General features: G+C 34.7%; 1 long non-coding RNA gene across 1 annotated transcript; it reads left to right on the top strand.

Annotated features, from left to right (window-relative positions):
- The first annotated feature begins 38,315 nt into the window (after positions 1–38,315).
- LOC141276081 (uncharacterized) lies at positions 38,316–56,468 on the top strand. Its single transcript, XR_012325020.1, has 3 exons — positions 38,316–38,436; positions 47,436–47,574; positions 56,381–56,468. It is a non-coding gene; the product is annotated as an uncharacterized lncRNA (long non-coding RNA).
- The last annotated feature ends 15,621 nt before the right edge of the window (positions 56,469–72,089 follow it).

The following is a 72,089-nucleotide window of genomic DNA, read 5'->3' as shown; positions in this document are numbered from 1 at the left end:
GTTGCGAGCGCAGGCTCAGCGGCCATGGCTCACGGGCCCAGCCGCTCTGCGGCATGTGGGATCTTCCCAGACCAGGGCACGAACCTGTGTCCCCTGCATCAGCAGGTGGACTCTCAACCACTGCGCCACCAGGGAAGCCCCCAAGATGAGATTTAATGAGTGAGAAAGTCATTGAGGTTTTGGATTGAAAGATAGAAGTTTATTTTTAATTAGCAAAAAACTATGAATTTGAAAACACAAATGAGTTTATTTACGTCCCCTTGCTTTTATCCTTAATTGAAAATTAGATACATAGAATTGAATTTATCACAATCTTTTGTTCATGACAATCACTGTGGATATATCAGTAACCTTTTTTTAATGATCAATTTTGTTATTTCATTCACATATTTCATAATATATTAAATCATTAGGAACATACTATCCAATCTCAAAAGTAGTTACTCTCTATTACTTATAGCTGAATTCTATAAACCTTCCCTAATTCATCCCTAAGTATTCCCTTCAGAAGTAACTACTACTACTGTCATTTCCTCATTTTTTTTCACATATATAATTAATGCATAAACAATTTATGGTTATTTTTTACTTGTTTTCAATCTATATAAAAAGACATGGCACATATTTTCTACTAGGAATTTCTCTTCCAACACAAATATCATGTTAATAAGATTAATCACTGTTGAACATGCCTGCTGTTCATTTATTTTTACTTTCATATATTATTGAATCAGTATACTTTATTTTTTATCCATTTTTAGTTAATGAGAATTTCAGTATTTCTAGTAGTGCAAAGATCACTGCTATAAAAAATCTTCCTCATGGTTTTTTGTTATACATGACCTAAAGTTGTTGCTTCATGAGTTTCAACTTTATAAAATATTGCCGAATTGTTTTAGAAAAAATGGTTGAAAACGCTCACTGGTAATGTTTTAGTAATACAGATTGTGTAGAGACTCCTAAACCCTTGATATGGTCATTCCTTTTAAGTTGCACCACTCCAGTTTTCTAAACTGGTATCTCATTTACCAGTTTTGTCTTGCTTTTCTTTGGTTAATAATAAGGTTGAACATCTCTTAATAAGCTGTGAGTCATGAATACTGTATAACATACATTCGTGATTTATGACCTTCTATTGGTTCACTGGTCTTTTTTAAAATTAATGTGTAGAATCTATTAAAATTACACATTTTTATTGCTGATACAAGTTCTTTGTGAATATGTGTTACAAATATCTTCTCTTTTGTAGCATATCTTTCACTTTCTTTAGATGTCTTTTGATGAACTGATTGTAAATTTAATGCTATGTTTATTATTATCCTCTTTGATTATTTTTGTACTTATTTAAATATCTTTCCCAAAGTCAGAAAGATACACACTATATTTTTTCTAAATGTTTTCATATTCAAATTCTTAATTCAGTTAGAGTTTGTTTTTGTGTATGAGACAAGTTAGAGATGTTTTTTCTAACCCCATTTATTGAATAATTTCTTAGTTCATTCCACCTGTATCATTTACCTAGGTTTTAAGTAAATGTGAGTCTGTATCTAGGCTCTCATTTGGCTCCCTGATCAATTTAGTCTCTCCCTTCACTAGCACCACTCCATCTTAGTTATAATATTTTATAATAACTTGTAAGTACTTCCGTATTCTTTTTGTTGTTGTTGTTAGTGGCTCTTCATGACGCTTTACTTCTCCATATATGATTTAGGTTATCCTTTTTTAATTTAGGGAAACTATTTTCATTTCTTTAAAGACTTTGTTTCCATTTATTTTTCTGGACAATTTATTTTATCTGAATGTTGTGTTTCTACCTTTGTCTTCCATACCTCTTAAATTTTACATTTTTCTTCCTTTATCTCTCCCGTTTCCTTCTGAGAGAGTTTCTTAATATGATCAACTAAACAACTTGATCGTCAGTTAAATTTCATCTGCTGTCCCCATTAATCTTTTTATTATATTTTTACAACTAATATTTCCACCTGGCTATTTTAATAGTTTCTCATTCTTATTTGAAATTTGAATTTGCTAACATAACATTTCTTATTTCTTTAGATTTTTGGTCTGACTGTTCTAATATTTCTGCTTCAGAAGATGTATAATGCCCAGTCATTTTTCTTTTGAAGAGGACAGTTCTCTTTAAGTGTTTAGGTTTTTTTAGTCTAAGGGTGCTTATTTTCCTGAGTCTATCACCTACTCTTGTAATACTTTTTAAGGGATTGAAGGCTAGAACTTGGTTCAAGTGTGTTCAAAGAGGCCGTAGAGATAAGCCCATAAGTGGAGAGCTCCAGCTCCATCAAACCATTGTTAATTGCCTGTATTTGTTATCATTTCCGTCACCTTAACACCCTGGAGAAGAGCAGTGTTGGGAGAAGGCAATGTTTTTAGAATATCAATAGAAAAAATAGAAAAAGTCATAGAAAACCAATCACTTCTTACCTATGTCTTTCAGCACCTCACTAAAAAGCTTTTGTGGTGCCCTGATACCACCCATTGACCTCAGCAGAAGGGCAGCTAATGACTGATCCAATGTGGTGGTGATGGGAGGGAACGTGAAATATATACAGAAATAACAACTAATTTTTATCTGTTTTATCATTCCCTCACTACCACAGCTAGCCTAAACAGTCTGTCCCGCTATAACAACCCATAAACCACACAACAACCACACAACACAACAGTGGTTTTTTCAAAACCATCTTCTGTCTCACTGGGTTTCCTAGCTTTTGATATTGTTGCTATATTGTGGATACCTTTGTCTCCTCTCTCCTTTCTCCAGGGTAGGTTTTGACAGAAGACACCAGAAAAAGAGATTTATTCTAGTTATGTCAGGAATCACAGTGTCCTCCTTTCCTCTTTGCTTAGGTGTGTATATTTGTAAGTTTTCTTTACTTCAGAAAATAATGAAATGAACTAGTTTAAGTATTTTTAAGTACACATTTTGGTCCCCTCTTTCTATTTGCATTAAACAAAAGAAAACAAAACAAAACAAAACAAACTACTTTTCTAGAACAGAGTTTGACTATCTTATCACAAAAACTGTTCCTTCCTTAAGAAATGTGTCACTGTTTTTACTGTGACAGTGAGAGAAAAGAAATTGACAGTGTATGCATATGTTTTCTATGAAATCACTCTGTACACTAGAAAGCACTTGAATTTTTCAACAGCTATGATATCCTAAATTTACAACCAATGATTTTTTTCCCTAAAATCCACCAAAGCTAAGTTAACTAATCCATAATCATTCTTCTACACTTTTCTTTATGCTCCAATTATATTACTAATGGAATCACACACACACATAAAAAAAAACCCACACACAAAACCCAAAACACAAAAAAATCTGTGATGGCAGGTCAATCCTTCTAGTTTGCCTGTTCTAGGTTCAGAGAATTCTCTTGAGTTTTTTATCCCTGGTGAATTTCTTACCAAATTACTTTCAATTATTGTTGAAGTCATCACCGATTCATTTATTGCCTATTAAAAAAACAAATACGTTATAGATGTCAGGTTTAATAGTGCTCTGTGACAAAAGTTATCATAATGTTTCCCTTCAGCCATTTTTTTACATGAAACAATATTACTTTCTCCATTCCTCCCTCCCTCTTTCTCTCTCCCTCTTTCTGTTTCTCTCTCTCTCTCTCTCTCTCTCTCTCTCTCTCACACACACACACACACACACACACACTCACACACATACACTGCAATCTAAAGTTTTAATTATTTTCTGAAAGATAGTTGAGATGAACTTTTTGTGATCCTCTGAAATAAGCTCTTCTGGTAAAGTTTTCTGCCAGGGGCATGTTGGTGAGAGTTATCTGGTTAGCACTTGGCAACTATTCTTCTGTTCTCATGAACTAAATAAGTTAGTTGCATAATTCTGGGTGGAAACTGACTTTGGCTTCATCAGCAACAATGTCTATAGAAGCAGTAGAGAAATAACATGTAACTGCCTGAATATCAAAAGAGTGAACATTTTCATCAGTCGTAAATGATTGTCCTGTACATGCTATTAAGTAGTGGAAACAAGTAAATGCCAAGCATTTTATTTTTAAATCAATGGTCAAATTTAAAGTATATACTATTAAATTTAAATATATGTACATATATATGTATATATATCCATATCTATCTATCTTTCTATTTACAAAAATGAATCATGTATTTGAAATGGTGAGGGTAGTAGGTTCATCAGATAGGGTAAAGCGTGCATAACTGAGAAACATTAATCACCGTTCACCACAACTAATAATCATAAATGCATCCATTGGCAATTCAGAAAATATGATTAGCTTCAGAATACCTCATATTGACTTCACTAAATTTTAGTTTCACTAAAAATGTCTGCTTAACAAGATAGCTAAACATTGCTTTCCTCATATTTAGGTATATGTGTATTTTAATACAAAACTGTTGTATATTTCAGTACAAAAATTGTTTTCAGCCCTTAAAAAGTTGGATACAAAGGGACTTAGTTGATAGTTTGTAGTTTCTAATTATTAGTTTTTTTCTTCCCCTCCCCCTACCCCAGACAGCTGAAGTTGGTTGACACCTTAGTTTAAGTCTACTACCCATACCAATGTATGAGAGGTGAAACATATTTTCCTACCACAACATATATAATATTTTGAAGTGATTCAACCACATTTGTGAGAAAGTTTACTTATCTTTAAATCTAGTTCTTTTCTGAGTTGACTTAGAGTCTCTTTCTGTTGAGTGATATTCCTTATACATTTTATGAGTTCAATTAGTATATCAGAAGTTCACAGTATAGTTTTTAAACTTAATGTTTAAGATTAAACTTTTAAGAGAATGCTTTATTAATTGGCAAAATATTTTTAAAAGGAAATTTAACATTTAGAGAATAACAATTATATTTCAGCTTTCACTTATGTTGGGTAGAAAGCTATTGTTTTTCACCTGCAAACATCCGTATTCCCCCCTTCCCACTGTACCTCTCCTCTTCTGCTCGTTTAGGTAATGGTCATCAGGAACTACCCATAATTTATTCTCTAACCAGTTCAAGTAAGGTTGACCCCACCCACATCATTGGATGTGGCTCAGAGCTCAGGGTACACCAAATAGAGCATTTCATTTCCTGGATACAGTGACTCATTCAGGAATGTGCATGTGACACATGCAAGGCCAATAAAGGCAGGGAAGTGCAATCCTGGGACTTTTTTTTTTTTTGCGGTACGCGGGCCTCTCACTGTTGTGGCCTCTCCCGTTGCGGAGCACAGGCTCTGGACACGCAGGCTCAGTGGCCATGGCTCATGGGCCTAGCCACTCCCCGGCATGTGGGATCTTCCCGGACCAGGGCACGAACCTGTGTCCCCTGCTTCGGCAGGCGTACTCTCAACCACTGCACCACCAGGGAAGCCCCTGGGACTTACTCTTAAACAGTTGGGCAAAAGGGAATTTTAGCCTCTGACAATGGCAGTCTAGCTTACTTTGCACCAAAGTGCAAACTTTGAACTACCTGAGAACAGCTGAAGTAGCTGGAAGGCTAATATAAAGTGTCTGTATGAAAGGATTGGGTATTGAAATTCTGAAGGTAAGTCTGACATTTGACATCACATTCTTCTCAGATATTTGCTAAGTAGGAGCAGAGGATGGGAAGAAGAGTATCTGATCACAAAGAGGTAGTAGAGAGGCAGAGATGTAGAACAAAGCTCTCATCAATTTCATAAGGCTGGGGGCTCAAAGTAGAAGTTGTTTTGATAAATACCTTGGATTTTCATTTGGGAAAATAAAGGTCTAAAACCTAAGAGTAAGGTCATAGCAGAGAAGAATAGTTCTCACAAGGACTAAACAAACTTAAATTCACCTCCTAATGGGTTAAGGCGCAGTGGTTCTTAAGCAGGGGCATCACCACAGCCACACCTCAGGGGACATTTGGCCATGTACAGAAACAATTTGGATTGCCAAAACATGCGAGAATGCTACTGGTATCTAGTGAGTAGAGGCAAGGGAAGCAGCTAAGCATACTACAATGCACGGGACAGCTTTGCAAAACAAAGAATTATCCTGGTCCAAAATATGAATAGTGCTGAGGTTTAGAAACCCTTGTTTAAGGAGATTTACACTAACCTGACAGCTGGAAAGAAAACCTTAAGGAATCTGTTCCTTCAAATTATCTCTACAATTTTTATATTAAATTTTCTCACTCAATCAAAAATCCAATAAAAATAACTTGTAATCAAAAAAAGTAAGAAATATCTAAAAACCAAGAGAAAAAACAAGTAATTAAATAGAAATTTAGAAATTGGAGTATTCAGACCCCTAGAAGCTATATAAAATAGTCAAATGGATTCTAGAAATAAAAATGAATACAACTCTTAAATTACAGATTGAAACAGAAAAAAAAAAAATATCAGGAAGGGTATAGAAGATTTGAACAGCACAATTACCTACTTTTAGAACTTAATTAGCATATAGGTTGACCACTTCACAAAACAACTGCAGCATACACATTTGTTTCAATTGTTTCTGGTGCATTTATAAAAAGTAACCATATGCTGCTCCACAAAGCAAGTAAACCTCAGCAAGTTTTTAGGGATTGGTAACAACGTGCATAGTACTGATCACAGTACTATGGAATTAAGCTAAAAAACGATAACAAAAGGTAAACAGAAAGCACTAATATATTTGAAAATTGAGTACTCCTATAAAGAACTAATATTACATAAGAAAATGCTTATTAAATGTTTTACTCAATGCTTGGCATATAATGTTAGATTTTGAAATTAGTTATTATTATAGAATACAACCCTGTACTTCGTACTCTAAAGTTAAATAAAATAACATATTCCTTAGGTCTACATCAATATTGCCTTATTCTCTATACTTTTCAGCTCTGGTTTCCATTAGCTGGATTCATTCTCAGGAAGTTTTCTGCTTGTGTAACATAACTGTTACCTTGAACCACACTTTTCCTCCTAATCTCTGAGCAACCCAAGTTAATACAGCAATTCTATTCTATAACAATTTAGTTTGCTTTTCAAATAAACTTTTTTTAAATAAATTGAAGTATAACTTAGAGAAAAGTGTGCAAGCTTAGCTATACCTCTCTATGTGCAGATCAACGTATAGTGAGTAGACTATTTAATCACCACCCTGGTCGAGAAATAGAACATAGCCAGCATCTAGAAGCTCTTTTTAGCTCCAGTGGGTCAAAGGAGAGATCAAGGTGGATATTAGAAGATATTGAACATACTACAAATCAAAAATTTGTAGGAAACAGCTAAACGACATGATTAGAGGACAAACAATTTTGGACATAGCCTGGACACTCATCCAGTGGGATATTATCCAAAATTTTGAGCAGGTTAATTGCATGGTATATAAAGAAGATTAAGTGGGCAGTTGTACAGTGTGACCCATGGAGTCAAGAAACTGCAGTCAATAAATTCAAATATAAGATTATCATAGTAACATAGAAGTGAGGCTTTTATATACAGATAGATAATCACAGTGAGAATTAGAAATGGGGTGGCGGGGGGAGATATAAAGTAGGGAATCATTGACTGTAATGTCAGTTATTTGGCTGATGATGAAGGAGAGGAGTGAAAGGGTAGCATTATGACTTGTTCCTGAGTGGCAGTGACATTTAAGGGAACTAAGGAGGCAGAAAAATGAGTTTAGTTAGATGGGTGTTACTTACTTTAGTCTCAACTTCTTCATTATGATAATTTATTTCTGCCATTAAAACAAAAACAGAAGCAGATTTGTGTCTGCTAATAGGGAATCTTATGGGAATCTGAAAAAAATATACTTTAAAAAAGTGGTTTGGTTTTTCTGCACAAAGAAGAAAATCTACAGTATACACTGGCTGATTATGTTTAGATCATCCACTTTCACCCCAATTAGAACGTAAAGTGTATAGTCTACATAAATATCAGAAATGCTTAACCAAATTTGAAACCAGTTATAACAGTTGATAGAGGTAATTCTTAAACTGGAATCACATTCAACATTTACTACATGTATTTCCCTTGGTACTTGTAAACTGGAATGCAAACCTGAGAAAAAGTGAGTGGCAATTTTCAGAGAGGCATACGGGCCACAGGAATTGTTGGAGGAGAAGTCTTCTAATTTGAATCTCCCTTTAGCTAGTATTTGAGACAAGTGAGTGATAGTGTCATTTCTCTAGATATTAATGCCCAGGGAACTTGTCACTGTACTTGGTAAAGCATCAGAAGATTACATTAGGAGACAACTTGGAGAGGACAGTTTTAACCCTGTTATGTGTATGCTGTTTCTGAACAGAATCAAGGATCAGGTTTTGCTACTTTTGAAAATAAGGGTTGGGAATTCAGTCCAGTGGTTAGGACTGGCAGTCCAGTGGTTAGGACTCAGCGCTTTCACTGCCAAGGGTGTGGGTTCAGTGCCTGGTCAGGTAACTAAGATCCCACAAGCCACAAGCCTTGGCCAAAAAACCCAGAAAACAACAAAAAAAAGAAGGGTCAGTTGTCCCAATGATGGAATGTGCTTACTTTTCTGACCACTTAAGATCACTTTCTTCTACTTCACATGAGGCTTCTGTTTGGCACTAACATTGATTTCATTATTTGGATACTACTCTTTTTTTATTTTCTTAATCAGTTGTTACACCTTTCTAAATCTATTTTTATAATTCTACAGTCTCCTCTTTCAGCATCAAGTGTGTGCAAAGATCTTAGGTGTGTGAGTAATGTGGCTTGGGTACATAGGATAGAGGAGTTGATGGCTGAAATTTGCAATCCTGCAACTCTGATACTTTTTCTCCAAAATAGGAAAATGTTTTATTTTAATTAAATTTAGCTAAGCTAACAAAGAATTTAAATATATTGATAAAAATGATTTTAAATTAACAATTTATGAAAATGTCCCTAAATTGCTTCGAGTGACTAGAGTTTTTATTTCCATTAAATTATATAAAGCGAATCTTCTAGAAATTTATAATAACATAATATATAATTGGTATAAATGTATTATCTTTATTTAGAGATAATGGGAGAGATTATAGATCTTGGTCTGTGTTATCACAAAGTTCAAAGTAATAAAATTTTAGTTCATGAGTTCTTACTATGTAATTTTTTTAAAGATAAAATTTGAATTTTGAGTAACTTCATTTTAAACAGCAACCAGTGGGTGATTCTGTACCCCAGTTCTATCAAAGTAGTTTAATGCATGCAGCCTTGTAGAAGACACTCTCAATATCAGTGACGTCACCACTTGTGAAGGTTTGTTGCTGCTACTGAATCAGTCAGAAGGCAAGAACTCTATCAAGCAAGTCCCTAGGGGCTGTGTCACAGGTTTTCACAGCTGCAACCTTCTCTGTCCATGTTGCAAACGTGTCCGACACTAACTATAGCTGTTATAAGCTTAGCATTCATTTCCCCTGATATATTGACACTAGAGTGAAACATGGCAGCCTGGGACAAAGAGATTTGGTGTTCTCACCGTGAATCATCCCACACGGGTTACTGATAAGCACTGCAAGAAATCATGGATAGCTGGCAAGGTCCTCTGCCCTAATTTGTTTTTTAACTTTTCGTTCAGGCAGTGTAACTTGATCACATCCCTGCAAGCAAGACCTCAGACATTATGTGAGGGGGATTTACAGCCAAGTAAGACAGCCATTTCAGACTACAGAGAAATCCCTTTAGTTGCACAGTATCTGCACTTTTCCTCTTAGTTTGGGGAAGTAGATTTCATATGCTATTTTTTTTTTTTTAAGGGACACAGATTTTTTTTTTTTTTTCTCTCCATGTGACTAATTGAGGGAATTTACTGCTGGATGTGAAGAAGCAACTAGCATTCATTATTATCTCTAGTCACAGTTTCATGGAAAATCAATGTGTAAAAAGAACTCTCTTTAATATTCTTTACTGTTATTCTTTTAAACAAAGTTTTCCTTTCCCTGTTAAAAGGTAAAAAGAATTCAGCAGATTGACTCCAGGTGAGAATATACATTCTGACAAAGGGCTGGAAGTATGATGGAGAAAGAATGTATCATGTCAAACACCTTCAGCCATACTGTTGACAAACCAAATCTTGTTAAGTACTGGACAGCTGCTTTCCTACCACACTGCCTGTCCTGTTTAAGCTACAGCATTAAAATTTGGCAGATCAACTTTTAACACTGACAGAAATGTTGTTGCCTACCTACTACTGCTTGGAGAGTAAACAGTCCAACTGAACTATTAAGAAACTTTGACACCCATAAACAATTTATAAAAACTTCCATTTGGCACAATGAAAACAACTCAACTGAAAAGATTTTGAGCAGGAACATATTGGAAAGAAAACCTATTTCCTATAAAAGGATAACAAAGGAGCCCTTTAAAAAGCATGTGATTTACTGGTTGGAGGAAATCAAAAAATCCTACCCCTTCTTTTCCATTGAATTTTTGTCAACAGTAGAGAATGTCTAGCTTACTTTTAAAAATAATTCATTTTTCTGCTCTACTGATGTAGTTCATATCACTATACATGGTAGAAATTTTATAGAATATTCTGCTTTGATTTCTAGAACAGTAATTCTATTTTGAAACATTAATTAGATTTAATCTAAAGCTGAAATAGAGTTGTTTAAAGAGAAGCTAAGAACAAGGCCTACCTAGTAGTAAATGCAGTGATATATAAAAGTAATTAAAACTTCACTGAAAGTTTCTTCATATTCAAATGTATGTTTTGAAATCATTCAGAGTAGAATCTAGGATGATATATGTATTTATTCTCATGTGTTTCTCATTCCCTTGTGGAAAAGACTTTTCTGCATTGAAACTGGACTTCAGTTTTAGGCTAGAAGAATGAGTCTAAATATAGTGCAAAAAACTGTTTATTATAACTTCAGTGAATGCTTCATTCACATACCTCTCAAAAACTTGTCAGCAATGTGACCAATAAGTATTCAGTTCTCAACTTGTAGCTCAGCAATTCTGGGTGGCATCAGGAGACATGCTGATGGCAGTTGCAGTTGCTGCCCTCAGCCTGTGACATACCCAGGAGTCGTGAACTCTGACTACCTTTAGTATTGTTTTTTGTACTGATGCAGTAAATCCAAACCATGTCAGTTTGAGATGTTGTTGGCAACATGTTTTTACATTCCCAGGAGTGAGGGGCATTGTGTTCTCTCTCATATACAGAACAAACAACAATATTAAAGTAGAAAACAAAGTATTGGGTTGGCCAAAAAGTGCCTTTGGTTTTTAAGTAAAAATATAAGACATATTTTTCATTTTCACCAAGAACTTTATTGAACAACATATTCACCCTTTTGTTCCACTACCTTCTGCCATTTTTCAAGCAACTTCATAATTCCATCTTCCCAAAAACTTTTTATCTTTTTGAGCAAAGAACTGTTCCAGGTGCCCGTTACAGTCTTCCAGGGAATTTAAATTTTTCCCATTAAGAGAATTTTGTAAAGACCTAAATAAATGGAAATCTGAAGGTGCAATGTCAGGTGAATATGGCAGATAAAGCAGAACCTCCCAGCCAAGCTGTAACAGTTTTTGCCTGATCATCAAAGAAACATGCAGTCTTGCAGTTTCCTGATGGAAGATTATGCGTTTTCTGTTGACTAATTCTGGACCCTTTTCATGGAGTGCTGCTTTCAGTTGATCTAATTGGTAGCAGTACTTGTTGGAATTAATCGTTTGGATTTCCGGAAGGAGCTCATAATAGAGGACTCCCTTCCAATCCCACCATATACACAACATCACCTTCTTTGGATGCCGACTGGCCTTTGGTGTGGTTAGTGGTGGTTCATTTCACTTGTCCTACGATCTCTTCCATTCCACATTATTGTACAGTATCCACTTTTCATTGCCCATCACAATTTATTTTAAAAATAGAACGTTTTCATTACGTTTAAGTAGAGAATCGCATGCGGAAATATGGTCAAGAAGGTTTTTTTTTACTTAATTTATGTGGAACCCAAACATAAAAACGATGAACATAACCAAGCTGGTGCAAATGATTTTCAGCACTTGATTTGGGTATTTTGAGTATGTCGGCTCTCTTCCGCATGGTGTAGTGTTGATTGTTCTCAACCAATGTCTCAATTTGATCGCTATCAACTTCAACTGGTTTACCCGACCCGTAGAGCATTGTCGAGTGAGAAATCTACAGCAGGAAACTTCGCAAACTACTTTTGACACGTTCGATCAGTCACAGCACCTTCTCCATACGCTGCACAAATCTTTTTTTGCGTTTCAGTTGAGTTTTTAACTTTCTTGAAATAATAAAGAATAATATACTGAAAATGTTGCTTTTTTTCTTCCATCTTCAATACTAAAATGGCTACGCAAAAAATGCACCAATTTTGATAAGTCTTTATTAAACTGCACGCTGATATGACAGCTGTCACATACAATCTAACAAAATTGTTTTGAATGAAGTTAAAGACAACTAAGTGCTACTAGAGCCATCTTCCAGAAAAAAACTGAACGAACCTTTTAGCCAACCCAATAGAATAGAAATCAATATTTTTGTTAACTCTATTGAGCCAAACCAATTTTTTTCTCTCTAGTAAAGTAAGAATAATGAATATGCCATTGTTTTGGGGAGGTTATTGCAGATACTCATTTTGAATACCATGCCTTTGAAGTTTATTCATTAGAATGGTGAATATCCTATTAAAATGTTTAAACTTATTTATGTTTTTGTTAAAATGAATAATAAGACATGTATAAATAATATAAGCAGGGACTTCCCTGGTGGCGCAGTGGTTGAGAGTCCGCCTGCCGATGCAGGGGACGCGGGATCGTGCCCCGGTCCTGGAAGATCCCACATGCCGCGGAGCGGCTGGGCCCGTGAGCTATGGCCGCCGAGCCTGCATGCCCGGAGCCTGTGCTCCTCAATGGGAGAGGCCACAGCAGTGGGAGGCCCGTGTGCCACAAAAAAAATAAATAAATAAAAAAATAAAATAATATAAGCAAGTTCTAGAGACAGCAATAAAAAGCTAGATCACATTAAGAAAAAATGACACAAATTTCTTTACGGTAGAATACATACATGTTCTCTCTTTCTACCCTTTTTTTTTTTTTTTTCCAGTGTACTAAACAGTAGTGTAGTAATCTAAAGGTGCTCTGCTGTCTCCTAAAGAGTGAATCCATTTATTTCCTTATTCAGTAGCTTGGAGTATAACCAAATGCTTCAGATAAAACACAACCCTTACAATTATCTGAATTTTAACTGGCTACTGTGTTTCAATTTTCAATTTTCCATCCTTTCTCCCTGCCAGTTTTGAAGAGAGTGTTCATATGCCTCACAATATGCTGAGCCCAAGATGATCAGCCAAGTCTTGGCTTCTTTGAGAGCTTAAACCATTTAAACTACGTGCTCTTTCCAGCTGGCAGGTCAGGAGCACTGAGCAGACACTGCAGGTTTCTGCTTAGTTAAGTTTACACAAATGCGCCTCTGCTTATTCTTAGTGAGAAAGGGGAAAGAGTATCTGCCCTCTGAACAATTCTATCCATCTTCCTTTTCTTAGCTCACTGTGTCTAATCTGTTTGGCATTGCAGGCTTTTTCTTCTCTTTTTTTAATTCCTAAGTTTTGACTGGCAGATATTATTAAAAACAAACAAACCGTACGATGTTAATGTTTTTCACTCCTGAAAGCATAAGTTTACTTTTCGTGAAACCTGCAAAAATTTCACTCATTTTCCCATATTACATTAATAGACATGTTTGGCAAAATAGTAGTCCCTAGATTTCGTCTTCAGATGTTAGCTTTTATATCGAGATTAAGATTACAAAAAGCAGTATAGACTTTCATTGATCTCATTTCATTCTTCAAGTCTAAACTCTAATTCAGACATTTCCTACTTAACAATTTAACTCTTGTTCAAATACTGACAGCTTTTCTTAGGGTTACAAAGTGACTCAGAGCACCTAAACAAAGTTTAAGTGTCTGTTTATTCTGGACATTTTCTTTAGGTCATTACTAAAACCTTAATACTACAATAAATGGATTTAGGGTAGCACTTAAATCACACATATGGCTTGTGAATGAAAAAAATTCAGAATGAGTGAAATCAGCTTAAATATATTAGAATTAAGATGCAATCATTGCATTGCTACATGTTCTTGATTTTTATATGTATCTGCAGCTGAAATTACTGGTTTGCAATTGTGTTGGTTTGATTAGTTATTTAACTTTCCTATGGTAGAACTCTGTAAATTGTTGAACTCAAAGAACCATGCAATAATGACATTTATTATGTAATTATTAAACTTAGTTGTAGTCCAAATAATAATAACTATTGATTTTGGTGTTATATGTAAAAAAAGCCCATACCAATGCACTTTATTTTAAATTGATTGTTTTGAATTTAAATCCCTCCTTCAACTGTCATTTTATTTATTTTTAATTTTTATCTGACATATATTTTATATTTGTTTTTCTAAACTTTAAGGGAAAATCAAATCTTTTCCTTAACTTCTTATATACTTTGTACATCTGACTTATATAGTTTGCCCTGAATATCTTGTCTTCTTAATTAATTAGGGATTTCAGACCCAGGTGTTTTTAAATGTCTTTGGACAAGAAAATGCTCCACATCTGTGAAATTACACTATAATTGAAGTTTCATTTAGTGGTATGGCAAAATATTAGGGATGGTGGGGGAAGAAACACTGGAAAGTTATTGCTGAGATGGAAAACTAGGTTCACAGGAATATGAGTCACAGTTCTTGAAAACCTTCTATTTAAAGCCACATATAATAAAGATAAGGATGTTAACATTAAATGTGTTTGTCTTTTAAAGTATGAGAAAATTATCAAAACCTATTTTTGCCTAAACTAATCTATCAAGCTTAAAATTGCTGCTTGATATCCACTGTTCCTCTTTGTTTCTGCTAAACCCTGAAATCATAATGTAGAAAATATTTTATTTTTGACATCTCCAACAGGAAGCCCACACCTGAGAATCTGAAATATGAGACTCAGGTGTTAGAAATTCAGCCCCAAAGATTTTGTAAAAAAGTGACTTTGAGCAAAAATTTTAGAGCTAAGAATAACTAACCAACCCAGTTAATCATTCAGACTCTGAGAAGGAAACATATGGCACACTCAGAAGGGATGATTCAAGAGATTAATATTGGGATTTCTTTTTTACAAAGCTGTTGGTATGGTTAAGAAAAAACAGCAAGGCATGGTGAAGCACCCTATTGTTTTAGCAGAAAGCTATTAACCACATCTATGTGTGATACCAGAACTCTGATAACACGTACAGTTATAGGAAAGGGCTGCCTGATGCTTAGAGAGGTCTCCACAATGGTCAACTCACAGCCAGGCAGTGAGGGATCTAGCCTTATAATACCTTAGCTTGACTTTTTTTATTAACCACTAACACACTGCTAGTAGTTCCCATTGGCCAAACCAACTGGAAACCAGGGAGCAAGGGATTCTAGTTGATGTCGTTCATAAAGATCAGCTTTCTTGGGCACAGAGCAAAGTAGAAGAGTGGAGAGCAGATCTGGAGGAGTAAGAAAAGAATATCCAGTACAACTAACAAACTGAAATGTACACAGTATTGGAGTCATTGGCTAAATGATACATTTCCATGTAAAGGGATAGTATACTTAAGAATAAAAAGCATCGCATATCATAAGAAATCATCCATCTCCACTGAGAATGAAAAGTGACTCATTCCCATTTTACCAAATCATCAGAAAAGGTTATTTTTCATTATATGTTAATGAGTGGGTTTCAAATTAGTTTTACAGAAAAGAGCTGGTGCCTTTTTAAATAGAAATGTCTGATAACTAGAAAACTCTAATAACTGTTAGTAGCAGTCAAATGTTTACTGTAATATAGAATAGTATCATTGTTCTGATAGCCTATACATATAATCCAATCAAATTGTAATTGGTTATTAAAGAGTAGCTAGTTTGAGAGTATAGAATCTATATTGTGTAGACCCAGAAATAAAGGGAACTGAGGGGGGAAGCCATTTGGTTGCCAACTGTTCAACCTCAACAGTTATAGTATCAGACATCTCAATTTCATTTAAAAACTTACTCTGCCACGTCCCTATTTCTGTCAGTAATGCTGCCATCTTTTTTTTTAAGACTTTTAGACCACCGATCAATGTACCATGTTTTTCTCCTTCCCCATTGTTTTTTTTTTTTTTTGGTCTGGACCATGTGCATGTGCATTATTTTTAAGAAATCATGCTTTTAACAGACATTCTTACAGAGGACACACACACACAAATAGAACCACACATGGGTACACATATGTGCACATGTGGGTACACAGGTGCTTTGAAGAGGAAAATGAATACTATGATGTTTGTGGAACCTAAATTTAATTTCAAACAGAATAAAAGATTCAGTGAATACTGCAGACAAAATTGTATAGTGACTGAAGCCAATACGGCCAAAAATTACAGAGCAGAAAGCAGCACTCCTTAGCATAGATAGGAAATAGAAATACAGTTAAGGATGAAAATGAAATTAGATGTTACGTGTTAAATCTGGGAAGAGCGATAGTTATTACTCAAAGAATAACTGACGCTGTGTGCTGGTGATTAAAATAAGCTTCCTTATGTTATCTCTTCACATAAATGGTTAGTGTCTCTCGAATTTACCAGGGGTATTCTAATCCAGAACCTGAACATCTTGATGATATATAATAAGTTTTCTCAACAAAAAATAAGGAACCCAGCATATAACTTAAGATGTACTGGTCTTTGGATTCTGCTCTTATAGGGTTTAATTCAGACAGAAAGTTTATCTTGGCTTTTCTGGGGTGTGTGTGTGTTTGTGTCTGTGCACGTGTGTGCTAGGAAAGGACCACGACATGCATTTCACCAAAGGAAAACTGAATATCATTTAACTGATTTTCTTGTAATGTGATCCTTTAAGTCATTAGGTACTTTTAAAGTTCTTTCTTGTGTTTGTAGAATAAAACAGGAAGCAAGAGACCCAGCGGGGCTTTTTGAGTCATTCCCACACTTAAGCCTTTTGGTTGCATTTTGTGTTCTTTCATGCATACAGGTCACCAGAAAAAAATGACTGTTTCCTACCTAAAAATATTCTGTAAAAATCAGCGTATGTTAGTGCTGAATGATAAATCAGGAAAATTGCCTAAACCATGTTTCTGTTTCTTTTTGATTATCACTCAGGTTTTGTATTGATATAGATTTTCTATGATTTGCTTAGCCTCCTGATTTCAGCCAATTCGCTAAACAATCTGTAATAGAGATTGAGAAGGGCTAAAGATACAAAGTTCATTTCAAAGAATTATCAACTAATCTTTCACTTATCTATAAACCCTTTTTGAAATAGCAGAGGGTATAATGGGCTCAGTAATAGAATACTTGCATTCCTATTTTTGCCAAGTGCAAAATACATTTTGTCAGATCCAAATACATGGACCAATTTATTGCATCTTTTTTCAAGATATGTCTTTAAAGTTTTTTTCCTGATTATTTGTTTTTTCATGAGAGGAATTGAGCTACTGTCAAGAATATTTTTAACAAAGCCATCAGAGTGGTAGCAATGACAATAACAATAAGAACAGCAAGCATATTTAAGTGCCTACCAGTTGGCCAACACAGGGCTAAGCATCTTAGATGGAATTTCTCATTAATTCTTACAGCATCTTCTTTTGACCAGATTTTTTAGTTTTGTCATATGTAAATGGTGCACATTCTGGTCAAAAGAAGATGCTGTAAGAATTATTGTTGTTGTCATTGCTACCAGTGTTGTATGGAGAAATTATTTTTGTATCAGTCTCACATAAGAACAACAAAAATACTCTGGACCTTGGAGTCAGGTACTAATTGGAGGGGATCCTTACTGAATAGTCTTGCACAGGAGCCTAAAAAGTGAGAGAAAGTTAAATTGGCAGGCTTGAGTGTTTGCAAAGTAAATTTATCAATAGACATTACAGAGCCTCTATAAACAAACCCAGGAAAGATATGTTAACTTCCTCTTCTGTATTAAATGTTAATAAAGAAAATTTATCCCATAATTTAGACTTTTAGTATTTCCTTCCTGTAAAGCTAAAAGTGAGGATCCCTCTGTAGGTCTAGCAACATGTGTTTAATGTTTATTCTCTTTTACAGTGATACTCTTTAAGAAAAGTAAATAATTATATTTTATTCAAACCTGGGTAAATACTGTCAAGTTATTAGCATACCATAAACGATATAAAAATAGACATCTTTAATATATTCATAGAAGAAGGATCGCCCTCTTCTGTTTTTTTAGTAATTTATTTATAATTGGTCTTTGTCAGAAAGTATTAGATTTCTGCAGTGTTTTATTAAAATAATTAGACAACATACAAAACATGAAATATAATGAATTTATTATATTATGCACTAATTTGTAAAAAATGAGATATTTACCTATTAGTGTTCCAAAAGCAAAAAATGTTTTTGGAAATTTCATATATATATGAAATTTCTTCCCTTAGCTTTTTCTAGGGACTGATTACAATGTCATATGTATTATAAAGGTTCAATTTGAAGAAATTTACATAGGTTTTGTTGTTTGTGTGCTATGCATAACTATTATGATGAAAGAATAAAACAATTGTGCTTGAAAACTAAAGGAGGAATATCAACAGAGGGGATATTATAGCTCTCACCTTGTTGGTCGATAGCCCCACATATAACTGTAAAACTCTCTTTTTATTTAGCTCTTTGTGATTAAGGAGCTAAACTCTGTGTGATTGCTGTAGGTCACATCTCTCTTTATAAAAAAGAGAATTTAGCAACCATCAATAGTTTACATCTCTTACTGACTGATCTTCAAGTGAATGAACATATTTGCAAAGAATACCTTAAGGACAGAACTTGGAAAAGTCTTGTGTTTGCACACTTGGTGTACCAGTAGTTCAGGCAACTTAACTGTCCTCTATAAAACATAGAAAATATATATTTGATAAAGGATATTATTTTACAAAACATATCTATTCTAAATTTATATTCTGCATTTCAGAATACCTAAATTTTTAAATTTTCTCTCAGCCAATAATAAAATTCCTCTCTCTTTCTAAATTGTAGATTACATGATTGCGATATAGAATAAGAAAACTGTTCCATATTGGTATACTCCATATTGCTTAATGGAAACATTTTATAGCATATGACAGAGGAATATGTGGGTTTTTTTTTAACATTTATTAAGCATCTATTCTACATTGCTTATGTATGTCAAGACACTAGCGTTCTGGTCCTGGTTCTTCAATTATCTTACTGTGCAACCTTGATTTCTGAGCCTCTATCTTATATAATACATAAGATAATTGAACCAGGTGAAGAACAGATATTTACAAATGGAGGTTTTGTGACTTTAGTAGGAATGGATGTATATGACTATAATTTCATTTTAAATCTATGAGTATTATCATTGCTAAGACCCAGTACAGCAATTGAACTTTTGATGTCTTAAAAAGATCTTATTATAAGAAGGGTTAACCTATAAAATAGCAAGATAGCTTTCTAGTGAAGTTCAGAGAAATATAAGCTGATTTTAGGCAATATACTTTGAGTCCTCTTCTTACCTAGAGAAGGACCAGCATAGGAGACCAAACAGATCTATGGTGAACTCTAGTTAAATATAAGGTTTTATATATTTTTAGTGTTTAAAAAGGAAATAGCAGTGTCCACAAAGAGGGTTAAGTGAACACTGACCTTAAGACTAGTTGTATGTGTTTGAACTTTTCAAAGAAAAAGCCCCTGTATAATTATCTCCTAGATCTTCAGAAATTCTAGTCATGGGAGTAATGCTTGAATCTGCTAGATACTATCAATGATTTGGCATAAGGATATCCTTATTCCAGTCTATTTTTTGGCTTTCTAATTGGTTTAATCCCATAGCTATAGGTCAGAGGTATGAAGAATTTGTCTTCACTAAGGTTTTTCAACTTGTAACAAATGCCCTAGTTAACAATTCCACTGACTTACCTCATAAATAGGGTTATACCTTTAGCTATGCTCTCGCACCCCAATCATTATCATCTCAACCAGAATGCAGTAGGATGTATTAGATTTTTTTATAATCATAACAATATTATGTATTTTTCCTCTGTCTCCTTCACTAACAATATTGAAATTTAAATTTTCCTATTTCTACCATCACTTCATTTGATCATCCCCTGTTTCCAAGTGGTAACCACAGTGCTTGTTGATTTTCCAAATAAGGCCTTTATGATATTAAAATGGATGCTGTGATTTGCAGTTCAGAACTCCCTTCAGAACTGAAAGACACAGTCCTTGCTGCTGGAAGTGCTTCCAGCTGGTAGCCCTCATAGGAAATTGTCCTCAGCTGAAGAGAATGATTTCACTCTTGGTCTTGCCCCTTCAAACTCCTATCACCGGTGGATGCATGAGTATATAGGCTTTTAACCATAAAGCAGAATGCTTCTGAGGTGTTCTCCCCAGTTTCGTATTCCACATGGGCTCAGCAGATGCTTTTAAGACTAAATTGCAGCCCAACTTTTCCTCTTGTTCATTTATCCTTTCTTCACTTCCTCGGGTGCTGATCCTGCACACTAGTCTCCATTACAGAGTCTGCTTCCCAGGGATCCAACCTGAAAAGGTATCAAAATTATTTATCATCTTTGGACATTTTTTGGTTTTATACATATGGTCTTAGACATCCGTATTCCTGTAAACAAGAAAGATAATGAATTTACTTGCTAGAAATAATTGGAAATAAAATACAGTATGCTCCGTCTGCCATAGATTTTAGAGTACAGAAATCAGGCATATTATTTTTCCAGTAAAGCATGGTTAATTTTCATTGTTTAGCATTCATTCCTTTACAGTATAGTTGTTTGTACCTTGTACTAATTTAAATTGGATAATAACTCCCTTTGAGCGTGGGTACCAATATGACAGTGGATGAATTATTTGCCTAGGTTTTTCTGTGAGCCACAGAAAAAAGAATTAAATTAACAAAAACCAGACTCTTGATTTCAAGTATTTTTTCTTTATTCATTTAAAATTATTTTAAAGGATTTAATCTCATATTTCAAAGGTGTTTTCCATCTTTCCCTCTCTGTATCGTACTCAGTTGTTCCCATATCTTTAACTTTTATTGTTAAATTATCCTGACTATTCTTATGTCTTGCCACCTGTGGAAAACAAATATAAAGATAGTAGAAAAATGTAATAAAGTGTAAGCTGGTTTCAGCAGAATCAGATATTAAACTCCCTCCAAGTAAGTATAGTTTGTGGAATAAGGAAAGAATGTTAACCCAAGGTTAGCATACTACACGTGAGATCCATTAAAATTCAGAATAATAGGAAAGACAATCAAAATGAGAACTGAGATAGAAAAACACTAATTGTCTAATTAAATCTGCTTCCTGGTTTTGAGTAGATGTGCCATTATATCTGTTAGGTCTTGCACACGAAGTCCAAAAATTCTTTGCATGACTAAGTTGAAGGTTCTACATTAATCACCAGCTATGTGTTTATCTTTTATTGGTTTTTCTTAATTTAAACAAAAATGGAAAAGTAGTTATCTTACAGTGTTGTGGGACAAGACAGCATGCTTATCTAGCCTAATTTGTTTAAAAATTGTTAAGGTAAATGTTGTAGTATATTCACATATGAACTATCCAATAAACAGATGCACATATTCGGTTCGACTGAGCAGAAAAAAGAGTAAACTATAAGTTTTAAATTTTTAAAAAATTACTCAAGATAAACTCACAAGAATTATTTTAAGAAAACTTCCAGGTAACAAACAATTTCATTTGATGAATTCCAACAGAGCATAGTACCCCAAACCCGATGTGTGCAGTTTGCAGCAGCTTCTGCACTTGCCACTAGTCTAAGGCAACATGTGCTGACACTAGAACTGGGTAGGTAGAACAATGCCTCAGGAAGATACTTACCTCACGAAATAGGCAGAAAACCTTAAACAGAAGCCCAGCAACAGCACATTCCTCTCAGTAGTATATTCCACCCCTTTACAGTAATCAAAAGTGCAGATTGATAGAGAATATAATCATAGGGCTATCAGATTTAACAAATAAAAATATAGGACACCCAGCTCAGTTTAGATTTCAAATAAACAATGGATAATTTCTTAGTATAAGTGTGTACCAAATATTGCATCCTGTATTTTACTGGCATCTCTATATAACAAGCTTCCAAAAACAATTGTAAGAATATATTCAAAGTTTCGTAAAGAAAGCAGAAAACACTTCATTTATTTCAAACAGAGGGAATTTAATACAGAGAATTGGTTGCATAGGTGTTGGAAGGCCTAAGAGAGCGAGAAGGAAATAATGAGGTAACTCAGACATTAGTAACTGCAGGAAAGAGCCATGATCTGCAGGGCTGAGGGACAAGAGGGAGGGGCTTATTTTCCTGGAGCCCACAATGGAGAGGCTGCATGGCTGGATGAGACCTTAACAAGGGACCCCACCATTGGTACTGCAACACAGAGAAGGAGGTACTACCCAAGTCAGAAGGAACCCCAGAAAAAGTGTCAGTGTGGATAGCAAGACCACCAGGAGGAATGCTGACTGTGGGAAAGAAGCTCTTTCCAGAATAGGTATCAGCTGGTACTAGACTAAAGCTGATGTCATTGCTTCACCAACCACTGGTAGAGCCCAGCCAGAAATCAGCTGGCAAAGAACTCTGAGAAATATAGTTTCCCACCCCCTAAAATACACAGAGGAGCACAGAAAAGTGTGACTAGGGACTGAGAGCAAATCCTCAATCAAGGAATATATTTTTAAAAATCTGGACAGAAGAATAAGATTCAGAAAAAATTGAGAAAAAAACAGTAATTAAGTTTACAAATGAACAAACTGAAGAATTAATAGCCGAGGTGATAGAATTAATAAGAGAGACAAAGATTTTATGTGGGTGTAGATAATTTTATCAGAATAGTTAGGTAGTAGTTTAACTCTTTCTCTTACAAAAAAGAAACAGATTTCCTATAAGCTGCAAATAAATTTGCCAAGGTAAAATTAAAGACATTTCAACTGAAGACGTCAGAAAACAAAAATGGCCAATGTGTTGGAGACCAAATTAATCAAATGGAATCCCAGAGAATTTTCTTAGACTGTGGTATAAACACATAAAGAAATGGAAAGAATTAGAGAAAGTAATGAGACATGGAGAACAAATCTCGAAGTTCAAAAGTCAATCAAATGTTGTTACAGAAATAAAGAAAACAGGAAAAAGTAGATACACAATAAAAAATACTTCTTAAAACTGAAGGACATTTCAGACTATAAGGACACACCTAGTGCCAAGCAAGTAAATGACACAGCCAGGACATTTTGGTGAAGTTTCAGAACCCCAAGAATAACTGAAATGTACTGGAATTCCTAAGAACTTCCACAGCCAAAACTCTGGTTTCTTACAAAAGAACAAATATCGGACATTTCATCACCATCTCTGGATGCCAGGAGACAATAAAGCAATATCTTTAAAGTCATCCGGAAACATTTTCCCAATTAATAACTAGTCCATAAAAGTGTCATTCAAAATTAAGGAAAAATAAAGCCAAATAAGATTTGGAAATACACAGAGATATTTCATTAAAATGATAACATAAGGAAAGAAAGAGAAAGAACTAAAAAACGTTGATGAACAAAGAAACCGATAAAACATGATAACAATTAAGCGCATACCAGCTAACACTCACAGAAGAAACTTCCCAAGTGTAAATATATAGAGCATTAAAAGTAATGCTAGAAAAAGATTTGATATGCTGAACAAATAAATTAGCAGAACATGTAGTTAAATCTAATAAGGTAGGATTCTGAATGGGGCAAAATAATGATGCTTTGTTTGCTTTACAAACCCTGACATAAAAACAAATAACAATTGGAACAGCAGAGAAACCACACACAAGCAACATCTTCAACAAAAGTAGGTTACAAGTCCCCCCCACCCCAGTGTCCAGAACACAGATGCAAACAGCAGGATGCTCACAGACCCCTCATGGGTTTAACAGCTGTGCACGAGTAGCTGGGAGAAAAAAAAAGAGTTCTAATAGCTCAGAAAGTCTTGAAATCCAGAAATTGCCAGCAGATATTCCCCCCACACACTGAGAAAATTGATAGAAACGGGGAAAATAATCTATAAGTTATAATTTGTGGGTGAGAGCTTAAAAACATTCACCAAGCCCGATAGTTGGCCGCATGAAGATCAGAGGGTCTTGATGTGGTTATTCTCTGAAGAGCTGCACTCTGAAATATGGTAGACAGTTGTCACATATGGCTGTTAAGCTAGGCTGGATTGTAATTTACTGAAAATAAAAGATACTCACCAGGTCTTGGAGACTTAGTGCCAAAAGAAAGGGAGAAAGGGAGAAAGAGAGAAAGAGAGAGAAAAGGAAGGAAAAAGAAAGAAAGGAAGGAAGGAAGGAAGGAAGGAAGGAGGGAGGGAAGGAAGGAAGGAAGAAAAAGAAAGAAAGAAAGAGAAAGAAGGAAAAAGAAAATAATACATACTATCAGTTTTTATTTTGATTTAAATTTGAAATGGTATTATTTATGATAACCTATATTACATAAAATGTATTGTTAAAATTAATTGCACCTGTTTCTTTTCAGTTTTTGTGATGTGGCTAGTACAAAAGTAAAAACTGTTTGTGTGACTCATATTCCTATTAGACAGTGCTGCTCTAGAGGTTCAGAAATATCTCAAAACTCTTTCTTACAAACTGACAGAGACTTCCATTTAAAAAAATATATATCAGAAGTAGAATTAAAATAGAATAGAAAAGAAACATTGAAACTGAGAAAATTTCAGATACTGAGGTAGTCAAATCCAGAATGTGGGACTTTCTATAGGAAAAATGACTCTTTTTCTGACAAATCAATGAGATGAAAAAGGGAGAGGAAATTTTAAAGAATGAAAGAGGCTTAAGAAATATGACCAACAAATGCAATATGGAGCTCCTGTTTGCCTTCTTCATTCAAACAGAGCAACCGTAAAATGTATCTTGAGATCACTGTTATAAGGAATTAAAAGTTATTAATTTTGTTAGGTGTTAAAATGGCACACTGATTATGAAAATGTAAAAGGTCTTTTGATTAGAGTTGCATAATTTCTGGGACTTCCTTTATAAACTTCCAGCAAAATATACAAACAAAAAAATAAAAATTACTGCTCATGAAGGCCTGGGAAGAATTGGCAAAATGTTGGTAACTGATGAAGTTTGGTTATGGTACATAAGGATTAAATAAATTTTTCTCTTTATATTTGTTTATGTTTGAAAATTCTATATTAAAAAGTTAAAAAGATGGGTAAAATAATCATAGACTAATAAAATAATGACTCTAAAATAGGGTAAGAGCATTCTAAAGAAATATGAGAAGTAACTCCTGTCACATAAATAATGCAGTTATGTAACTTGCTAGTTAAATAACAAAGTCATGTTGAGCACCAAACAAAATACTAAATAACCTAAAATCTAGTTACCTGCTATTTAGGAGAGATACACCAATGTAAGGATATGGAAATGTTGAAAATGAAAAGATGGGCAAAATATATGTCAAGCAAAAGATAATCAAATGAATGCTAGCATAGCTATATTAATATTAAACATAATTTTAAAGATAAAATCTTAGATACAGACTCATGCATAGGTAGAAATTTAAAATATGAAAGATTCAGTATTTATTAATGAATGATGCCAGTATGGGTCAAATGCTTATCTATGAAGGAAAAAAACAAATCAGCTTCATGTATTATAGTCAGAAAAATAAAATCAGTTAAACAGGTTTAGAGACTTTGATGTGAAAATTAAAATATATATTTATGATTTCAGAGTAGGGAAGTAGCTCTTAATCAGGACTCAAAGAATATAATTCATAAGGAAAGGATAAGTATGACAACATCAAATGACAGGAAAAAGAAAGTTTAAAGAATACATGACAGATTGGGAAAATATATTTGCTGTGCATATAACACATAAATAGTTTCTGCTGTATTGATAAAATTCTGTACTTCAAGTTCAGTAATAAGAAATTGGGTATTTGTTGTATTATTATTTATATCTTGAGAAACATTAAATATTTTATAATGAAATTAAATAAAACATATATACATGTGTTCATAAAAGTGAGGGTGATTGAGCCAATATTAGAAATAGTATAAGTTAAAATGAACTTTATTAGAAAGAAAAAATTATAACACAATAAAGATCTAATTTTACTAGGAGACAGGCCAATATTAAAAAACTATCAATAGACCTTAAAATATAGAAATCAAAAACTTTTAATACAAGGTTAACTTTTCTGTTTTTAATTAATTTATCTTCCTTTAAGTATAATTTTTATAATAAAAGGCACAAATGTTAAGTGTATAATTTGTTAAGCCACACCCCTATTAAGATATAAAATATTTTCATTATCCAAAATGTTTCCCTTCAGCCTTTCCTTCAGTATTCCCAAAAGGGATCCAATATGCTGATTTCTATGACCAGAGATTAATTTTGACTGTTCTACATCTTCATATAAATGGAAACACAGAATATGTGTTCCTCGGTTGCTGACTTTTCTTGTTCTTCATGTTTTTGATATTTACCTGTGTTGCATGTATCAGTAGTTCATTGTTTCAGTGATTTCCTTAGAGATTACAGTAAACATCCAGACCTCATTACAGTCTACCTTGAATTAATGCCATACACATTACATATTTTATATACCTTACAAAAGTATACATTGCTTTACCCCTTCTTCTGTAGATTTTGCTATATATATATATATATATATATATATATAAATAAAATTATTAATTTTTTTTTTTTTTTTTTTTTTTTTTTTTGGTACGCGGGCCTCTCACTGTTGTGGCCTCTCCCGTTGCGGAGCACGGGCTCCGGACGCGCAGGCTCAGTAGCCATGGCTCACAGGCCCAGCCGCTCCGCGGCATGTGGGATCTTCCCGGACCGGGGCACGAACCTGTGTCCCCTGCATCGGCAGGCGGACTCTCACCCACCGCGCCACCAGGGAAGCCCTGTCATATATTTTATGTACATATATTTTATAAGCCTTAAACAAATTGTCTTTATTTTTTATTTAGTTACTCAATTGTTAAAGAAACTAACAAACAATTAAAGTATATTTCCTGTTTACTCATATATTTACCGTTTTAGTGCTCTTTGTTTAATCACATAGACCCCAGTTTCTGTCTCGTGCCATTTCAGCTCTGAGGAACTTTCTTTAATATGTGTTATATTTCAGGTCTCTAGTGATTAATTCTTTCAGCTTTTGTTTATCTGGAGAAATAATGTCTTTAATTTGACTTTAATTTTAAGGTATTTTCACAGGTTATAGATGTCTTTTTTTTAATCAGAACTTAGTGCATTATCTTCTCACTTATGTTGTTTCTGATAAGATGTTCCTCTGTATGTAATGCATCTTATTTATCTGCTTGTTTTCAAAATGTCTTCTTACGTTTGTTTTTTTGAAATTTGACTACAACATTCCTTAATATTCATTTAGACTGCTTGGATTGTATTGAACTTTTTGGAATACACACACACACACACACACACACACACACACACATTAGACTACTGGATATTGTCATAAAGTCAGTGAAGTTCTATTCACTTGTCTCTGTCTATGCTTTAAGTTGGATAGTTTCTACTGACTGTCTTCAAATTCATGATCTCTGCATTCTGTAGTATCAAACCTGTAGTAAAGTCTATCTTTTGAATTTTTTATTTTAGATATTAAATTTTCCAGTTCTAGAATTTCTATTTGACTCTTTGGTTTTGCATTTTTAATTTATCTGCCTTGAGTCCCCATTCACTAACCCACGGTGTTGACATTTTCTTTTTATTCTTGAACATGTCTATAGTGGGTATTTTAAACTCTTTGTCTGCTAATAACAAGATCTTTGTCATCTCTAAGTCTGTTGCTATTGACTATTTTTCTTCAGGTTAAGGACCACATTTACCCTCTTCCTAAATGTCTGGTTTTATTATTATTATTATCATTATTTTTAACATTGTGATACGTTACTGATTGTTTTGATTTTGTTGTCTTCCTTTAAAGAGTGTTGATTTTTCTTTTGAAAGTAGTTTAATTACTGTTATTTAGCTGGGCCTCATTCAGTTTGGGTTTAGGTTTTATTAAGATAGATCTACTATAACCCCTAGTGTAAGACCAGCATAGCCCTTGTCCTAAGTGTGGCCTTCTTTTTTCTCAACTAACTTAGAGATAATCAATAAAATGAACTATTGGTTCTTTGTGAACATAAAAATATTGATAAAACTCTAAAAAAACTTATCAACATAAAAAGATAAAAATTGTCAACATCAAGAATGAGAGAGGTGACAATATTGTAGCTTCTTCAGAAATTAAAATGGTAATAAATTAATATTATAATACAGATGCTAACAAATTTGACAAGAGATAAAAAGAGCAAATTCCTTAAAAAACACAAACTATCGAAATTCTCTCAAAATTAAATACATAACTTATTTTAAAAATTGAATTTGTAGTTTAAAAAATCTTTCCACAAAGAAAACCTCAGGTACAAATTGCTTCCATGTGAATTCTGCAATTCTGCCAAACATTTAAGAGGAAAAAAAAATATTCTACACAAAATATTACAGGAAATCAAAGAAGGGGGAAATTTCAACTCATTTTATGAAACTAACTTTACTCTGATCCAAAATCAAAGATATTACAGAAAATTAAAACTATAGATCTATATCACACATGAGCCTAGATGCAAAATTCTAAACAAAGTTTAGCAAATTTAACACAACAATATATAAAAACACTTAAATCATGACCCACTGGGGTTTATCACAGGACTAAAAGTTTGTTTTAATGTTTGAAAAGTAATCAAAGTAATTCAAAGTAACAGAAAGATACAAAGGAATATATATATATATATATATATATATATATATATGATGGTTCATGTAGAGAAAGAATTTGAAAAATCCCAAATCCATTTTTAATACAAGTTCTCAGGAAACTAGGAACATAGAGACCTGTCTCAACCTGATAAGGAACATCTATGAAAAACTAACGCTAACATTATACTTAATGGTGAAAGACTGAATGCTATCACCTTTAATATCAAGATTTCTGCTTTCATCAGCTCTTACCAGAATTGTGCTGAAAGTTTTAACCAGTTCAATAAGGCAAGACTAAGATATGAAACAATAGAGGTTGAAAAACAGAAGTAAAATTGTATTTATTTAGAGATGGTATGATCATCTATGTAGAACCTTCTATTACATCTACAAAGGCTCTAAGAACTAATTAATGATATAACTCAATGATAAGAACAAAAATACAATTAAAAATGGGCAAAATATTTGAAGATACTTTGCCAAAGAAGAGATGGGCATGGCAAATAAGTACATAAAAGATGCAACACCATTTCTCATTTGAGAAGTGTTAATTAAAATCACAACAGTATGCTACTACATGCTTATTAAAATGGTTAAATTTAAAAAGACTGTTATACCAATGTTGGCAAGTATGTAGAGATACTGGAACTCTCATGTTTGTGGGATTACAAACTGGTACAATCAATTTGGAAAACATTTTAGCAATTTTTTTAGGGTTTAAATATACAACTACCATATGACCCAGGTATTCCACTCTTAGGTATTCGCCAAAGAGAAATGAAACCATATGTCTATACAAAGGCCTGGCTGTAACTGTTTATAGCAGCTTAAGTTATAATAGACCAAAAAATCTCAAAAACAAAACAAAAGCAAAAACCTGGAAAAACCTAAATGTCCACACTTAAAATGAAATGCTACTATATAAACTATGAGACAAGCAACATCACAGTTGAATCGCAAAGTAATCATGATAAGTGAAAGAAGCAACACAAAAATTAGTACTTTGTATGTTTCCATTTGTATAAAATTCTAGAAAATGCAAAATAGCCTATATTGACAAAAGGCATAGCAGTAGTTGCCTGGGAATGGGTTGGGAGAAATGAGGGAAAGTCTGTGGGAAGGATCACAAATGAGCCTGAGAGACTATTTGAGTGTGATGGATATGTTCCTTATCTTCATTGTGGTGTTTGTTTCACAGGTGTTCATATTTGTTAACATTTATCAAATTGTACACTTTTAATATATAGAGTACATTTTATATCAGTGGTACCTCAGTCAAGCTGTTAAAAGAAGAAACACTGGAAATATGTAAATTAAGAGTAAAATTCAGGAGGAACAAATAAGGGCAACAAATAAACAGAAAGTAAAGTTTGCAGACTAAAGGGATTAATCAAGATGAAAGCAGGAAACAACACCCATTTATATTACCATATCAAGGAAGACCTGAATGTTGGTTGATCATAGTGGTTATGATCAGGAAGGTTTTTAAGAAGAGAAAACAGGGAAATACAACAGACCCTGAACTGGAAATCTTGGTTTTGCCATGGCAAAGTAGCTTACTACAAATACTATTGAAAAAAAACTTGTGTTTGTTTTTTTTATATTCTATCCTAAGGCTATGTATAATTACTGTTTTATTACTTTAATTATTTAATTCTGAACATGATGTAGTTTATCATTCAATTTTAGAAATAAGTTATCTTAGGAGCAGGATGACTAACTTACTCTTTAAATTCCTGCAGCAGCTCTGCCATGAAATTCTAGCCAAATTGCATGTCCTCAGACCTATAGTTGTCTCTCTGGAGGTAGGCTTTATTCTTAGAAACATAGAAATAAACTAAACTACAGGACATAAAGTTTCTTAAAAGTATTTTATTTGTAATTCTGAAAAATGTATACTTTTATTTTTCAAGAAAACGTTTTAACAAAGATGTAAGTGTGAAATTCACACATCAAAACATATGCATACACATACTCACATATACATATAAACTTACACTTTGCACAGATATCACTATAGGAGCAAAGCCAAAAAATACACAGTAAACTTTACAGGATTGCCATTTATTTCCAAGGTCTTACAATGGGATATCCATTTTGCCTATTCTGCAGACAATTTGGCTTTTTTCATTATTCAGGAGTTTTTATGAAAAGATATACACCATTGCTCTTCTCTACATTCCAACATGTGTAGTCAGTCAATCACCCAGAACAGTGGGATCTTCAACAAAGTATGACATAACATTTCTTTTCAGGATAAATAAGCAGTACAACAGGGATAATTTAATAAGGATGAGTAAAACATTGTAATTTAAAAATATCTATTCAGTGATAACAACTACAGTAATCTCTCTTACAGTTGGCCCTCTGTATCTGTGAGGTACACACACACAGTTGCCCTCTGTATCTGCGGGTTACACATCTGTGGATTCAACCAACTGCAGATGGAAAATAACTGGAAAAAAATTCCAGAAATTTCCAAAACATAAAACTTGAATTTGCCTTGTACAGGCAACTATTTACATAGCATTTACATTGTATTTACAAATCTTTATGTAGCATTTACATTGTATTAGGTACTATAAGTAATCTAGAGGCGATTTAAAGTATATGGGAGGATGTGTGTAGGTTATATGCACATACTATGCCATTTTATATAAGGGACTTGAGTGTCTGTGGATTTTGGTATCTGCACGGGGTCCTGGAACCAATCCACACTGGATACCTAGATACAACTATGTATGTATGTATGTATGTGTGTGTGTGTATTTGTGTGTGTGTATATATATATATATAGAGAGAGAGAGAGAGAGAGAGAGAGAGAGTGTTTGTATATATGCATGTGTATATGTATATAGATGTATATACATCAAGGTGTATAATATATCAATGTATATATGTATACATACACACATACATATCATAGAAGAATATATACACACATACATACATATCATAGAAGAAGGCAAGTCTGTCTTCTGATCACACATAGCTTAACAGACAGAAACATACATTTGTGATACACATACACACGATTTAAGGGGTAAAAACATATATTTTTCTCCCTGTTAAACCACATGTGATCAGAATAGGAATTTGCCTTCCTTTTTTGATGGGTTCCTGATGTTTCTTGCCACACAAGTTGTTAAAATGCACAGGGTACCAATAATATTTTATAGCTTTTCAGTCTTTAAAAAAAATCTTCCCTGGGCTTCCCTGGTGACGCAGCGGTTGAGAGTCCGCCTGCCGATGCAGGGGACACGGGTTCATGCCCCGGTCCGGGAGGATCCCACATGCCGCGGAGCGGCTGGGCCCGTGAGCCATAGCTGCTGGGCCTGCGCATCTGGAGCCTGTGCTCCGCAACGGGAGAGGTCGCAACGGTGAGAGGCCCGCGTACCGCAAAAAAAAAAAAAAAAAAAAATCCTCCCATAATTAAAGTTTCTCCCTTTCTTAGATTTCCAAAGGAAAACATAAATATAATCCTATTGTTTAGTGCTTGAAAGAATACTAGTCATCATGCAGTCCTTCAGATTTCTATTTTTAATAAATATACCGTATATTTTGAAAAATCATGTATATTAGAAAACACATGCTTAAAATTTTGTTTTTCTCTACAATTGCATCTGCTTTTCCAGCAGCCTCATTCACCAAAGGAAAGCAGACCCATTTCTGAGAGAATTGAAACTCTTCTGATGGTTGATTTTGGCTTGAGGGTCTCATGGTAGCCAGTGTATATAAAATATATACTGTGTATATGCTGTACTTATATTAGTGCTACTTGTGTGTGTGTGTGTTTGTGCATGTGCATATAGTAGCAGAAAATAGGCAATGATTTGGAGGTTTGGTTCATAGGTGGGGCATGGATAGTCTCTGGAAAAAAAAGTGGAAAGTCACTATCAAAGATTTCATGGGAAGTAACCTAGGAAAATATCCTGGCTAAGGGAAGTACTTCTTTGTGATAGGTACAGTGATACAGGAATTTTAAAAACAGGAGAATTATGCCTAAAATAGAGTTGGCTGGTACTGTTTTGTATTGATGTCGTGCAGAAGGACGCTGAGAGACTGTAGGATGATAATGACTAAGTGTGAGAGCCAGAGGGCTTCTGTGGTCACCTATAAAGACATCTTTGTCTCCTGAAGTGCATGGTTGAAGTCACAAAGTTTTAGAGACATTTGAATGTTCAGTCAAGGCCAACTTACTTAAAGTCAGGCCCTGGTGGAGAAAACTTGGGCTCATGAAACGTGAGACAAGTAATATATAAGGATGTCCTTGAAAATATTGACTTCTTAACTTCCCTGACTTTCTGAACTTGTACAGGGGACCACCTTTTATGAAAACAGTCAGCACTTTTGCTGTGGTGGAGGGAGTTGCAGAAACCACTCTCACATAAGGCAACATATGCCCCCCTCAGGAACTGCCCTCGTAGGCTTTCCTGGCTGCCAGGCAAAAAAAATAAGGTAAAATTCTAGCATAACCTATCTGGGAACTTGCTTGGCTGATAAAGGAGGAAACAGTTCATACTTCTGAATAGTTGCAGGAACTGCTGGCATATACTGGCATGAATAAGAGTAGTACACATGGAGTGGATTTTTTAAATTTCTTTTTAATTTTCTAAATTTGTTTAAATTTTTAAAATTCTCTTATTAAAGTATAGTTGATTTACAATATCATTAATTTCAGGTGTACAACATAGTGATTCAATATTTTTATAGATTATACTACATTTAAAGTTATAAAATATTGACTATATTCCCTGTGCTGTACAATATATCCTTGTATCTTATTTATTTTATGCATAATAGTTTGTACCTCTTAATCTCCTACCCCTATCTTGCCCCTCCCCCATCCGTCTCCCCACTGGTAACCACTAGTTTGTTCTCTGTATCTGTGAGTCTGTTATCTTTCATGAATTGGATTTTAAAGATGCTTGATCAATTGAGCCAAAATTTTTGAAATAATAAGCAATAACTCCTTGAACATGGGGGCCCTTCTCAAAACATGAAATTTAACCTCCTGGCCAGGACCTCAGGTAGCTCTTAGAAGTTTAGAGTTGCCTAAGTTCTCTACAAATAGTGGAGGAAGGAAGAAAGAGGCTGAGAGAAATGGGCATAATGGAATGGACATATTACAAAAGGCTAGAATAACACCAGTAGATTATATTCCTTTATATGACTATATTGCAGGTGTCCATCTTATCAGCAACAGAGACCAGCGCTATGTCTGCAATAAGTTATTTTTTCTTTAGATGAACAATCAGCCACTTTTGGGCAAGTTGTCTATATCAGGGTTCCCCACCCCCAACCCCGGGCCGCACAGCAGGAGGGGAGCGGCGGGCAAGCGAGCAAAGCTTCATCTGCAGCTCCCTATTGCTCCCCATCACTCGTATTACGTTACCGCCTGAACCATCACCCCCCCGCCCCTGCTCCATGGAAAAATTGTCTTCCACGAAACCAGTCCCTGGTGCCAGAAAGGTTGGGGACCCCTGACATTGATTGCCTTCTATCTTTCTATCCTGGTAGTGCCAGCTATTCATTCTGATAGAATTAGATAACTATTCTCGGTATTAGAATTCCTTTACTCCCTGCAAATTCTTGACCAGTACTAATAGCTAGGGGCTTACAGAATGCCTGATCCACAGGTATGAACAGGGGACATACTTTATGGTGAAGGAGATGTGGGAGTGAGCCCATGACCATGGGATCCGTTGGTTGTGTCACATACCAGACTGTGCTCCTGGAACACTAGAATGACCTTCAAAAATGAAGTTGAAACTATAACATCTGAAAGGAAGGGATGCCATCCTTCAGGACACAGTGTATTTATTAGATCAGAGAACTCTTTCGTGGTATATTCCCAATAGGAAGGATACGTGGTCTCAGAAACTAAAAAATGGAAGCTGCAGTGACCCCTTTTGCCTTTACTCCTAATGACTCACTGGGGGATTTTGTGCTTCTGTTTTCTCAGTTTTGGATTCTTAGAGTGGATGGTCTGAATCCCCAAACAAGGCATACAGGTTATCAAGGGACACAGAAAGGGTTCCACTGAACTATAAGTTAGAGCTGTTACCAGGATGCTTTAACATTCCTGTGCCCAGGGACAGGCAAGCAAGATGAACAACCACCTCCTGGCAGAAGTAATTACCTCTGAACAACAGAAATTGTTTTGCTTTGTTTTGTATTATTGTTGTTTTGTTCATTAGGGATGCTTTTACCTAAAGTGGGCAGGGAAGAATGTGTATTAAACACAGAGGATCTACTTGGGCATATCCTGGTATTCTTTTGCCCAGTTGTACCTGTGAATGAATGTGTGTGGGACTGAGAAGGATAAAATTACCAAGAATAGAACAGCTTAGTAATGAAGGTTACCCCATGGGTGAACAAGTAGGACCTACTCAGGTGATCATTAAGGGTGAAGGGAATTTAGAATGGACAGTGGAGGAGGAAGAAGATGAGTACCAGTTATAGGACAGAGATCAACTGCAGAAATGCGAGGTGTAGTTTATCACAATAAGCTTCCCTTCAGGAAGAAAGCCTCAAGAGAACCATGATAGAGCTGATCCCTGAATCTTTGTAGAGAAGCAGACCTCTAGCAAGGCTTCTAAACTTTGAAATCTATTGCCACGTTTGCTCCAAAACATTGCTTCCTGTTGACTGATCTAAGCTAATGTCTGAACACAGGAAGATATTATATTAAGGTAGACCCACTACTGGAAGAACCTTTCTCTGATGGCTGAGTCTGTCTTGCATTCTCCTTGAGAGCCTAACCAAATTTTCTTTAGCACGCATGGAAGTCTACCATCTGTCCTTCCATCTCTCCTTCTCTTGGGTCAGACTTGTTGTCAGATAGCACTCCCAGCCTTTCACAGATCCATCCCCATTTTCTCTCACAAGCCATTTCTTTAATAAGTTCTCGCATATTAAATTTCTTTTTAGTGTTTGGGTCTTGGAGGAACCCGATTAACACAAATTGCAAATTATAACTCCAAATGTGACTTTGGTTTCATTCATAAGATCAGTTTTATCCAATATTATAATTACTTCTTTCCAGTGTTATAAGCCTATCAAAGGAAACACTTTCAGACTTCATATTAGAATAAAAAGGTTTTTAATGGAGGCTACCGAAATCCATAGAGTTTAAGTGATTTGACTAAGATCACACAGTTAAGAATTTACTCATCTTCTGAATCCTATTGATTTCCTACTAATTGCTTCATATCTACAAAACAATTTTTTTCATACATTTGTCACCCTTTATCAAGCACCAACAAGGAGAAAGGATAAATTAAGTATTTGAGGTCCCATTAATTATAAACAACTGGCACTCTGAAGATACTAGGAAATTTTTCATAAACATTTCCCCATTTTTCTATAACTCATTCAGTAATGCTTATTGTCCAGGATTTTGCTGTCTTTCCATCCATAAGGAAGTATCTTAGTCATATCAGGCTGTAGGTCTATGAGTCTACACTTGTCATGAAGTTGTTCCACAGTCCTGAAGCCATGATACCATGTTGTATTAGAATTCTCAGTGATGTGGCATTTCTTTGCCTCTAAACTTCAGAAGAAGAGAAGAATAAAAGAAAAGTCAGAGCCATAGGAAAAGTGAATATACATTCCAGTTTGTGAGAGTCTTATGTCTGTTGTTCTGATGTAATTATTAAGAACTTTATCATTTTGCTCTCAAAAGTGACCAAGTTTTGGTGATAAAGTATGTGATCATCAAAACATTAGAGTAATATAGACTGTATTCCAGATGTCTAAGTCATATTGCTGCCAAAAATAATACCCCCACCTGAAACTGCCTATCTAAAGTCTTCTGCTTAGGAGAATCAAAGAAATTTACCATGCACAAGAATAGTCATTCCTTGGACCAGTTTGAGTATCTGATCCACAAGCAGATCATAGAGTTTGGTCAGTGACCCTGAAAAAGAGCTCTACTCATTAGGCATCTAACCAGTGAACTAAGCCAAGCAATCTGAACAAGAGATTATGAAGGGAATTGGTGAAGAGAATGGATGTAAGGAAAGAACCTATAAAAAGATACCTTACAGGATTTGAGGTAGTAGCATAAGCTTAGAATTGACACAGATTCTGATTGACTCTGCTTCCAGTCCATGTGAATCCTTTTAGCAAAATCTATCTTTCCCTAATATAATCTGAGATCCTTATCATCATCTACAGATGATGAACCCAAAAGTTCTTACCAGCACAGCAAATCACAATTAGATTTCGTTCCTTCGAATCCTCCTCTTCCCATTGTCCTTAAACATCTCATAGTCCTCCTTTCTTTTCCCCTTAGGTGATTTATTTTCCAGGAGACCTCTCACTTTTAAGGCAGATGGACCCTTCTGTGTGCCCAAGAGGGCCCTTTCATCTCTAGGTCTACTGTGATATTTAGCCCCAAGGATTATGTTGCTCATATCTGATTTCACTAGGTGAATTCTTCAGGTAATTTGGGCAATTTTTTCTACACTATATTCTAAGATCTAAAGCGTGCAGACTACATATTTTCCCCATGTCCAACAAAGAGCAATAAACAATAAAAACTATAGTTGAAAAATTCTCCAGCTGTTCAGAAAAGGAAAGAATCATGTAGACAAACAACATAGCATTTCCTGGAATCAAAACTTGGTTTTAAGTTCTAGCTTTTACTTGCCACTACGCTTTATCTTTAGAAATTTTAAACATTCTTTGCCTTGTATTCCCCATCTGTACAATGGTCATTACAGAAGTACCAGACTTCCTTGGCTAGTTGTGAGAATTAAATGAGATTACATATAATTGCATAGTTATTTAAAATGTGCAATATTCCTTTCCTTTCTGCAAAATGAAAACAACATTATGGTCTAAAAGTCAGTCATTCACTATACTTAATGAATACCTTTGAAATCTTTTTCAGCAAAAACACTGAAAATTTTGGATCGAAATCAGTTTATACTATATTCTGCTTACCTGAATCCTTAAACACAGAATATAGACCAAAATTTAACCTATTTTTGGTGGCTCATTTACCAATACAAGTAATTATTGTACTAATTTGAATTCTGTGATAGCTCAGTGCTTGGCTTTCAACCCTGTCAGCAGGAGGTAAGAGTATCTTTAAAGGCTGCCAAGGAGACATATTGACTATCACACTTCGTTTTAAATTAATGATTGATTTCCCTGAGCCTGTCTTTTCCTTCTTTAAGCATTAATGATGTTTATCAGCAGCCACCAACATTCCCAGTACCTATTACCATTTCTTCACTATTTCTAAAAGGCTAGAGACATTGCACAAGCCAGTGCATCCTGTATGCGCTGTGTACCTGGATCCATCCTTTTTCACTGCAGGTTAAAGTAGCAGTCACACTTCCAAATCCTGTCAGTAATACTGTACTCCACTTACCACCAGGAATGGGGTTTTTATTGTCTGCTGACCAGTAGGTGTTTCAACTCCAGAATCCCATCCTCCATGCCTGCTTGCTAGAACCACTCCTGGTAACAAACTTTTTATTTTGTATTTCCTAGAAGCAGAGCCTAAGACAGGAATTTGGGCATAAATGATGCATTGAAGGCATGATCTTCAGTAACACCTGTAAGGAAATGAAGGAAGCAAGATAGGGAAGAGAAATGAGATGGGCAAGGATGTGTCCTCAAGTAAGCATTCTAGGCCTGATCTATGGGGTTGGTAGAAATTTTTAGGGCACAAATCTCTACCAGATTTGCATCCCCTGGAGCTAAGTGGTCAGCCTGCATTGCTTGTTAGCTGCTCCCAGAACACGGGTAGAGGTGTAGGGTGGTTAACCTTCTGGACAAGGGGGCTGCCATTAGCCGAGAGGTATTCTCCAGAGAAAAGGGGCAGATGTGGAGGTGTCTGCACTGGCTATTGAAGGGGAATCTGAATGAGGGACAAACAGCATCTGCTACAAGTAGACCATTACTTTCATGCGATTTACAGATGGGAAAACTCAGATGTAGAAAACGGAGAGCTTCACTAACCTGCGCCAAGCCTCACATCTTGGAGCTCACATTGAAGCCAGGTTTTTCTCAAAAGAGTGCCTGCTCTCAGCCAACCTTGCATATCGTCTCACACAGGGAAGCAAGGAGACTCACATGGACTGAGGAGAAAAGGAAAGAGTGGAAAAAATGAGGACCAATTCAGGGTAACAGTATGACTAGACTTTATTCTAAAAAGAGGAACGTCAATGAGAGAAATCAAGGAAGTATAGGTATAGAATCGTGCTTAAAATAATTTTACTTCAGTCCTGTTTAAGTTATATCTCTAGAGAACAAGGAGGAACAGGAGGAAAAAACCTAAAGGAAAAATGATGAAAGAAAGAAGGTACAAAAGAGAGGAGGCATTTGAAATAAGCCTAAGGAAAATATATCTTGATTCCAACTATGGAAAAAAATATGTCTATATATACACATTTTTAAAACAGAGTCTCAACATAGCTATTTTAAAAGGGGGCAAGGAAGGGGCATAGGCCTACCAATATAGCACAAGAATTATATAATTTCTGGTTTTCTCCAGCAATAGAAACTACAAATTCGAAGAAGTCTTTTAATTCTTTTGAAAGCTATTTTTAAAATTAATACAAGGCATTACAATGTGCCTATGCTTATTTATAAAATTGCTTAAATCGTGTCTAAACAGTTATTTAGAGCTAACTTAGTATGTGCATTTTCTTTCTAAAGGGAAAGTGTGAAAAAATATTTAATATTAATTTCCAAGTATAGATAAAAAAAGTTTTGAAGACATTGTCTTTTGTCCCCATATAAGTGGTCATCAGCACTCTTTTTATAATCCCTTAGCATTCTTAATCAAACCTTCAGAAGCTTAAATTATTATTGAGCAATTTATTTAGGATTATGGCTTAATTCATGATTCTAAAATGAACGTACTATCAACTTCTAGGAGTAAAATCACAAGTAACAGCATAATCATCTAGACCAAATAGGGCTTGAGCAATTTAAAATACCCAGGATTTGAATGAATTAATAGATAAGAGGATAGATTCATTATGTGGTCAAGAGGTCATTTCATAAAAATATTTTAAATTAAAAAATTAAAAACCTTTTGGTTTTAAGACTGAGGATAAAGTGGATTGGCAAGAATTAAAGAAAATGTTGAGAAAGCCTGAAAATTATGCACCTGATTGAAGGACTAATTAAAATTATCTTGAAGGCACTGGAAGTTTTTATCTTTGAATTTTTCTGTCTGTGGATGAAATGTTCTTTTATTGTTTTCCAAAGGAAAATATGCATAAAAACCTAAATAATCTCTCTCTCTGAGAGAAATTTCAGATAAAATGTGGTATAAAGTTCAGTTTTGTGCCTCATTCATGTCCTTCTTATGCTATCTCTGGACAGTGCATCCAACCCAAAGTGCCATGAATGTTAGAGGCCAAAGGCTACCAGCAGCACCATTCTGAGAATTGCCTTGGGTCTACCAGGTCTATTTAATGCAGAAGTACCTGAAGGCTACACCTTCACTCTAGAGGTGGAGAGTGATTTCAGAATCACAGAAGTCCTATTCTTTTGCCTCAAGTTAGGATTCACTGATACTGCAGATTTCCCCATAGGATCAGATTGTGGCCAGACTTGAGCCAAGATGCTTTCCCTCACTTCTCTACAGGTTTCACCTCTGAACACTTCCTCAATAAACCACCTTCATAAAAGCTCTGCTATCAACCTGTGTTTCTATGACATCAGTCTACGTTGCAGTAGTTCTCAGAGTTTAGTCTGTCCCAGAATCAATCAGGAGGGCTTGTGAAAACACAGATTGCTGAGGCAGTAGGTCTGGAGTAGAACCTAAAGATCTGCATTTCTTACAGTTCCCAGTTGCTGCTGCTACTCTGTGAATACCGTGTTGGCCGCATTGTTCTGTGAAAATCAATCTAAAACAGTGAGGAAAGATTTATAAATTGTGTGCTGCTATCTTTGATTTCTTGAGTAAACTGAACACAATCATAATTTATGGATATAATTTAGCATTTTGATGTATAAAATGATGTTATAGATTAAAAAGTTAAAGCTACTTATGAAAGTTAGGAAAAAGGAAAATGTGATCTAAATTCATTAAACAGTTTTATTCAATAAATATTTAATGAGCATATACTCTGTGTTAGGCAGCTGCAGCCCAGGAGTATAAAATATATGGAAGAGAAACCACCTCCACCCAAGAGGGCTACTGGAGAAGCTGCATCAGGCAAAAGCCAGATTTCGATTAGAACAAAAAGATTTAGAGGTTGAGGATGGAGGGGATTTGTTGATTATTGACCATGGGGTCTAGATGGTAAAGTGACATGGTTTTAATAGATGAGAAGGCATAACAGAGAGAGTCTAAAAAATTAAAATGCCAGACTTCACAGGTATTAAGGTCTGAGGTACAGAAGTTGACCTGGGTTTCTGTTGGTGACTGAGCAGGATCAAGTCCTTGATGAGACTCTTGCTCAATGGCCTCAATGTGTAAGGAGTGATGGAGAGACTGTGAAGAAGAGGGGGAAGTGAAGGTGCACTTGCAGGAATGCAGAGTTCTAGGGCACCTACAGATGGAAGCCTCTAGGGATGTAAATTAACATCAAGCAGTAAGATTCTTTTCTTTACTTCCACCAAAGAAAGCCTTGAGGTCAGAGCTAGGAAGTCTTACTTCGACTATGTAGACACTCTCTTGACAACTGTTGATGGAGATCTACAAGTTGGGGAGAGTCTCCATTGTGTGATTTAATCCTTTTGATAAACAGTCATTACAGTTATCTCCTCCCAGTCTACCACTTAACTTAGAACTTAATGCATCTCTTTTTTGATCAAGAAATATTTAATTTTGATGCATTTAAATGCATCATATTTTTTCTTAACAACTTATGGCTAAGGTCACAAATATATTCTAATGCCTTTGTTTTCTTTACAGTTTTACTCACACGTTTGGTCTTTAATTCATCTTAAGATTACTTAAACATGGTCAGAGATAGGAAAACAATTTTATTTTGATCTGCTGTTAAGCTGATTTTCACATACCATTTGCTCATTAGTCTCTTTCTTACTGACTTGTGATGACAGTTATATCATTTCCAAGTACTAAAAAATATATATCTTTTCCAGGAATATCTACCCTTTACATTGGTCTATAAGAATATTTCTGCATTAGTACCACACTGTTGAATTGCTATACTTCATAAAACATGACTTAATATCTGGTAGCATCAATTCACTTTGTTTGGTCTGTTTTTCAAAATATTTGTAACTATTTAGGAACTCTTTATTTTTCCTTGCATGTGTGTTTGTTGATTAATTATTCTTGCCCACAAGGCCCTTTTATTCTCTTGCAAGCCAGAGTCATCTTTGTAGAAATAAGAAGACAAAAATAATTAAACTCTAGGCTTGGGGAAAGAATTGGAAACATAAAATGGGATAGAGCTAGGAGATATAGGATTTTGGCAGCAGCCAAAATAAACTATTGTGCACCCAACAGAGCAGCCTGCAGGGACCATAAAGTTGGGACATATACTAAGTTGGAATGAAAGTATCAGATGATCTGTAGAAACTAGAGAGACAAGACAGTCACCATCAGTGCTTCTGAATGGTGTGTCCATCTTTCTCTTGGAAAGATTGATTTGACTTCTCCATCAACTAACTGCTGTTGTTGAACTTCTTGCTTTTGCTGAACATACTTGCATTTTGCTTTATTTTTGTTCTAAAGTTCTTGAACCTTATCTGCTGTACTGTACACTAATATTTTTCAATATATCGTTGCATGTGCTTCTTTATAAAGCAGGATACAAAAAAATAAGATACAGGAATGAAAGACAAAGAAAATAAATACCTAAATTATCATAGAGAAAATTTTTAAATCTTCTAAATGAAATAAAACTACAACTGAATAACTAGAGAGAAATGGCATGTTTGAAGATGAGAACACAGTAATGCAGGTAATAATTATCACCCAAATTAATCTAAAAAATGTAGAACTCACAACAGAATATTATGAATTTTAACAAAGTGCTTCGAGAATAAGTGTGAAACTTCTTGTCTATGAATCTAAACACATGCACAGACCAAGCTTGAAAGATGCCAGACTCAGAGGACTTCACTAAGGCCCCATGTTCCACAGACACAACCTAATGGAAGCATCAATATTCCTGTGAGAAAGAGATTTAAATCTTCATTACTTACCATTGAGATACCTGTGACTTGAAGAAGCAAGTTTACTTATTGAAGAACTATTACTGGGGACTCTGGAAACCAAAGAGATCTCCTACAGTTGGCTCTTCCTCTGATGACTTCTTTCGAACAATTACAGAAAATTCTTGATGCTACAGGAACCAGCCCATCCATGTAAGCACCACAGGCATCCACAAAGGTAACAAACTATATTCCACCAGAGAAGCTGTTGGAAGAGTTGAATATCTCATTCAGTCACTGCCCATACTCCAGTAATTGGAAGTAAATGGCCTCAAAATCCACACTTACACAACAAGCCACAGGCCAAGGGTTGCCACCAGAAGCTGGAGAAGGCAAGGGCCAGATTTTCCCTGGGAGCCTCCAGAAGGAACGCAACGCTGACAACACCTTGATTTTGGCTCAGTGATACCAATTTTAGATTTTTGGCATCCAGAACTATAAAGGAATAAATTTTTGTTGTTTTAAATTACCTATTTTGTGGCAATTTGATACAGCAACCACAGGAAATAAATACAGGGTCCACCTGAAAAATTCAGGATACTCTCCAGTCTCAAAGTCCTTAATTATGTTTTTTTTTTTCCATATAAAGTAATACTTACACTTTTTCTGTATAGGTTAGTATTCACAGGTTCCAGGAATTAGGATGTAAATGTCTTTTGGGAGACAATTATTCAGGGTACCACAGTAGTCAAAATTATATTTTGGAAATTGTCCTACATTTGTTTTTTGTACTGTCCTTGTCTGTTTTATAAGCTTCCTGAAATTCTGAAATTTGCTAATAACTACCTTCTCTATGAATAGCTACATTAACTTATTAATAATCAGGAAAAAAAATTTGCAGCTTTGCAAATTTGACAATGAAATTTCACTTTAGCCCCATTCCAACTGAAAAAGATTAGGAAATTTAATAATGCCAAGGCAGTCAAGGGTTTGGGGTAATGAAAATCCTCATGCACCACTGATGAAGTGATAAATCACTGCAGTTATTTATTTATTTATCTATTTGCGGTACGTGGGCCTCTCACTGTTGTGGCCTCCCCCATTGCGGAGCACAGGCTCCGGACGCACAGGCTCAGCAGCCATGGCTCACGGGCCCAGCCACTCCGCGGCATGTGGGATCCTCCCGGACCGGGGCACAAACCCATGTCCCCTGCATCAGCAGGCCGACTCTCAACCACTGCGCCACCAGGGAAGCCCCACTGCAGTTATTTTTAAAACAATTGGCACCCTTATAAAATTAAATATGTAAAGAAGTTTGGCATATTACTTTCATTTCTTGCATAATGCTGTAGAGATATGTTCAGGGAGTCAGGTTCAATGGTATTCATCACAGTATTATTTTTGTAGCAAAGACTAGGAGGCAACATAATTGTCCACATTAGGGAAATGGATAATGAAAGTATTTTACATGCATTCCAAAAGTATCTACTAGATATAAAAATACACTTTGAATATATACACACACACATATATATATGTATATACATATATATATAGGCAATAAATTGTTAAAATAAAAAATAATTAAAGACCTGTTGCGATTTATATCATATGGCTGTATGATATAAATCTCATAGGAGGCAAGCAGGGAAGGAGAAGGTATGGAATGTAAAGTCACAGATATTATAGGGTATTACATTAGTTAGGGTTCTCCAGAGAAACAGAACCAATAGTATCCCTATCTATCTATCCATCCATCTCTCCATCATCTATTAAGAATTATTATAAGGAATTGGCTCACATGATTATGGAAGCTGAGAAGTCTTAATAAGTGTAGTTGGCAAGCTGGAAATGCTGAAGAGCCACTGGTTCCAGTTTTAGTCTAAGTCCAAAGCAGGATAAGACCAATATCCCAGCTCAAAGTCAGGGAGAGAGAGAGAATTATTTTTTTTTTATTCAGCTTTTTTATTCCATCAGGCCATTCACTCATTGGATGAGTCCCAATCACATTGGGGAGAAAAAAATCTGCTTTCTTCAGTCTACCAATTTAAGAGTTAATCTCATCCAGAATTACCCTCATAGATACATCCAGAAATAATGTTTAACTATATATCTGGGCATCCTCTGGCCCAGTCAAGTTGACACATAAAATTAACCATCACAGGTACCACATTTGAGAAAAATAAAATGAACTGATATGAGATAGTGTTGCATATGTTTGAAGATAGAGTGCAAACATGCAGTAAAAACAAACAAAAAACAAATATATGGGGAAATAAAAAGAGAGATGCATGTGATAAGTTTCTTCCAGAGTTTGGTAGAGCAGGGATTCAGAGATGAAAAGTGAAGCAACTGATAGGTTCCAGCTTGCCATTTAATAGTGGGAAGCATATCTAACCCCATCTTGGTTATCTGTTAGTGAACTTTGTGAGACTTGAGTACTATGTTTTCCCTTCTAGTTAACAATTTGCTCAGTACAGACTAATTGATCTTATCTAAGAACTACCAACCGAGGAAAGATTAATGTTATGTTACAGATTGATCTATCCTTGCTTTTCATTATTTTTATCATGATTGGAAATTTTGCAATCATTCTAATGAATACTTTGCCCCCCAAAGAACTAACTATCCCTCTATACCCCAATCTTCTACTCTTCTGTCCTGTCTACTTGTAACAAGGCATACAATAAAACTAGAGTTGCTCTTTCTTCACCTCACCCAACATCAGCTGGTGTATTTGAGGGTAAGAGGGACAGTACTATCTATGAATTATTTTAATGCATCCTTTTTCTAAAAATAAGCCATCTTTACTTCTGAGATCACCCTGGGATAAAATGTGCCAGCATAACTTTGTTCTCTTTAGCTTCTTCCTAAGAAAGATATTATATTTTGTGAGATTTTACAGGCTCTTATATGGTATTTTCCTGGCCTGGTAATTTGCAGTAATGGATATTCAAGAAACCAATTTATACAGCTCACTGATGTAAGTTGTAACAAAGTCTGGAGACATATGAGGACACATTTTCAGTAGGCTTTTGAAAATGTGCTGACACATTTTAGGAGTGCATCTGTTTTTGCTTGCAAAAACTCACATTTATGTGTGCAACATGAGAAATAGAATGCACAAACAGGTGGTTTTAAATGGTTTTAAATCCTCAAGCAGAATTTAAATGGAGACACTCACAACCTTATTGGAGCCTGTTGAAAATTCTTCCAAATCTCACATTTAAACCAGTGGCAAATGTCTTGGTATTCCTGATATCTGTGACTTTATTCTTCCATTTGAAATAGCACTTGATAAGAAGAATTATGAATAGCTTTCTGACTTTACTAATGAGGTACTGTGTGAAATTGAGTAAGCTATAAATCTTTACACTTTAGTGTGTTATACATTAACTAAAAATAACATATCAATCTCAGAGGGAAATCATATATATGTAGAAATCTACAAATAATGTATAAAATTATGCATTATAAAAGCAACATTAGGCCTTTAGACACATCCATGTGAACATTAAATGAACACATACACACATATCAAACATTTGTTTAAGGTTCTACAGTGGATCAGATATTCTGCTAATCAATAGAAATCAAAAACAGCTAATAATAGTTCCTGCATCAAAGCATTACAGCCTAATATAAAGAAAGATATTCAAATAGACACTTTAAGAATTTCAGGTAAAGTGATAGAGATGTGGAGAGGACACTGAGAGTCACAAATAAGAATATCATTTTAGAGAAAGGAGGGCAGTGTACAATGTATAAAGGACAGTCAAGAAGTCAAGACAGGGAATTCTCTGGCAGTGCAGTGGTTAGGACTCTGCTTTCACTGCCAAGGGCCTGGGTTCAATCCCTGGTCAGGGAACTAAGATCTCACAAGCTGTGTGGCACAGCCAAAAAAAAAAAAAAAGTCAAGACAGGTATTATTAGAAAACTGAGTTTGAACAGAATTCAGAAATATATATATGGTCTCTGTGTGTGTGTGTCTTCTCATGTCAAATGAGAAGAAATGGCATTCATACAGAAGGAAAATTGTAAACTAAGGTAACATTAGGAATGAAGGGAAGGAAGGACTATCTCTGGGATTGGGCAAGATGATAGAGTTTACAAGACCAAGTGAGAGATAGGGAGGAATCAGTGATATATCCAGATTTCTGACTTGGGTTATTATATGGATGGTAATGCCAGTGACAGAGTTAAGGAGTATAGAAGATTCAGTAGCTTTGCATCAGAGGAGACGATGATTTTTGCTTTAGACTAAGACAAGTTGGATCTATCTGTGGGTCCTTACAGTGAATATGCCCAGTAGGCAGTTAGATCTATGTATGGGTTTGGAGCTTAGAGACCTAAAACTATAATCATCATGGCTTCTCAAACAGAAACATATATGAGTATTGCAAAGACTTTTTTCCCCATTTACAGAGACCATGGCCCCAATCCAGATCTACTGACCTACATTTGTGGGACAGGAACACAAGATCACATTTTGAAAACTTCTTTCTGTGTTTTTATATACACTTTAAATTTAGATCCCCTCATCTGAGTGATGGTTGAAGTCACTTGTGTGGAGGATACTGCCAAGAAGACAAAGGACTGCATCTGGAGGATGCCAGATTAAGATACAGGCAAATAAATAGGATTAATGAAGAGAGGAAGGAAGATTTTAAGGTAAGAAGATAATTAAAGACTAATATATGCTGATTTCAAGAAATTATCTACATATTCAAATGCTACAAAGGTCAAATTAAAGAATTAGAAGTCGTATATCGAATTGGGCAATTAGAAGTCCACTAAGAATTTTCCCAGTTCTGACTCTGTGAAGTAACGTTCAGAGGGGGTCAAATATTAGATGCAGAAAGGGGAATGTGGAGGTAATGTGTGTGTGTCGGGGGGTGGTCAGAGGGGACCAGGATCAAGGAAGAATTCTTTAATATAGAAGAGTCTTGGGCATGTTTGTAGCCTTGGGGAATTAATTAGTAGACATAGAGAAGCTAAAAATAAAGGAGAGGAAAACCAACTGATGCAGTAAGATTTAACAGAAGTGTTTGAGGAGAAATGGTTAAAGAAGTTCTACCATGAAATTAAGCCTGTGTAAATATTCACTAAGACTATTAGTGTATTTGGCTCTGTAGATGGTAGTATGGTAGTATGTCCCCCAAACCTGTTAGATTGTATCCCTGCCTTCTATGTAGTTACACTGTGGAGTCTTTAACACTGATTCTGACTAAAAAATAAAATAAAGATACATATAGCCTGATTTATAAGTTAAATGATAAAGTTATACCTTGACTAGATTGTAGGTGTGGTTTGTTGAGAAATGTTCCAGGTCTCCAGAATTTGGGTACAGATACAGACTACAGTGAATATAAACTCACATCTCTTTTTGAAATATCTTCATTTATTTTCAAAGCAAATACTAGCAGATATACATATATATATATATATATATATATATATATATATATATATATATATATAGTTCTTGAAAAAAGAGTTCTATTTCTCATGGCACCTGCCATTTGGTAGATCTCATTAGCGTAATATCATTTGGATGCATTTATATATTCATGGCACAGCCGACTGAACAATGAGAAGTATTTGAATTGCTCTTCATTGAAAATATTCTATCAGTGTGACTGTCAGAGTGAATGAATCTTTACAAACCATATTAGCAGTTAGACCAACTAGAAGTAAAGTAAATCAAGTGGCATATACCCTAGCCTAATATAAAGGAAGTAATATTTGTTTCTGAATCAGTTTTTTATGTTAATTTATACTAAAAGGTGGAAAATCATAAATCCTCACTGTTATTTCCAAGAGGACATAGTCACAGAAGAAATATAAGAATGTATCTAATTTCAAAATTTTGTGGTTATTTTACATTTCATGTACATATGTCTTGCCTCCCCAACTAAGTTTTAAAATCTGTGGTGGCAGGGAAAATGTTTTTGAAAGTAGGTGTCTGACTGAGAGCTCTTGGAGGACTCTTAGTCATCATTTTATCTGTTTACTAATTACTTTAGCTGGTGCATAGACCTCATTGCTGCATTTAGGAAAAGCATGAACAAATGGCATAATTAATTTATAAATACACTGACGTAATTGTTGCTAATTTAAATACTATTTCCTGATGTACCCTCGTTTTTGCCATTAATGTTTCCATGGAGCAAAAGTAAACAATTACAGCAACCTGAGATGTGTTGTGTATCTGGGGACTTCTACTTTTTTATAAAGGTAGAAGAGTGTAAAATAAATAAATAAAAGCACTGATATGACATTTAGACCTTCTTAACCAAGCAGAGTGACAACTCAGAACCATAAAGGTAAATGGACATAATGTGAAAACTACTGATATTTTCACTTTCATCTCTTAGTATGAGTCTTTGTAAAAGTTTTTAGATTGTATGGAAACCTGGGAATTGTCTTCCCTTTAGTTTGTGTCTGGGAAATATCACAGCTGTTCATTAACATATGAATTTAGCAGAGATTCAAAATTCCCCAATCATTGTTATCTCTGACTATATTCTTTGTTGTAAAGGGAAGTGAGTTGTTATTTTATTTATCTGAAGATTGCACTGTGTGTCAGTAAGATAAGCAAAGTGTCAGGAATAATCATACCAAGTGCTATCTACCACAATAGCATCCAATTATGCTCTACGTGTCTTTCATGGAGAAAAAAAGTGAAGGAGTTTTTAAATTACTTACCATGACTTGATGAGTTGCGCATTTTAATGAAAATTGCTTAAACTCTGAGTAAGATCATTAGAGATACTAATAAGATAGATTTCAGGCCTGTCATATGTCACAGCACATAGATTCCAGGAAAATTCCTAGAAGGTAGAAAAATTTACTTTAGCTTTCAGAGTCCAAAGAGTTCACATTAATTTAGGTGAAACAAGACATAAATATATATAAATATCAAAGAGCTAACATTTATCTCTGGGGATTTTCATATCTTGGAGGTTAAGAAATGGGCTTCCTTAGTGAAACTGTGAATAACTCTCTGGGGAGACACCTCTCTGCTTGCCTCTTCCTTCCTTTCCATAGTTCCCTCTGATTTTTCTTTTTCCCTCCTCACCTCTACCACAGACAGTCTAATATAAGTTCAGGGATGGTTACAGGACTATGTTCTGGGAAGCATAACAAAACTAACCAGAACTATTACATAAAAGTATGTTTATTAATAGATACAGAGCCAAACAAAGCAACAGCGTTTTTGTTTTTTCCATTCTCTTTTATGGGGAAGTTGCATTCTGCCAAGGCAAGTGCAGCCTCTTAGAAAAGTAAGTTTAACAGAGTGTTAAAGGAATAAGAGAGAATAGAGTAAAATATCTATTTTAATACAAGATTTTATTTCAAAAAGATATCACTAGAGGGAAAAGGAAAAGGAAAATGATGAAAGGAACTTATTTCCCATTATATACATTTATACATTCAGTGTGTACTTACTCTGGCAATCTGAAATATATGGCTCTATTTTAGCTTTTAGTTTATAATTATTAACCTCATTCTAACAGTATAAAGCCTGTGAATAGTCTGGATTGAATACATCGCACCCCTACAGAAAAAAAAGCAAATTCGTTAGTCTGAATTCATTAGCCTGAAATTTCATATGTTCTCACTCATATTTCTAGTAGGACCCTCACACCACATGTTCACCTAGATATGATTACTCTCCACAATTGGTGGGTTGAGCCAAGGGACACATTTTCAAGAATTTTACAGTCTAGTTCTTAAACATTTTTAGCTTGACATAGGCCACAGTGGAGGTATTTGTACCATGGAAATCGGCAAATGCAACAAATATTTGTTTGTTTTTTCTTCAAAGAGCCAATGGTTAAACATTTGGTAACATACCCCTGCTCAATTCTTTAAACACCCCTGCACTCTTCTGGCCATGTGCCTGTGGCATTCTGTTTTGTCCCTGGATGCCTCCTTTCTATCTTTGTTGAATTGGATCTGCAGTGTCCATCTTTCCCAAGATCCCACTTAATTGTCCTATTTCTGGCTCATATTCTCTTCTCTTGATACCTTCTTTCTGTCTTTTGGGATGATCTACATCTGTGGCACATGCAGCCTAAGTTCCATGCTGTCATCAGTCCTTCTTATTACAAGTCCTAACGTTTGGATCACTACAGCTTACCCTTCCTCTGTGACTGCTCAAAATTCAGCAGTAAAAAATGTTCAGATTTATCAAGTCACTTTTACTACTCTTCGTTTCTTATTTGGTAATGCCTAAACATGTATAGGCTAAAGCAAACTGTAGAAATTCTAATCTAGTGAGAACAGATGTTTTCTAAGTATGAAACTATGTCTCCCCTTCAAAATTCCTTTTATAAAGTTTGCTGTGTTGATGTGGTGGGAGGAGGTTACTCAGGTAAAGAATTTCTAGTGTAAATGCTACCAGGATGCTACTTTTGCAAAATGCTACTTTTGCTCTCTCCTTAGCACTACCTCATTTTGTTTAGAGCTACTTCCAGTTGGCCTCTAGGAAAGCTACTTAGTGGCAGCAGGTGAATGTTAAAAGACAAGCTTAGACTGTTTTCTTTTAGTTTAAATGTTACATGTTCACCATCATGAAAACTTAATTAACAAACATATACAAATATTTCTTAAGTTTTGTATATTTTGAGTGTCTAAATTTAACCAATATAAAACTAGTTCATTTACTTATTTACTTTTTTCTCAACAAATACATAAATATTAATTGTGTACTCTGTACCTGGAGCTGGAGACGTAGTAGGGGCATAAGAAAGTTCCATGCTCATATGGATTCCATTATGATAGGTGAGAGAGACAACTGTCAACTGAAAAAATATGTAAACACAGTGATAAGTGCTATAAAGAACAATAAAGCAGAATAAGAGAATTAAGGACACTCAGTATTTAGATATAGAATAATTTGCTTCTAAAAGTAATCTTCATAATAACCTGTTCTAAAATATCCTGTGTAACAGGCAGTTTCAATCTGTTAACACCTCTCTGCTAAAGCCTCCTACAAATGTACGCAAGTGCTTTGCTAGCCTACATAGCTGCCATTTACCAATGTTGCCAAAATTTTCTATATGTAGTCTAACATCTAATCTTCCTGACATTCAATATTTAGGTGTTATTACTCCTGTTTTGCAGATGTGGAAAGTAAAGTATTTTTTTTAATGTTTACCAGGTTACCTATCAATCAAAGTACTGAACCACCATTTGAAATTAACTTAATTCTGTGTGATACTATGTTCCGTATCTAGCTAATGAATTTCATCCAATTAAAAAAGAAGGGGCCTGTTTAAACACACACACGCACACACACACACACACACACACACACAATTACAAATATGGTGATCAACTAAACCTTAGTATGTGGTGGAATAGTATCTCAATAAATTTATTTATGTGAATTTTCCCCCATCTATATTTATTTAAACCTGTGACCTTCCCTCTGTTCCCTTAGGTAAACTGTAAGTCTTCTGTCTTCTTAAGAAGATGTTCTTAGAGCTAAACACAGTTAAATAAATTAAGCCCGTCATTTTTGATGTTCAAAATTCAGGGTCTAGGTATAGTATTAAAATAGTTTTAAAGTCTTCCTGGCTAAGTAATCCCAGAAAGTTTTAAAGTTTTAAAGTTCTATCAAATAGTAGAGAGTCCCTGTACCTTACTTATAGCAAAAACCTGAAGGCACAGCAAAAATTCAATTCCCCCATGTCATGAAATGACAATGGGCTAGACAGCCTCAGTTTTATCTGCAGCCCTGATTCCGTGTGTGCTGGAGTATGGTTTTATAAAGATGGTAAAGAGCCTCAAGCAGCCTGAAAGATTTCCAGGCAACCTTCAGTGTGGTGCAGAAGTGGTTGAAAGAAAACTGGACTTAGAAAAGGCTTGCATTCAGGAACAAGGAACAAACACATCAGCAACCCTGAAGATGAGGTAGGGACAAGGATGTTTTATGAATGCCAGCATGTAGAGATGACGCAGTTCAAGGAAAAGGCATTCTACCCAATGCCTTGGTGTGTTGGGTTGCACCCTGCAGGCCTGCAAGCCTTGCACTTGCCCAGCATTGAGAGAGAAGGAAGAGCCCAGAGTTAGTGACAGAGACATCAATGGTTTAATGGATTGGGGGATCTTACATGTCTGAAGCAAGGTCCTGAAGCAACACTGCACCATGTGGCAGATGGCTGGCAGGACATGGTATCAGTCTTTGCTGCCGGGGGAGGGTGAATGCTACCCATTATAGGGGGAATTGACGTAAGGTTGGCTTATAGGTTACCAGGGAAACTAGCAGAGGGGCATGTCCCTCATTACCACTTTGATAAGCGATATTCTGATCTAAAGATATTTTGATCGAAAGATTAGAGCAGTCACTAGCTGGGGCCAGGGACAAGTATGTGGGAAGGTCAGTCACCTGAGTAGGATGTAAATGAAGCAGGCGCCAGACCAGCAGGGATGTACAGAGAGCAAGAGAACAGCCATCTTGGGTGGCCTGATCATTCACTTGGGGTAGCAAAGGCTATCTGGATATAGATGCAGCTCAATGCAAGTAGGTGAGAGTGTGAGTGCTGGGGGTATTCTGGATGGACAGAACTAGGTTCCAGACACCTGATGGAATGAAGCCTTGGAATAGGACACTGAATTGCGTTTTTGAAATGTAATATCACATTCTTGCCAATTTAGTTTGGTGGACAAAGTTTGTAGCCACTACAGAGGGGGTGTAATCTTAGAATTAAAACATTCTAAAATATTTAAGAGTTAGAAACCACTCTCTTTACATTAAAAGATAGGGACTTATAACAACAGCCTATAGCAGAAAATAAAACATTTTATTATTGGTAGATGTGATAGGTAAAAAGAAAAAAAAAAGAGTAATACCTCCAGCTTTTGGACTGTAGAACATAAGAGTGGGAATCCCAAAGTACTGTTTAAAACTTGGGGAAGGGAACAGTGGTGTCTTGTATTCAAATCAAATGCTGGACTTGAATTAGCTTAGATTTATGTAGGATTTAACACAGAGGAGATTCAGAAATGGACAACACAGAGAAACTTAAAAAAAATTGCTGACCAGAACCTGTATAGAAATATTATCAGGGGGTGCCAACTGGTGCCAATTGCTAAATAATTAATCACAAAAATACCATCATTGAAAATTAATCAGGTTTGGTAGCATTTATGTATTTCCTGTTTTACTAATTGAGAATTTTTGTCATTTTATTAAATAATAGAAGATAACATAAAGCAATACTCTGTGCATTCACACTTATGACACACTTCTCTTTCCTTTTACCTAGTTATAAACTATTTTTTCTAATCATTGTCATTAGACAGAATTAGGTCCTAGAGTCCAAAATGCTTATTTAAATAAGATAATTTAGCCATTTATTCCTAAAATTTGATGCTCTAGAAAAATATGGTAATGGTAAGCATAGGTTTCAGAGACCTCTTTTGCATGGTAAAAAGTATAATTTGATTTGAGACAAGTTTGTCATGTGTGTTGCTTTTTACATGAAAAGAAAGAATGTCTCTGTCTTTCAGTCTTCAATTTCCAGTGTCGTCTTTTAGAGCGGCAATTCCTTGCAAAATGTAAGTCTCAAGCTACACTGAAGAATCTATTTTTATAGAAGGAAATATCCTTCTGTATGATCCTCAAATGAAAAGCTGTCATCCATCTTCTGAATAGGCTTTATCCCGCCTTCAATGGCTAGTTTTTGAAACTGCTGATGACTAGAAGCAATTCTTTATAACTCCCTAAATAAAGACATCAGTCTATCACCAAAACACAGTACCTGAGCTGGAAGGGGCAGCTGTCTCCAAGGTGGGGGTGGGGAAGAAGAGCACTTACCAGCTTAGTTAAAAGCTGCTCAGTGTTATTATTGAGTGTGTGTCAATGTGATGTGTCCTTACAATTTAAAATGCTGCTTCAAGCAAAAGTTTTTTCTTCTTTTTCTTCTTAATTTATGCTATATTAACCTAAGTATATAAACTCTTCTGTGCAAAAGATTCTTACCCTACCATCAAAGGTAATTAAAGTCGAAAACGAAACTTCAAAGCCAAACTGAGAACTGAATCTTAAAATGATCAGTTCATTTTAGGATTAAAGAAAAAGCATTATTCAGAGTTTCTTAGAGAAAAGCAAAGGTGAAACAAAAAAGTCTATAGTTCCTCATCCACATAGCCTACCCTCCCTCACCCTGACCTTGCCTCTTTATTGTACTCTTTATGTGAAATAGGATATATTGTAATTAGAATCAGTGAAAAAGTACAGTGTGATAAGCTATTCAAAAGCAAATGGATAGAGTGAGAATTCATCTTTCACGTAGCTTATGTATTTTCTTCATAGGTTCCCTTCCTCCCTTGCGCTGCTTCTTGGAAAGATTTAAGGATCGTATTCTTTCTATGTTTTGAAAAATCATAAAAATGCACCTTAGTATAGATCTTTTAAAAATCTGTTTTTGCTGGGCATTTTAGTTCGGCTTCTATAATATGTAAAATCATGCTCTTCAGTCCTAGGAAATGTTCTGGAACTATTTCATTGAAGATTTCCTCTCTTTGATTTTCTCTTTTCTCTTTGTTCACTCTGTTAGATGGGTCTCCTGATATTCCATTTGTTTTTTTACCCCATTTAGTGTCTCTCTCTCTTTGTTTCTCTCCCTTCCGTCTGTCTGTCATACATACACTTACACATACACATACACACACACGCGTACACACACAAGATGTCTTCTCTTTTAACCTTGGTTATGAAATGAAGTATCAGTAAGATATTTGATAGCATGGTCCTTTTCCACTCTTCCCCTCACTTTTTGTGGTAGGCCATAGATAGATAGATAGATAGATACAGATTTTAATCTGGAAAACTCGGGTTTCTCCATCGAATGATTTTCTATAATTCTCTGATAATGTGTTTATTTCTGGAGCTCATGTTAATTTATCAGAACTCCTAATTAGATACCTAAATTCATTGACTTTTACTTATCACATTTCCTATGACATTCTCTTTTTGTTCTCTTTCCTAGAAAATTTTCTTGACTTCTTTTAAACATTGTGTTGAATTTTCAATTTCTACTTTTGTATTTTTAACTTTTAGGAGAGCTTTCTGCTATTTTCTGATTATATACCTTTCTTCTGTAATAACTTGTTTTTATTTCATGAATGTAATATCTTATCACTTTGTAAATTGTGTGTTGATTCTTTCTTCTCTATTATTTCCATTTCCAACTAGGTGTTTTTATTTGTTGTTGTTTGTTTGATTTGATTTATTTATACTGTCTTTCAGACTAGATAATCCAATGTCTATTCTGTTAATATTTGAGAGTAAAGCACCGAAATTTAATGATAAGATCTGTGTATGGATACATGTGTCAGAGAACTTTTAAATTGTAATTTTTCGTGTGGTAAAATTGTGGGGTGATCTTGTCATTCTACAGGGAGAATTATCAAATATGAGTATTGGATACGATTTTTTTCTTGGTATATTTGTTTCCTTCAGATATAAATACTCCTTTTTCCTGCCCAGTGAAACAAATCTATCTACCAGAGTTCTATAACCACAGTAAAGAAAGTGAATCAGAGGAGAGGATGAGTCTCACCCCTCAATTTGTATTATAGCCATTATTTGTCCAGGTAATGCATGTGTGTGTATTTACATATCTATATAGTTATATATATGACACATATGAAAATTACCAACCTGAGAAATGTAAATATAAAATACCTGCATCTATACCAGCATAGTCATTTTCTAAAGTTACGTTTTTCCTTATACAATGTGACTGTACTTTTTGTCAGCTAAAGAGGAAGTGTAACCATCCAGAAAAATTGCTGGCCTCCTAGAAGTGTTTCCAAAACATGACTGTGCATTAGAATCAACTGGAGGGTGGTAGTGTACTATATTTGACTATTTCCCAAACCATGCTTACTAGGTCAGAATTTTGGGTTCTGAGGCTCTGGGATCACCTTAATTATCATAATTTTTATTTTACCCACTCTTTCTGATGCAGCTGAACCAGTGAGAAGCATATCGTAATAAGTGGCCAGTAGTAAAGAACTTATAAAAATAAACTATCAGAAGTAAATTATCACAGCAGTAAAAAGCAATAAATTGGGAAAATTTCCTTCTTCCAAATTCTAGTTCTTTAAATTGGGATTCTTCTAGGAAGTGTTTATTTCTGCACCAAACAACCAGAGTAAAAAAGGAGAAAAAATGCAAAAGTTTATTTTTCTCCAGTGAAGAGCTCTGAGAAGCATCATAGTGAAGAACTGTGAGGATGGATTTATCAGCTCAGTCATTGGTCAATGTGATCAAAATGATGAGAAAACAGGACTTACAACCTAGGTCATTGACCCCATGACCAGGCAATTTAAATTATTGTTCATAGAATATCAGGAGAACTTACATGTATATTTTAGGCTAGTAGTCAATAACTAAAGTCAATAGACAAGTATTTTCCAAACTTGCTTAATCCTTAATATCACCTGGTATATTTGTTAAAAATAAAGATTTCTAACCCTAATAAAAATTACTACACCTTAGAATTTAGACTATATAATATTCATGAAAATCTGTATTTTTAGCAAATGCTTCATGATTTTTAAAAACAGGCATATTTGGATAACCTTGTGCTAGGCTCTCAAATTCATGATGTCAGGGACATGTGCTTTTTTTTTTTTTTTTTTTTTTAATCCTGGGATTCAAATTGCCTGACCCTGAAGCATTCAATGCATAATTATGGGTAAGTAATTTTTTGCCAAGTAGTGTAAATTGCCCTCTAATGGAGAAGTTTATATTTAAATGTAAACGATTTATATTTATTGTCTAACTGAAATATTTGGAATTAACCTTCTCTTAATTATTGCTTTATACATTCAATTTAGGCTTTATTTATTTATTTTGGCATCATGAAAATTTTTAGTTGTTGTCCAACTGATAGATAAAAATGGGTATCTTATTATATATTTTTTTCCTTTGAAGGCTCACTTTTTTACTTTTATTTTAATATTTTTTAACATCTTTATTGGACTATAATTGCTTTACAATGTTGTGTTAGTTTCTGCTGTATAACAAAGTGAATCAGCTATATGTATACATATATCCCCATGTCCCGTTCCTCTTGCGCCTCCCTCCCATGCTCCCTATCCCACCCCTCTAGGTGGTCACAAAGCACCAAGCTGATCTCCCTGTGCTACGCGGCTGCTTCCCAGTAGCTATCTATTTCACATTTGGTAGTGTACATATGTCAGTGCTACTCTTTCACTTCATCCCAACTCACCCTTCCCCTTCCCCATGTCCTCAACTCCATTCTCTACATCTGCATCATTATTCCTGTCCTGGCCCTAGGGTCATCAGAACCATTTTTTAATTTAAATTCCATATATATATATGTGTTAGCATACGGTATATGTTTTTCTCTTTCTGACTTACATCACTCTATATGACAGACTGTGTAGGTCCATCCACCTCACTACTAATAACTCAATTTCGTTTCCTTTTATGGCTGAGTAATATTCCATTGTATATATGTACCACATCTTCTTTATCCATTCATCTGTCAGTGGACACTCAGGTTGCTTCCATGTCCTGACTATTGTAAATAGAGCTGCAATAAACATTGTGGTACATGTCTCTTTTTGAATTATGGTTTTCTCAGGATATATGCTTGGTAGTGAGATTGCTGGGTCATACAGTAGTTCTATTTTTAGTCTTCTAAGGAACCTCCATACTGTTCTCCATAGTGGCTATATCAATTTACATTCCCACCAACAGTGCAAGAGGGTTCCCTTTTCTCCACACCCTCTCCAGCATTTACCATTTGTAGATTTTTTGATGATGGCCATTCTGACTGCTGTGAGGTGATACCTCATTGTAGTCTTGATTTGTATTTCTCTAATGATTAGTGATGTTGAGCATCCTTTCATGTGTTTGTTGGCAATCTGTGTATCTTCTTTGGAGAAATGTCTGTTTAGAACTTCTGCCCATTGTTGGATTGGGTTGTTTCTTTTTTTGATATTGAGCTGCATGAGCTGCTTGTATATTTTGGAAATTGACCCTTTGTCAGTTGCTTCATTTGCAAATATTTTCTCCCATTCTGAGGGTTGTTTTTTCATCTTGTTTATGATTTCCTTTGCTGTGCAAAAGTTTTTAAGTTTAATTGAGTCCCAGTTGTTTATTTTTTTTATTTCCATTACTCTAGGAGGTGGGAAAAAAAGGATCTTACTGTGATTTATGTCAAAGAGTGTTCTTCCCATGTTTTCCTCTAAGAGTTCAATAGTGTCTGGCCTTACATTTAGGTCTTTAATCCATTTTGAGTTTATTTTTGTTATGGTGTTAGGGAGTGTTCTAATTTCATTTTTTTACATGTAGCTGTGCAGTTTGTCAAGCACCACTTATTGAAGAGGCTGTCTTTTCTCCGTTGTATATTCTTGCCTCCTTTATCAAGGATAAGGTGACCATATGTACGTGGGTTCATCTCTGGGCTTTCTATCCTGTTCCATTCATCTATATTTCTGTTTTTGTGCTTGAACCATACTGTGTTGATTACTGTACCTTTGTAATATAGTCTGAAGTCAGGGAGCCTGATTCTTCCAGCTCTGTTTTTCTTTCTCAAGATTGCTTTGGCTATTCAAGGTCTTTTGTGTTTCCATACGAATTGTGAAATTTTTCGTTCTGCTTATGTGAAAAATGCCATTGGTAGTTTGATAGGGATTGCATTGAATCTGTATATTGCATTGGGTAGTATAATAATTTTCACAGTGTTGATTCTCCCAATCCAAGAACATGGTATATGTCTCCATCTGTTTGTATCATCTTTAATTTCTTTCATGAGTGTCTGTATAGTTTTCTGCATACAGGTCTTTTGTCTTCTTAGGTAGGTTTATTCCTAGGTATTTTATTCTTTTTGTTGCAGTGGTAAATGGGAGTGTTTCCTCAATTTGTCTTTCAGATTTTTCATCATTAGTGAATAGGAATGCAAGTGATTTCTGTGCATTAATTTTGAATCCTGCTACTTTACCACATTCATTGATTAGCTCTAGTAGTTTTCTGGTAGCATCTTTAGGATACTCTATGTATAGTATCATGTCATCTGCAAACAGTGACAACTTTACTTCTTTTCTGATTTGGATTCCTTTATTTCCTCTTTTTCTCTGCTGTGGCTAAAACTTCCAAAATTATGTTAAATAATAGCGGTGAAAGTGGGCAACCTTGTCTTGTTCCTGATCTTAGAGAAAATGGTTTCAGTTTTTCACCATCGAGAACGATGTTGGCTGTGGGTTTGTCATATATGGCCTTTATTATGTTGAGGTTAGCTCTCTCTATTCCTACTTTCTGGAGGGTCTTTGTCATAAATGGGCGTTGAATCTTGTTGAAAGCTTTTTCTGCATCTATTGAGATTATCATATGATTTTATCCTTCAGTTTGTTAATACGGTGTATCACATTGATTGATTTGTGTATATTGAAGAATCCTTGCATTCCTGGGATAAACCCCACTTGATCATGGTGTATGATCATTTTAATGTGCTGTTGGATTCTGTTTGCTAGTATTTTGTTGAGGATTTTTACATCTATATTCATCAGTGATATTGGCCTATAGTTTTCTTTTTTTGTGGCATCTTTGTCTAGGTATCAGGGTGGTGGTGGCCTCATAGAATGAGTTTGGGAGTGTTCCTCCCTCTACTATATTTTGGAAGAGTTTGAGAAGGATTGGTGTTAGCTCTTCTGTAAATATTTGATAGAATGCACCTGTGAAGCCATCTGGTCCTGGGCTTTTGTTTGTTGGAAGGTTTTTAATCACCGTTTCAATTTCAGTGCTTGTGATTGGTCTGTTTATATTTTCTATTTCTTTCTGATTCAGTCTTGGATGGTTGTACTTTTCTAAGAATTTGTCCATTTCTTCCTGGTGTCCATTTTATTGGCATATAGTTGTTTGTAGTAGTCTCTTATAATCCTTTGTATTTCTGCAGTGTCAGTTGTTACTGCTTCTTTTTCATTTCTACTTCTGTTGATCTGAGTCTTCTCCTTTTTTCCTTGATGAGTCTGGTAATGGTTTATCAATTTTGTTTATCTTCTCAAAGGACCAGCTTTTAGTTTTATTGATCTTTGCTATTGTTTCCTTCATTTCTTTTTTATTTATTTCTGGCCTGATCTTTATGATTTCTTTCCTTCTGCTAACTTTGGGTGGGGGGGGGTTTGTTTTTCTTTCTCTAATTGCTTAAGGTATAAGGTTAGGTTGTTTATTTGAGATGTTTCTTGTTTCTTGAGGTAGGATTGTATTGCTATAAACTTCCCTCTTAGAACTGCTTTTGCTGTGTCCCATAAGTTTTGTGTGTTATATTTTCATTGTCATTTGTTCCTAGGTATTTTTTTATTTCCTCTTTGATTTCTTCAGTGATCTCTTGGTTATTTGGTAGTGTATTGTTTAGCCTCCATGTGTTTGTTTGTTTGTTTGTTTGTTTGTTTGTGGTACGCGGGCCTCTCACTGATGTGGCCTCTCCCGTTGCGGAACACAGGCTCAGCGGCCATGGCTCATGGGCCCAGCCGCTCCGCGGCATGTGGGTCCTTCCTGGACTGGGGCACGATCCCATCTCCTCTGCATTGGCAGGTGGACTCTCAACCACTGGCCACTAGGGAAGCCCTTTGTGTTTGTATTTTTTACAGATTTTTTTCCTGTAATTGATACCTCATCTTATAGCGTTGTGGTCAGTTAAGATACTTGATACAATTTCAGTTTTCATAAATTTATCAAGGCATGATTTGTGACCCAAGATATCATCTATCCTGGGGAGTGTTCTGTGAGCACTTGAGGCGAAAGTGTATTCTGTTGTTTTTGGATGGAATGTCCTATAAATATCAATTAAGTCCATCTTGTCTAATCAGTCATTTAAAACTTGTTGTTTCCTTACATATTTTCATTTTGGATGATCTGTCCATTGGTGAAAGTGAGGTGTTAAAGTCCCCTACTATGATTGTGTTACTGTAGATTTCCCATTTTATGGCTGTTAGCATTTGCCTCATGTATTGAGGTGCTCCTATGTTGGGTGCATAAATATTTACAATTGTTATATCTTCTTCTTGGATTTATCCCTTGATCATTATGTAGTGTCCTTCTTTGTCTCTTGTAACAGTCTTTATATTAAAGTCTATTTTGTCTGATATGAGAATTGCTATTCCAGCTTTCTTTTTATTTCCATTTGCATGGAATATCTTTTTCCAGCCCCCTTCACTTTCAGTCTGTGTTTGTCCCTAGGTCTGAAGTGGGTCTCTTGTAGATAGCATATATATCGGTCTTTTTTTTGTATCCATTCAGCCAGTCCGTATCTTTTGGTTGGAACATTTAATCCACCTAAATAAGGTAATTATCGATATGTATGTTCCTATTACCATTTTCTTAATTGTTTGGGGTTTGTTTTTGTAGGTCTTTTCCTTCTCTTGTGTTTCCTGCCTAGAGAAGTTCCTTTAGCATTTGTTGTAAAGCTGGTTTGGTGGTCCTGAATTTTCTTAACTTTTGCTTGTCTGTAAAGGTTTTAATTTCTCTGTCAAATCTGAATGAGATCCTTGCTGGATAGAGTAATCTTGGTTGTAGTATTTGCGCTTTCATCACTTTAAATATGTCCTTCCACTCCCTTCTGGCTTGCAGAGTTTCTGCTGAAAGATCAGCTGTTAAGCTTATGGGGTTTCCCTTGTATGTTATTTGTTGTTTTTCCCTTGCTGCTTTTAAGATTTTTCTTTGAATTTAATTATTGATAGTTTGATTAATGTGTGTCTTGTTGTGTTTCTCCTTGGATTTATCCTGTATGGGACTCTCTGCACTTCCTGGGCTTGATTGACTATTTCCTTTCCCATGTTAAGGAAGTTTTCAAGTATAATCTCTTCAAATATTTTCTCAGACCCTGGGACCCCTATAATTCGAATGTTGGTGGGTTTAATGTTGTCCCAGAGGTCTCTGAGACTGTCCTCAATTCTTTTCATTCTTTTTTCTTTATTCTGCTCTGCAGTAGTTATTTCCACTTTTTTATCTTCCAGGTCACTTATGTGTTCTTCTGCCTCAGTTATTCTACTATTGATTCCTTCCAGAGAATTTTAACTTCATTTATTATTTATCATTGTTTGTTTGTATTATTCATCATTGTTTGTTTGCTCTTTAGTTCTTCTAGGTCCTTGTTAAATGATTCTTGTATTTTCTCCATTCCATTTCCAAGATTTTGGATCATCTTTACTATCATTACTCTTAATTCTTTTTCAGGTAGACTGCCTATTTCCTCTTCATTTGTTTGGTCTGGTGGGTTTTTACCTTGCTCCTTCATCTGCTGTGTATTTCTCTGTGGGCAGATAGGGAAGGAGTCCCCTCTCCTCGCACACCCTGAAACAATGTTCTCTTTACTGTTAGGCAGGTCTAGAGTTTTTCTTCCCTCCCGGCTAGCTGTGGCACACTGGCCCCCTTCAGGCTGTGTTCACACAGGCAACCCCAGTCCTCTTCCAGCGATCTGACCTCTGAAGCCTGAGCGTCAGCTCCCAGCCCCCACCCACCACAGCAGGTGAGCAGAGAAACCTCTCGGGCTGGTGAGTGCTGGCTGACACCGATCCTCTGTGCAGGAATCTCTCCGCTTTGCTCTCTGCTCCCATTGCTGTGCTCTCCTCCGTGGCTCTGAAGCTTCCCCCCTACCTGCCCCCCACCCCCACCATCTCCACCAGTGGAGGGGCTTCCTGGTGTGTGGAAACTTTTCCACCTTCACAGCTCCCTCGCAGAGGTGCAGGTCCCGTTCCTATTCTTTTGTCTCTATTTTTTTCTTTTTCCTTTTGCCCTACCTAGGTACGTTGGTATTTTCTTGCCTTTTGGGAAGTCTGAGGTCTTCTGCCAGCATTCAGTAGGTGTTCTGTCGGAGTTGTTCCACATGTAGGTGTATTTTTGATGTATTTGTGGGGAGGAAGGTGATCTCCATGTATTACTCCTTCGCCATCTTGAAGGTCCCCCAGAACATTATAATTCTTAACTGCGTTATTTTTCCCTCATGGTCTGGAAGTTTTACATCTAACTTGTATTGCATTCAAATTTAATTTGAAGTTTAAAAAAGAGCTGGAATGTAAATATTTATATCTAAGTTTCTCTAATTATGAACACTGAAGTTATATCCTGTTTTTAAATATCTTGTAGGGTAAAATTAGAAATTTATCATCTTTTGTGTTGCTAAATTTTAAAGGTCCCAGGAATGTGCAGATTTTAAGCACAGGTATTATTTTTATTATTTCACTATGTGACAGGCATTTGTCTTATTTTAGTTTTACCTCCATTGAGAATATCCTATACAAAGTATTATCACTTGTTATTCTTTCCACCTGACAGAGCTGTAATAGTACTTCTCTGCAAGATTAATGCTTATATCTAATGCTTGTATAATGTTATATCTAACATCATTCCATATGGAATATATGCATAATTTGGAAAGAGTTTTCAATACTTTGCTCATTTCGAAAATGGAGAAAGACAGTGTATTCAATCTCCTAGCTGTTCTAGTTCCATATTTATTTTGTCTATCATTTATTCTTCAAAGTATGATCACTTATAGGTTGTTGTTTGTTATATGATTAAATAAATTTACGTGATTGCAGGTATAATCTGGATTGGTAAAATGGGATTAGAAGTTTTGGTGTGGGTATGGACAATATTATGCAATAATTTATATGTGGTTAGAAGACAGAAGGACTCCAGGAAGAATCAAGAAATTTCAAGTATTTCTGATTTGTACTCTCTTATCAAAAGTAAAGTCAGAATCCAAGAGTTTCAGCTAAGTACGATTGGCTCCACATTGCATACAGAATAAAATCCTTCTAAGTCTGACTTGTGACTTCTGACTTTGACTATGAGGATAGTCTTAGAATTCAGGATTGTCTTATCTGAAACCAAGCTCCCACCAAATTTGACTTCTCTCAACTGAAAACTGACCTCATTTTCTCACTGACTGCTTTTCCCAAGTTTTCTGATTTGATTGTTTTATTTCCTCCTCTCTCTTTAACAGTGCTCATTTTTAAATCTAGCTAAAATTCCATGTCCTAACTAATGCCTTCTGTAAACACATTATTTGTAGATGATCTTATTCTCCTCCAAGCTCTGATATGTGTCCAAACCAGTTTTTAACTGATTATGAATTAAAGTTTTTATTGAGATAATTGTAGATTCGCCTACAATTAAAATAAATAATAGAGAGAGATCACACTGAGAATTGGCATTGATAATACTCCACTGATCTTATTCAGAGTTCCTTTATTTAACTTGTATTCATTTGTGTGTATGTATGTGTGTGTGTGTGACTTTTAACTTTACTTGTCTCCGATATCGCTTACTACTTAAATATCATCTTTCTCTCTCCATATAGATTATGGCATTTGGGACCTAGGGTTATGCTATCTTTTTTTTAGGTAACTGACACTGCATTCAGACACATTACTTTATAAACAAAATTCTTGTAATAAATAATATTGATTGATTGGTCAGGTAACGGGCTGATTATTTTCCTTCATTTCTCTACGTGTTTGAGCTTTGGAGATAGAGGCCACTATTATTTCTTTGTCAGGCAGTGATCCTCAACTATATATGAGAAAACTATAAAAATCAGTGAGGATACTTTTCAGTAATACCTTTTCTCAATTTGGAGTTCCTGATTTAGTAGCTATGGGGTTAGTTCTGAGAAACTGTGATTCTCTAGGTGTGTCTATTGAGAGTCTGGCTTTGGCCATACAGCCCTAAGCCATCTGCTTTTATATCAGAATACTCTTTAGAGATTGAAAAACCAGAAAGAAAGCCTAGCGTGCTTATTTCTAGGATGTGATAAAGACAGGATGGTGTAAGTGAAGTGAGTGGTATGTGAAGGATTACACTATTACAGAAATGTTCTCAATATCTTGAGTTTATCAATGGTATAATTGCTAATCCTAAAAAGAGTGCTCCATGTCACCAAAAATTTGAAACTTGTGTATTAATTTATACATGCTCTGTAATTTTCCTTTGATTTATTCTATTCTCCTTCATTGCACTGGTACAAAGAATATCATGTTCCTACAATCGGAATTATGAAATCTAAATCAAAAATTAAAAAGTAGGATTTTAGTAGGCATATAAAAGAACTCCCTAACTCTCAAGCTTAAACCACATATTGATTATAAGAAATAAATTACTGAAAATAATTTTTAAAACTGGATTACTTATGGGCATATAAATAAAAATAGCATGAACATATGAAGTTCGGGGGTGATTGTAGCCTACAAATAGCTTTAATTATTATGACTTTTAACATTTACAAATATTAAATTATTTTGACATTATTAACAACTATTTATTAAGGTAAAGGTAAAAATGTAAAATTGAACAAAAAAGTGTTTGACACATATTAATTATATTATAATTATTATTATATCAGTATATAATACACAATATACATTATGCTGTTAGCTACATATCATTCAGTTTAGTATATAACTATACATTGTTGTATAAAACCGTATACTGTATGTTATATATATTTATAGCTATTATAGATTATTCTAACATAGATTCCTTAGAAGTATAAAAGATATATAAATTAGGTACAATAATTATCCTTATAAGTAATACATCATTTTGTAAGTTGGAAAATTTGAAATCCTTGACAAAGTGTCCCCTAGATCAAACTTGGAAAATCCATAGTAGAAATAACAGAGATTTTTAGGACTTTTCAATGATTAAGTGATTTTTAAGTGAGATTTGATATGTAATTACATGTATTTAAGTTATTCTAGCAATGCAGGAACAAAGAGTAGTAGAATGTAAATATAGGAGTCATCTGTTTTTATTTCTTTAATAAAATTTTTATGTTATTTAATTTATGTTATTTATTTTATGTTATTTAATTATTTAATTGAGAAATGTAAACACATTTTTTTCAATGTTTCAATGTTGCTTCAAAAGAAGGAAAAGTTTTGGTGGGGGGAAAAAAGAGATACTTGCTTTGAATTGTTTGAGTAAAATCAAAATAACACATCTAGTTCTCTGAAATGATAGTCTTTTGTGAATACACAATGTAATGGTATCTGCCTATAATAATTAAACAAAGGAGTAAAATATTAGTATGGAATCATGGTGAATTAATAAATTGCATATAAAAATATACAAAATACAGTATAAGGAAAATGGAATATTTATCAGTTTATAAAATAATAACTTTTGAAAGTTACAGAGATTGAAAAGTATCACACAGAAAAGCACTGATATGATTATATTTCAGATTTTCTATATGAAAATAATTTAATGAAAAGGAATCAATAGGCTGGGGATATATTTTTATTAAGAATTAATTTTAAAGTATTATTTTAATAAATATGAAGTTTAATCTCATGTAAATGAGCAAATAATACAAACAATAGAAATAGAATTACAAATGGTAAATAATATCTAAAAATAAGGTTACTATTGCCAGTAATCAGGATATAAAAATTAAAAGTTTTGAGTTACTATTTAAAAACTAGTGTATTGCCTCAAACACTAATTAATAGAATATTTCATGCCAGTAAACTACTGAATTTGATAAAATAGATTATTCATTGCTTGAAACAATATACCAAAAATATTTTCAATGATCATGTTCACATTGATTAAGCATGCCACTCTATAGAATTTATCCCAGAGAAATAATGTTTTTTTCAAGAGATAAACAGGGTGATTGCATAAATGAATTTGCTTCACTGATATAATTCAATGAAGGAAACATAAATATTATAATTAAATAAATGAAAACAACCTAAATATCCCCAAACAAATGAAAAACTAGATTGTATTACATTGAACTCATGGAATATTGGACAATAATTAAAGTTAAAATCATAAAGCCAATTCTAAAACATGAAAACCTGTATTAAATGATATGAAAAATAATCAGAAGACAAAATTGTTTGGATAATATGATTATAAAAAGTTATATCATATATGAATCTTTGCATATGCACATAATAGCTTTCATTTTAGGTTGTGGGCTTACATTTCTACCTTTTTTACAAAATTATAAAAATACTATCACTGTAAAAAATAATGTATTATTACATTTTTACCATCAAAGGGGAAAAAATGCTATTTCAGCAAAGTGAACAAAGACAATCTTTCAGTAAAGCAGGTATATAACCTAGTTAAATTTGCTTGAAATAATTAGAAAGCATACATTGTAATAAAATTTAAAAGGAAAGATAATAGATGTTAACTTTATTTCTTGGCTGCATGACTTCATAAAGTAATCTTTTTATTCAATAAATTAATGTCATAAAAGACATTGACTGCAGATGTATTGTTGATTAAGCACAATAAATGTCAAACAAAATGGAAATAGTTAGCAAAAGAAATAATTATATATACATAAATTATGGGAGTATAATTTCCACACACATAGGTAAATAAAAAAATCAATGAAGAGCAAACTCTAAAGTTTAACATTTACTCTGTAGTGTAAAAAGGTACAGAAAATATCTGTTCTGAAAGAAACACATTTTTAAAGGCAAATGTCATTCTAGGCATTAGACTTTGAAAAGATAGGAGAATGCTTTTTAATGAATGTGAAGTAATATTTCAAGGGAAAACTGTTCTCTAATAGAAAGTTACTATTCATAGAAACTAATTATAAGAGAGGATTTCACTAATTTTAAAGGTGTCTGACCAAGGTGAAAAATTAACAATGAATCATATTGCCATTGGCTGATCATCTGGTGATGTGCCAGCACTTCATCATGTGTGTTTAAGAACCCATGGAGTTTATTGACCCACTCACCACAGATGCGTTCACCACAAGATTGCTGGGTGCTTGTAGAATGTGAAATAATTAAATGGTATATTTAAAAATCCTAAATTACAATGAAAATTATTTTCTTTTTCACTGATATTCATAATTCTTTATAGTGAGAAGTAATTACTCTAAGTGATTAATTGACAGATAGACTTTAATTAGCTAATGCTGCATTTGTACTTTCATAATTTAAAGGGAATGTAAATGAATCAGTCATTAATAAAAATAATTTTTGATTGGATTGGCTTCCTTGAGATTAAAAAATGTGTTTATTTCAAATATTTTCTTCTTCCGTAGAAAATATAAAAATTTTGACTATTTAAATTTGCTAGCATTTATCCAAATACTTTATGAGACAATAATTGACCTCATATCTTCATAGCTCAGATGAGGTTTGGTAATGTTTTGGCAAAATGTACTGATGACTTAGTATTGGAAAAAATAACAAAATTTTTTTTTTTGCGGTACGCGGGGCTCTTGCTGTTGTGGTCTCTCCCGTTGCGGAGCACAGGCTCCGGACGCGCAGGCTCAGCGGCCATGGCTCACGGGCCTAGCCACTCCGCGGCATGTGGGATCTTCCTGGACTGGGGCACGAACCCGTGTCCCCTGCATCGGCAGGCGGACTCTCAACCACCGCGCCACCAGGGAAGCCCAACAAAACATTTTTAAAATATAATTCTTCATTTTTGAAGTAAAGAAATCTAAGCTTCTATATTGGACGATATCTTGTTCAATAAAATCATTGCATGTTTTTAAAAGGACTCAAAACTGGCAAAAGGTTTTGCATGTCAAAACAGAAAACTCCTAAATTAGCACTTTTCAGTAATACACAAAGAAGTTGGTTAGTGTGAAATAAATGGGATTTATGCAGGGAGCAATCCACACATATCAAAAGACAACAGTAACATTTTCTCTGTTGATGTTGAAAGTTTGACAAGCTTCTTAAATTTAATTTAACATAATTTCTTATATGATGTTTAATAAATGATGCATATGCTTTAAGTAATATTTTTTCCAAGGTACTTTTTATTAAAGATATTTCCTACATGACCAACATTTTTAAGAGGAAAAGATTCTTCTTTGAATTAGAAAGAATGATACCTAAAACCTCTAATATCTGTAAGAGAACACTGTCAGATTTTTATTTGCCAGAGGTTTTCCTATGTGGGTGTGTGTGTGTGTGTGTGTGGGTGTGTGTTTTCTAACAAAGGAGAACAAAATCTCAACCAGTACACTTGGAAGCATCTGTTATTTTTAGCCAGATTTATATATGTCTGTATGCTTCTTTTTCTACTAAGAGAAAATAGTAAACTGAGATAGTCAAAAGAAAAATTCATTTGTAGGATCTACCGAGACTACTTGTCACAGCAGTTCAGTACCACAGGTTGATTAACTTGTTATGCATATATTATACTTATTTAATTTACACTTAAGAATGTTTTCCAAATTAGCTCTCAAGATAGAAGGTCGTTTTACTGATGTCTTTCTTCATAGCTCTTTGCAATCTCTAAAAATCATTCTGTCTTCTTATATTCTGCTTATGAGATTATTTCTAATATACCTCCTGGGAAATTCTCTTTGAAATTGCAACACTGAATGAAAAATATATACATATTCATCATTAAAAGGAAGATACTGAAAAAATATTGCTGGTACATAATCACTCTGAGCAGAAGAATTATTTTTAACATGAAAGAAATCATTAACTGTAAATAATCCAGAGATCAAAGATCTGAGGGGAAAAAAAAAACAAAGAAAAGTAAGCTAGAGGGCAGACTCTCCACCTTATGTGGGATGAATGAAGGGGCCATCTGAAACACAAGCTCAGAGAGGAAAATAGCACAATTGTGCCAACACCAGGACTTCCTTCAGGATAGGCCAGGAAGCATTAAAGGAATCTACATCAGCTATTATAAGTAGTGGAAAGGAGTGTGATTTTTGGTTAACTGCTTTCTGCTTTAGCAAACATATTAATGATAAAGAATGTTTCTATAGTTCCGGCTAACCTTTTAATGAAGGGAAATAAATACATGGTTTTGGAAATTTATTTTCTTCACTAAAACTCTCTCACTCCATTTGAAAAATGAAGATTTTATTTAATACATTTCCGGTCATACAAATTACACTGTAGATTTAGGGTTTTCAAAACAGATCATTAGGCTCAATCATGTCATTTTAGGATTTACTTTTAACAACTAATCCTACTATAACTAACTGTGTGCATTTAAAATTGAGCTCAACTTATGAAATTTAGCATTACATACATATTTTTCTCTACATGATATACTTTTGGAGATATATATATATATATATATTTGGATTATATATTATACATATATGTATTAGAGTTTTATCAAAAAGCACCCATGCTAATTGTTAAAACATTTCTCTATTTTGAGAAATGCCACTATGTCAGGGATATATTTATTTTCTGGACACAAATTTAAAACTTTTTGAAGTTGGCAAATAAATTTTTTGTATCACTCAGTTTCTAGAACCTTAGAAAAATGCAATTAGAAAAATGAAATGATGAACAAATTCTAAGGTCATAGAAAGCTGGATAATTTTGTAAAAGTTAGTTATTATCTTTTAAGTTGACAATATTTAGCACAAAGACTATGATGAATAATAAAATATAGGAATGTATGTTTTTCAGGGTAATAGTGGGAGTGAGATACTTTGAAAAAAGTTAAACTATTTTCTATTAACTGTTTCATGACCAATTAAAATATTAAGAACCTATAAATTAAAAACATGAAACATGATAGCAAAGTTAACTAGGTTTAGAAGAATCAAGAATATGTCCTCAAAATTATTTTATTTACGTGATAGAGAGATAAATAGAGAATAGAAGTTCCTAAGTACCTAAGTACCTAAGAATAGAAGTACCTAACTACACAGAACTTCCAAAACAAACTAGATGTATTCATAAAGTATCATCATATAAATGGTTTGATGTTGTGGGCAAGTTTCCAGATCCACTCCACTGGCTTATTAAGTTCTGAACCATTTAGATTATCCATTGTTCCTGAGAAGAAGTAGAACATTGTCTTTGAAGTAAGAAAAAGATATTTAATTCTAACTTTGCTGTTTATTAGCACTCTGACATTGGGCAATTTAGAGAGCCTGAGCTGAAGATGGATCACACTGTCAAATATGAAAATAATAATACATAATCACAGAGTTATTGTGATAATTAAATTAAGTCATACATGGAATTACAGTGATGAGCAGTTACTAAGTGCTCAATCATATAATGTCTTTTTCTTTTACTTCCAAGACTCAGAAAAATGTTTGAGTACCTATGTCCAGCGATGGACTGACCTGGGAATAATTTAGTTGAAGGTCAGTGTGTTTTCCCGATATTAACTGAATTTTGGTGCTTGTTTGGCCTGTAACGGATGC

The sequence above is a fragment of the Tursiops truncatus genome, chromosome 12, assembly GCF_011762595.2.
Source record: "Tursiops truncatus isolate mTurTru1 chromosome 12, mTurTru1.mat.Y, whole genome shotgun sequence".
Classification (NCBI taxonomy): Eukaryota; Metazoa; Chordata; class Mammalia; order Artiodactyla; family Delphinidae; genus Tursiops; species Tursiops truncatus.
This window is presented reverse-complemented; position numbering and strand designations above follow the sequence as displayed.